We start from the raw sequence: 71,474 nt of genomic DNA on the forward strand, positions 1-71,474 counted from the left end.
AGTGGCTGGTGATTTGTTTGAAGGTTACACATGGATGGAGCAAGCACACTCCCCTGAGGTAGGCTGTTCTTCTGTTTTCTCCATCTGTTTCTCTGACCCTGGTACTCAACAAAAAAGCTCCTGTTTTGTAGCAGATTTCCTATGAAGACTCAATACATGAATGGCGATGGCTCAGTGCAATGGCATCATGAAAGTTGTAGTTTGACTTTCCCTCTCCTCTACCAAAGAGGGGTGGTACTTCACCAAACTACAAGTCGTGGGCATCCATAGCATTGAGCCATGACAGTTCAAGTGGTGCCAAACTGCATTAATTCTGCAGTGTGGATGCACCTGAAATTGATGAAAACATCTCTCCAACAAGGGAGGAGATAGAGGTCATTTTTGGAAGGAGACCTTCTCCCTAGTTCTAACTCAGGGTCGTTCTGGACCCAACCCATTGCTCTCCCCAGTTCACCCACCGCCAGCTCCTTCCAGGGCTGTTTTGATCTCCTTGCAGCTTCGGGGCAACGTCTGGAGGAGGTTGGGGGGCAGCCCTTGCTGGCTCTGGAGGCAGGTGGCATCTTCCCATTTGACCATCAGCTTCAGAATGTCCCGCTTCAAGGAGGTGACGCAGCCGTTGGTATCTGCAGAGAGAGAGCTCAATGTTAAGTCTATGGAGGTAGAGAATAAATAATAATAATAATAATAATCATCATCATCATCATCATCATCATCATCATCATCATCATCATCATCACAGGTGACAGCAGGATTATAGAATCATAGAATCAAAGAGTTGGGGGAGACCTGATGGGTCATCCAGTCCAACCCCCTGCCAAGAAGCAGGAATATTGCATTCAAATCACCCCTGACAGATGGCCATCCAGCCTCTGTTTAAAAGCTTCCAAAAGATTGAAGAGAAACAACTGAAAAAGATGACATGATATGAGGATTTAAAGATCGAACTGCAAAGACTCTGGCACAAGCCAGTCAAGGTGGTCCTGGTGGTGACCGGCACACTGGGTGCAGTGCCTAAAGACCTTGGCCTGCACTTAAAAACAAGTGTCATCTGCCGGCTGCAGAAGGCCACCTGCACACATTATTTGCCGATACATCACACAGTCCTAGACACTTGGAAAGTGTCCAATGTGTGATCCAATACAACAGCCAGCAGAGTGTCTTTTGTGGACTCATCTTGTTGTGTTTCTAATAATAATAATAATAATAATAATAATAATAATAATAATAATAATAATAATAATAGAGGATTTAAAGTTCGAACTGCAAAGACTCTGGCACAAGCCAGTAAAGGTAGTCCCAGTGGTGATGGGCACACTGGGTGCAGTGCCTAAAGACCTTGGCCTGCACTTAAACACAATTGGTGCTGACAAAATTACCATCTGTCAGCTGAATTACCAACCTAACTCAGCAGAAACACAAGGCATATCCTGCTGACCCAATGCAGCTCTAATTTGGTTCCCACCAAAAGATGGCCATCCAGCCTCTGCACAAAAACCTCCACAAAGAAGGAAACACAGGCTCCTTCAACACTGCCATATACAACATTATATGCATATATAATATATTATATTATTAGTAAAGCAAAGGAGACAAGACTCACCACATCGCAGCCTTCTAGGGAATGTTGCCATGCAAAGCAAGATGATCGCAAACAGCTTCATTTCTGCTTGGAATAAGATCAGAGATGTATAAGGTAAGACTCTGTCTTGCCCTCAAGCCTCTTTCTTCTTTAAGGGCAGAAGTCATGCATCTACACTCTGGAATCAATGCAGTTTGAAACCACTTTGTTTGGAATCCTGGATTTTTCAGTCTTCACTGACCAAAGAGTGCTGGTACCTTACCAAACTAAAACTCCTAGACATAGCAGTTCAGGTTGGGCCAAACTTGTATTCATGTTACTGTGTAGATCAGTGGTTCCCAACCTGTGGTCCATGGACCACCAGTGGTCCGTAAGAATGAAAATATGGTCCACAGCCTCACGATGACTACACCGTTGCCTCGAAACCACATGGCAACCCTCTTATAGTGCCGAAGCAACAGGGATGTCGGGAGAGGCTGACTACCCACGAAAGATTACTACTAGAGGATTAAATGTGGTTTTCTGTGGGATATCAGATGGCTACTACTGGGTGGCATATGTTCTGCATCAGAAACTAGAGCTGATGTGGTCTATCTAACACAATTTTCTGAATCAGCAACCCAAATATCCAAACTTAATCTAAAGTTGACCAAGAATTGATTTATAACCCTTTTGGTACTAACGTTGGAGAGTGTTCCCACTGGTCAAGTGGTCCCTGATCAAGTGGTCCCTGGTCAACTGGTCCTTAGTCAAGGTGGTTCCTGGTCAAAGTGCTCCTTGGTCAAAGTGGTCCCTGATCAAGTGGTTACTGGTCAAAGCGGTTCCTGGTCAAAGTGGTACCTATCCAGTGGTCCCTGACTAAGTGGTCTCTGGTCAAAGTGGTCCATGATCAAGTGGTCCTTGGTGAAATTGGTCCTCGATCAAGTGGTCCCTGGGGAAGTGGTCTCTGGTAAAGTGGTCCCCGGTCAAAGTAGTCCCCGGTCAAAGTGGTCCCTGATCAAGAGGTTACTGGACAAAATGGTTCCTGGTCAAAATGGTACCTATCCAGTGGTCCCTGACTAAGTGGTCTCTGGTCAGAGTGGTCCATGGTCAAACTGGTCCCTAATCAAGTTGTCCCTGGACAAGTGGTCTCTGGTAAAGTGGTCCCTGATCAAGTGGTCCCCGGTCAAAGTGGCTCCTGATCAAATTGGTCCCTGGTCTAGTGGTCTCTGGTAAAGTGGTCTGTGATCAAGTGGTCCTTGGTCAAACTGGTCCCTGATCAAGTGGTCCCTGGGGAAGTGGTCCCTGGGGAAGTGGTCTCTGGTAAAGTGGTCCCCGGTCAAAGTAGTCCCTGGTCAAATGGTTCCTGATCAAGTGGTCCCTGGTAAAATAGTCCCTGATCACATGGTCCCTGGTCAAAGTAGTCCCTGGTCAAAGTGGTCCCTGATCAAGTGGTCACTGGACAAGTGGTCTCTGGTAAAGTGGTCCCTGATCAAGTGGTCCCCGGTCAAAGTGGTTCCCGGTCAAATGGTCCCTGGTCAAATTGGTCCCTGATCTAGTGGTCCCTGGAAAAGTGGTCTCTGGTAAAGTGGTCCCTGGTCAAAGTGGTCCCTGGACAAAGTAGACCCTGGTCAGTGTGGTCCCTGATCAAGTAGTGTCTGGTGAAATGGTCCCTGGTCGAAAAAAGGTTGAGAACCACTGGTGTAGGTGCACCCATTGTTTACACCACTAAAGCCATCAGATCCCATTTAATCTTGGGAGCTAAGCATGGCCAGCCCTGGAGAGGATTTGGATAGGTGACCAACAACAAATCCCAGGTTTATTCGGCCCTATGTCCAAAGAAGTGAGTGGCAAAAGCACCTCTGAGTCTTCCTTGCCCAAGGAAACCCCATAAAATCCATGGGGTCACCATAAGTCAACAGGGAACGTGAAGGCACACACGGAAAGACCGTCCCATCTTTATTCTAATGTGCAACATGTCAAGAAGGAAGGAAGGAAGGAAGGAAGGAAGGAAGGAAGGAAGGAAGGAAGGAAGGAAGGAAGGATGGAAGGAAGGATGGAAGGAAGGAATTTGGCACCTGCTCACCTACTATTTGGAGGAGTCTCGGTTTCCAGAGTTAAATGCCCACAGCTGCCATGCCAATGGAAAGACAAACCCGATCTCTGGCCTGCGTGGGATCCCTCCTCTGTTTATTTAGCAACCAAAAGCAACCTTGGTGCCGGGACCAAAGGGCAGGTGATGAAATTTGGGAAAATATTCTGTTCCTGGCTTGAAAGTATTATTTCCTGTTTAATGGTGTGTTACTTACTTTGGACATAGTTGCTATACTCCAGAAACATTGTTTTTGTGGCTGCCACAAACTATGTTGCATTGGTTGAGACTCACTGAAAAACTGTAGCAAAAGGTGCTGCGGGATGTCCCCCAAAAAGCAAAGTTTGTGCCCTTTAAGAAACATTTTCCATATTGTTATGATAGAACCAATTAGGAAATGAAATGTATAACCCAGCAACGAAAATCATATGACATAGTGTTACAGAGGGGCCGGGCTTAGCACAGCGGGTTAATCGCCAGCTGCAGAAAATCCTGCCTGATCAAAAGGTTGGCAGTTCAAGCCCGATTGGGGTGAGTGCCCGCTGTCAGCCCCAGCTTCTGCTCACCTAGCAGATCGAAAACAGAGGTATTACAGAGGGGCCGGGCTTAGCACAATGGGTTAACTGCTAGCTGCAGAAAATCCTACCCGATCGAATGGTTGGCATTTCAAGCTTGGATCAGGGTGAGCGCCCACCGTCAGCCCCAGCTTCTGCTCACCTAGCAGATCGAAAACAGAGGGGCCAGGCTTAGCACAGTGGGTTAACTGTTAGCTGCAGAAAATCCTACCCGATCAAAGTGTTTCAAGCTTGGATCGGGGTGAGTGCCCACTGTCAGCCCCAGCTTCTGCTCACCTAGCAGATCAAAAACAGAGGTATTACAGAGGGGCCAGGCTTAGCACAGTGGGTTAACCACTAGCTGCAGAAAATCTTACCCAATCCAAGTGTTTCAAGCTTGGATCGGGGTGAGCGCCTGCTGTCAACCCCAGCTTCTGCTCACCTAGCAGATCGAAAACAGAGGGTAGATAAATAGATACTGCTTTGGGTGGGGAGGTAATAGAAGGTGCCCATAAAGACATGCCAGTGAATCGATCGGGAGGATGTCTACTAACAACAAAGCAACAGCACCCTCTTGTGGCCAGACTCAAGCACAGCCTCCAGATGCCGGAAATGACAAAAGACGGGAAAGCCTATATATCTTTGTTTATATATTGTCGGGACCCCTTCCCCTTTCTCTCCAGCCGTTGTACATATTTATATATATGTATGTATTTAGATTGAAAGAGGAGAGACCACAGTTATTTTTAGCTTCACCTGTTGCAAGCCGGCCCGCTTCAATGAGAAACAGATGACAGGAAACGAGGGCTTCGAAAATAGCTGCCGTTTCTCATGCCAAGTGTTTGTGGATTAACAAGGTCAACATCCATCCCCACCAATGAGGCATCTCGAGCAAACTTGCCCAACATAGTACTGGTGGAGTTTCTCAGGGTTAGCCTGGCATGATGGGAGTTGTAGTTCACCCACAACCTTATGCATTTTGTGCAATTAAAAAATGGACTTTTCCAAACGTTGGGAACCCAAGCTAGTAATAATAATAACAATAACTGTATCAAACTGGGACAAATGCAAGATACACTCCACTTAGGCATTAAAAATGAAATGCAAAGATACAGAATGGGGGACGATGCCTGCCTCGAGAGCAGTACGCATGAAAAAGAATTGGAGTCCTTCCAGACAACAAGTTAAACATGAGCCAACAATGTGATGCAGCGGTAAAAATCAACCAACGGGATTTTGGCCTCTATAGTGTCTAGAATCCCGGGAAGTCATGCTCCCCATGCTCTATTCCGCCTTTGTTAGACCACACCTGGAATACTGTCTCCAATTCCAGGTACCACAATTGAAGAGAGATATTGACTCTAAGCTGGAATGTGTCCAGAGGAGGGCGACTCAAATGAGCAAGGGTCTGAAGAACAAGCCCTATGAGGAGCGGCTTAAAGGGCTGGGCATGTTTAGCCTGAAGAAGAGAAGGCAGAGAGGAGACCATGATAGCCATGTATAAATACGTGAGAGTTGACAAGCTGGAATGTGTCCAGAGGAGGGCAACTCAAATGATCAAGGATCTGGAGAACAAGCCCTATGAGGAGCGGCTTAAAGAGCTGGGCATGTTTAGCCTGAAGAAGAGAAGGCTGAGAGGAGACATGATAGCCATGTATAAATACGTCAGAGTTGACAAGCTGGAATGGGTCCAGAGGAAAGCGAGTAAAATGATCAAGGGTCTGGAGAACAAGCCCTATGAGGAGCGGCTTAAAGAGCTGGGCACGTTTAGCCTGAAGACAAGAAGGCTGAGAGGAGATATGATAGCCATGTATAAATACGTGAGAGGAAGTCATAGTGAGGAGGGAGCAAGCTTGTTTTCTGCCGCCCTGGAGACTAGGACACAAAACAATGGCTTCAAACTACAAGAAAGGAGATTCCATCTGAACATGAGGAAGAACTTCCTGACTGTGAGAGCTGTTCAGCAGTGGAACTCTCTGCCCCGGAGTGTGGTGGAGGCACCTTCTTTGGAAGCTTTTAAGCAGAGGCTGGATGGCCATTTGTCAGGGGTGATTTGAATGCAATATTCCTGCTTCTTGGCAGAATGGGGTTGGACTGGATGGCCCAGGAGGTCTCTTCCAACTCTTTGATTCTATGAAACTGCATTCATTCTACGATGAGATTGTGGACGGATAAATCACCCTCTTACTTTTGCAATTTTCTCTTGTGATTATTGTTCTGACTTTCAACCTGTTTTCTATTTTGGATCAAAAATACTCAGTAGCTATGAAATGACATGACACCTCTTTCCGATCTTAAAACTCTTCAGCTTTAATATATTAAATCTTTCTCTTTTTCCATATACATTCTTGAATACTTTTCCCAGTCCTTGATGTGGATGTGCAGAATTCTTCCAATGACTTCCAGATTGGCAATGCCAAGGCCTTTCAGCCTCTCGTAAATTGCCCAACATTGGCACCCTTTAGAGCAGTGTTTCTCAACCTTCCTAATGCCGCGACCCCTTAATACAGTTCCTCATGTTGTGATGACCCCCAACCATAACATGATTTTTCATTGTTATTCCATAACTCTAATTTGGCTCCTGTTATGAATCGTCATGTAAATACCTGACATTCAGGATGTATTTTCATTCACTGGACCAAATTGGGCACAAATACCCGAAAGGCCCAAATTTGAATACTGGTGGGGTTGGGGGAAGATTGATTACGTCATTTGGAAGTTGTAGTTGCTGGGATGTATAGTTCACCTACAATCAAAGAACATTCAGAACCCCACCAATGATGGCATTGAACCAAACTTGGCACACAGAATTTCCCTGACCCAACAGAAAACACTGGAAGGGTTTGGTGAGCATTGACCTTGAGTTTGGAAGTTGTAGCTCACCTACACATAGATAACACTATGGACTCAAACAATCATGGATCTGGACCAAACTCTACACTAATACTCTATACACTCAAATGTGAACACTGGTGGAGTTTGGGGGCAATAGACCATGACATTTGGGAGTTGTAGTTGCTGGGATTTATAGTTCACCTACAATCAAAGAGCATTCTGAACTCCACCAACGATGGAATTGAACCAAACTTGGCACACAGAATTTCCCTGACCAACAGAAAATACTGGAAAGGTTTGATGGGCATTGACTTTGAGTTTGGGAGTTGTAGTTCACTTACATCCAGAGAGCACTGTGGACACAAACAATGATGAATCTGGACCAAACTCTACATGAATACTCAATATGCTCAAATGTGAACACTGGTGGAGTTTGGGGAAAATAGACCTTGACATTTAGGAGTTGTAGTTGCTGGGATTTATAGTTCACCTATAATCAAAGAACATTCTGATCTCCACCAATGATGGAATTGAACCAAACTTGGCACACAGAACTCCCATGACCAACAGAAAATACTGGAAGGATTTGGTGGGCAGGGTCCTTTGGTTTTGGAGTTGTAGTTCACCCACATCCAGAGATCACTGTGGACACAAACAATGATGGATCTGGACCAAACTCTACACAAATACTCAATATGCCCAAATGTGAACACTGGTGGAGTTTGGGGAAAATAGAATCTTGACATTTCGGAGTTGTAGTTGCTGGGATTTATAGTTCACCTACAATCACAGAGCATTCCGAACCCCACCAATGATAGAATTGGGCCAAACCTCCCACACAGAACCCCCATGTGTGCCACAGCAACACGTGGCAGGGGACGGCTAGTAGCCAATTAAATGGAACTCGGATAAGTCTTTTCATTCTTCATGACTTTTTGGATATTGAGCAGATAGAAGGTATATCCAAAGAAGGGCAACTAAAGTGTTCAAAGGTCAGGAAACTGTGAATCCCTATGAGAAGCAACTTTGGGAACTGGGTTCTACCATTTTCTGAGACCCAAAGGAGAAACGTTTCTATTATCGTCCACAGTTTCTCAGAATGGAAGAAAAGGAAGCTGTGCTGGGATTTCCAGACAGACAAACTATTTTCGCTTCCTTTCCTTTTCGGGGTGACTTTGAAGAGTCCATTGGTTCACTTTTCTCATGAGAAACGTGACCGAATGTATTTAACGGAAATTGTGGTCAAGTATGAGCTCTGTGAAGACACCCGCCAGAACTCTCAAGATGACTCTTTCCCAACAGAACGCTCAAGGAAGAGGCTCTGCTGTGGCTGAACCCAAAGCATCCAGGGCAGATTGCTCAGGACAAGCTAAGGTGAGAGTCCTCGTGCATTTTGGTGTACGTGTCTTCTAGTTACTGTCTCAGCCGGAAGCCAAAACCAAAGTCACAACAACATCTGTTACACAATTCCAATATGCTGATGATAACAGTCTGTGCACCTCTCCATAAAAGTCAACACTGACACCGAAATACAACACCGTCTGAGCTCTGAGAGTGCAGCGTTTTTCTGAATGAAGCAGAGAGTGTTTGAGGACCGGAACATCCATAGGAATACCAAGGTACTTGTTTATAAAGCCATTGTCCTCCCAACCCTGCTATATGCCTGCGAAACATGGACCGTCTACAGACGTCAACATTTACACTGAAATACGCCGCCTGAGCTCTGCGAGTGCAGCATTTTTCCGAATGAAGCAGAGAGTATTTGAGAACCAGAACATCCATAGGGGTACCAAGGTGCTTGTTTATATAGCCATTGTTCTCCCAACCCTGCCATACACCTGTGAAACATGGACTGTCTACAGACATCAACATTGACACTGAAATGCAATACTGCCTGAGTTCTGCAAGTGCAGCATTTTTCCGAATGAAGCAGAGAGTGTTTGAGGACCAGGACATCCATAGGGATACCAGGGTACTTGTTTATAGAGCCATTGTCCTCCCAACCCTGCTATACGCATGTGAAACGTGGACTGTCTACAGACATCATGCAGAAGCATACGAGAAGATTGACCTGTCATTGAACATCGAGAAAACCAAAGTGCTCTTCCAGCAGACACCAGCCAATCCCTCTCCAATGCCAGAGATACAGCTTAATAGTGGAACATTAGAAAATGTTAACCATTTCCGCTCCCTTGGCAGCCACCCCCTCCACAAAAGTCAACATCGACAACAAAATACAACACCGCCTGAGCTCTGTGAGTGCAGCATTCTTCCCAATGAAGCAGAGAGTGTTTGAGGACTGGGACATCCGTAGGGAAACCAAGGTGCTTGTTTATAAAGCCATCGTCCTCCCAACCCTGCCATACACCTTTGAAACGTGGACTGTCTACAGACGTCAACATTGACACTGAAATCCAACACCGACTGAGCTCTGCGAGTGCAGCATTTTTCCGAATGAAGCAGAGTGTGTTTGAGGACTGGAGACATCCGTAGGGAGACCAAGGGGCTTGTGTATAGAGCCATTGTTCTCCCAATCCTGCAATACACCTGTGAAACGTGGACTGCCTACAGACGTCAACATTGACACTGGAATACAACACTGCCTGAGCTCTGCGAGTGCAGCATTCTTTCAAATGTGTTAGAGAGTGTTTGAGGACTGGGACATCCGTAGGTAGACCAAGATACTTGTTTATAAAGCTATTGTCCTCCCAATCCTGCTATACGCCTGTGAAACGTGGACTGTCTACTAGGGCTGGGTGGTTTTGTTTTGTTAATTCATAATTCGTTAATAATTCGTTATTTTTTTTAATTACAAAACAATAACAAACCATTCTGGAGCAATTTTTTTAAAAAACGAATTTTTAAATACGTTTTGTAAATGCTTCGTATTTCGTTATTGTATTCGTTTCGTTATTGTTTTGAGGTCGTTTCGTTATTATTTCCGCATGTCTGGGGCAAGTTTTATGGTTGTTTTTTGTTTAATTAGTGAAAAAAAAATATAATATCACACCAACAGTCAACAACAGAGGGAGAGGGAAGCTTCAGAAGTTTTTGGAGGTTTTTTAGTGTATTTCGCGGTCGCGTCCGCCATTAACGAATCGATTCGTTATTGTTTCGGAAATCGATTCGTTAATGTTTTGTAATTTTTTTCACATTTACGAAATTTCATAAATATCGAACTTTTTTAAAGGAAAATTTTGTAATTATTTTAAATAACGAAACGCAAAAACCCCCAAAAAACGAATCGATTTTAGAAACAAATTTTTCCGTTGTTACCCAGGCCTAGTGTCTACAGATATCACATGCAATTCCTGGAACAATTCCATCAGCGCTGCCTTTGAAAAAATCCTGCAAATCCCTTGGGAAGACAGGCAAATGACAAATGTCAGCGTGCTAGAAGAAGCAAAGACCACCAGCATTGAAGCAATGCTCTTCTGCCATCAACTCTGATGGACTGAATGCCACGTTATCCGAATGCCCGATCATCGCCTCCCAAAGCAGTTATTCTACTCCCAACTCAAGAACGGAAAATGTAATGTTGGTGGGCAGGAAAAGAGATTTAAAGATGGGCTTAAAGCAGTCCTTAAAAACTGTGGCATAGATACCGAGAATTGGGAAGCCCTGGCCCTTGAGTTCTCTAACTGGGTGTCAGCTGTGACCAACAGTGCTGCAGAATTTGAAGAGGCGTGAATGGAGGGTGAAAGGGAGAAATGTGCGAAGAGGAAGGTGCATGACCGGGACCCCTTCCACTTGGAAACCAATGTCTTCACTGCGGGAGAAGATGCGGATCAAGAATAGGGCTCCACAGCCAACTACAGACCCACCGCTAAGACATTGCACTTGGAGGACCATCATTCTTGTGCTAAGAGGGATCACCTCAATAAGTAAGTAAGGCCTACCAAGACTCCTAAATCCCTTTCACATGATTCGCTGGTGCCTGCTGGAAGAGCACTATGGTTTTCTCGATGTTCAATGAAAGGCCGAGATTCTGCAAAAGTGTTTAGAATGGCTTGTAGGTCTTCTGAATGAGCACAGGCGACATTGTTATCAGTATATTGGAGTTCTATAACAGATGTTGTTGTGACCTTGGTTTAGGCTTTCAGTCTGCTGTTGTTAAATAGCTTGCCATCTGTCTGATAGATGATTTCTTATTCTGAATGTGCACAGACTATGTTATCATCGGCATATTGGAGTTCTATAACAGATGTTGTTGTGACCTTGGTTTTGACTTTCAGCCCCCATCCGCCTCTGCTTGATTTCTTACGTATTGAAGACAGAAGCACAGGTCTGCTTTCCTCTGTGGCTTCTTTGAAGAGTTAGCCCACGAAGAATAGTAAGCGAGATCTCCACCAGCCGTCCTCATGAAACCGGTTGCGGTTTTGCTTTGCTGCAAGGCGACCGGGAGGCCTACATTTCCTTCTAACCTTTTGTCTGCACTTCTCCGCTAAAGTTCATTGCATACTGCACACCTTTTGGGTTACAATGGTGAGCAGAACCTTTTGCATTGAGGTGGTGGCGTTTGGAGAAAATAGACCTTGACCTTTGGGAGTTGTAGTTGCTGGGATTCATAATTCACCTACAATCAAAGAGGATTCTGAACTCCACCAATGATGGAATTGAACCAAACTTGGCACATGGAACTCCCACGACCAACAGAAAACACTGGAAGGGTTTGACCTTGAGTTTGGGAGTTGTAGTTCACCGACATCCAGAGAGTGCTGTGGACTCAAACAATGATGGATCTGGACCAAACTTGGCATGAATACTCAGTATGCCCAAATGTGAACACTGGTGTAATTTAGGGGAAATAGACCTTGACATTTGGGAGTTGTAGTTGCTGGGAATTATAGTTCGCCTACAATCAAAGAGTATTCTGAACCCCATCAACGATGGAATTGAACTGAACTTTGCACACAGAACTCCCACGACCAACAGAAAATACTGGAAGGGTTTGGTGGGCATTGACCATGGGTTTGGGAGTTGTAGTTCACCTACATCCAAAGAGCGCTGTGGACTTTAACAATGATGGATCTAGACCAAACTTGGCACAAATCCTCAATATCCCCAAATGTGTGCACTGGTGGAGTTTGGGGAAAATAAACCTTGACATTTGGGAGTTGTAGTTGCTGGGATTTATAGTTCACCTACAATCAAAAAGGATCCTGAACCCCATCAACAATGGAATCGAACTGAACTTTGCACACAGAACTCCCACGGCCAACAGAAAATACTGGAAAGGTTTGGTGGGCATTGATCTGGACTTTTGGAGTTGTAGTTCACCTACATCCAAGGAGTACTGTGGACTCAAACAATGATGCATCTGGACCAAACTTGGCACAAATACTCAATATCCCCAAATGTGTACAGTGGTGGAGTTTGGGGAAAATACACCTTGACATTTGGGAGTTGTAGTTGCTGGGATTTATAGTTCACCTACAATCCGAGAATTCTGAGTCCCACCAATGATAGTATTGGGCCTAACGTCCCACACAGAACCCTCATGACTAAAAGAAAATATTGTGTTTCCTGATGTTCTTTGGCAACCCTTCCGACATCCCCTTGTGACCTCCCCTGGGGGTCCTGACCCCCACATTGGGAAACACTGGTCTAATGTGTTAGAGTTGGTGAATATCTTTGAAGGATGTACCCTTCTAGGCCTTTCAAATTCGAAACCACTGCTGTGACTCCGTGCTATGGAGTTCTAGGAGCGATAGTTTTGCAAAGTCCTTTGCTTTTCCTGCCAGAGAGAGCTGGGGCCTCAGCAAACTACATATCCATGGATTTCCATAGCATTGAGCCATGGCAGTTTGAGTTAGAGCCAGTGCTTGGCTGCCTTCTCGTCTGGACTTGTTTTGGAAAATACCCCTTGCTTTGGTATCTAGAAGAGAAGGTTGACACGAAAGCCATAGTTCAATATTTGACAGGATATCACAAGGAAGAGGAAGCACAGGGCGTGTTTGATGCTGCCCAGGAGACAAAGGACTCAATGGAGCCATAAATTATATGAGATAAGACTCCACCTGAACATTAGAATGAACTTCCTCATCGTAAGAGATGTTCAACTATGGAACTCTCTGCCTCTGGCTGCATGGTCATCTGTCAGGAAGGTTTCGATTGTGCTTTCCCTGCATGGTGGGGGGCTGGACTAGATGACCCATGTGGTCTCTTCCAACTCTGTGAAATGTGGTTTTTTCCTGATGGTCTTTGGCAACCCCTCTGAAACCCCCCTTGCGAACCCCCCAGGGGTCCCAACCCCCAGGTTGAGAAACACTGCATTAAGCAGTCACATTATGATTTCAGTTGTTGTATTCTTATGTTGTGCATTTGCATTGTTGGACTGCTGGGCTTTGCCTCATGTAAGCCAACCCAAGTCCCCTTGGGAGATGTTGGCGGGGTATAAAGTTATTATTATTATTATTATTATTATTATTATTATTATTTTCTCCAATGCCCAAAGGCCAAGCCATATAATATTATATTATATATTTATTATTATTATTATTATTTTCTCCAATGCCCAAAGGCCAAGCCATATAATATTATATTATATATTTATTATATTATATTATAATTATTATTATTATTATTTTCTCCAATGCCCAAAGGCCAAGCCATATAATATTATATTATATATTTATTATATTATATTATTATTATTATTATTATTATTATTATTTTCTCCAATGCCCAAAGGCCAAGCCATATAATATTATATTATATATTTATTATATTATTATTATTATTATTATTATTATTATTATTTTCTCCAATGCCCAAAGGCCAAGCCATATAATATTATATTATATATTTATTATATTATTATATTATATTATTATTATTATTATTATTATTATTATTATTTTCTCCAATGCCCAAAGGCCAAGCCATATAATATATATTTATTATATTATTATATTAATTTTATTATTATTATTTTCTCCAATGCCCAAAGGCCAAGCCATATATTATAATATTATATATTTATTATATTATTTTTATATTATTATTGTTATTATTATTATTTTCTCCAATGCCCAAAGACCAAACCATATATTATTATATTATATGTTTATTATTATTTTCTCCAATGCTCAAAGGACAGATGTTGGGGCTCAGGATTTCTTCCCCATCTCCAAATGGTTTGCACATGGAGATTTCCAACACTCATGCAACAAATGTGCCACTTCTGTACATGCTTTGTTATTATTGTTGTGTTTTGTTTGGTTTGAGAAACTGCAAGTCGCTTCTGGTGTGAGAGAATTGGCTCGTCTGTAATGGACCTTGCCCGAGGGACACCTAGATGTTTTACCATCCTGTGGGAGGCTTCTCTCATGTCCCTGAATGGGAAGCTGGAGCTGACAGATGGGAGCTCACCCACTCCCCAGATTTGAACCGCTGACCGTTTAACCCATTGCTCCACCGGGGGCTCCTGTAATGCTACGATCTTTCTAATTATTATTATTATTATTATTGACATAAAAGCATAGTATGTCACAGCAAACGAGATCTCTATGCTGGATTTCGTATCACAAAATCACAAGTCGAACACTTCCCAAGCGTCTAGGACTGTGTGATGTATTTCCGAATGATGCGCGCAGATGCAAGTAAGGTGGCCTTTTGCAGTTGACAAATCGTGATTTTGTCAATGTTTATTGTTTCCAAATGCCGGTTGAGATCTTTTGGCACGGCACCCAGTGCGCCAATGACCACTGGGACCACCTGGACTGGTTGCTGCCAGAGCCTTTGCCGTTCGATTTTGAGGTCTTGATAGCGGCTGAGTTTTTCCTCAATGTGACTGTCACCTGGAATGGCGACATCCATAATCCAGACTTTTTTCTTTTCCACAATCGTGATGTCTGGTGTATTGTGTTCCAAAACTTTGTCAGCCTGGATTCGAAAGTCCCACAGGATTTTTATAATTATTATAATTTTTATATTTTTATAATAATAACTAGCTGTACCCGCCACGCGTTGCTGTGGCCAACCTTCCCTTCCTCTTCCTCTTGTTCTTTCCCACCTTCCTTCGCTCCCCCTTTCCTTCCTTCCTTTCCTTTTTTCTTTCCTTCTCTATCTCTTTTCTTCCATTCCCCTTTTCCATTATCTTTTTCATTCTCTCCTGTCTTCCTTCTCAACCTCTTTCCTTTCTTCCTTTGCTTTTTGCTTCCATCCTTCCTTCTCTTTCCTTCCCTCCCTCTCTCCTCTTTCCCCTCTTTCCTTTGCTCCCTTTTTCCTTCCTTCCCTTCTTTCTTTCTCTCCTTCCTTCTCTACCTCTTTCCTTCCTTCCCTTTTTTTCCTTCCCCTTTCTCTCCTTCCTTCCTTTCTACTTTCTCTCTTTCCTTCCTTCCCCCTTTTTCTTTTCCTTCTTCTTCCTCTCCTTCCTTCCCCCTTTTTCTTTTCCTTCCCCTTTCTCTCCTTCCTTCCTTCTCTACCTCTTTCCTTCCTTCCCCTTTTTCTTTTCCTTCCCCTTTCTCTCCTTCCTTCCTTCTCTACCTCCTTCCTTCCCTCTTTTTCTTTTCCTTCCTCTTTCTCTCCTTCCTTCCTTCTCTACCTCTTTCCTTCCTTCCCCCTTTTTTCTTTTCCTTCCCCTTTCTCTCCTTCCTTCTCCACCTCTTTCCTTCCTTCCTTTTTTCTTTTCCTTCCCTTTTCTCTCCTCCTTTCCTTCCTTCCTTTTTTCTTTTCCTTCCCTTTTCTCTCCTCCTTTCCTTCCTTCCTTTTTTCTTTTCCTACCCCTTTCTCTCCTTCCTTGCTTCTCTACCTCTTTCCTTCCTACCCCCCTTTTCTTTTCCTTCTCCTTTCTCTCCTACCTTCCTTCTCTACCTCTTTCCTTCCTTCCTTTTTTCTTTTCCTTACCTTTTCTCTCCTCCTTTCCTTCCTTCCTTCTCTACCTCTTTCCTTCCTTCCTTTTTTCTTTTCCTTCCCCTTTCTCTCCTTCCTTCCTTCTCTACCTCTTTCCTTTCTTCCTTTTTTCTTTTCCTTCCCCTTTCTCTCCTTCTTTCCTTCCTTCCTTCCCTTTTCTCTTTTCCTTCCCTTTTCTCTCCTTCCTTCTCTACCTCTTTCCTTCATTCCCCCTTATTTTCCTTCCCCTTTCTCTCCTTCTTTCCTTCCTTCTCTAACTCTTTCCTTCCTTCCCCCTTTTTTCCTTTCCTTCCCCTTTTCTCCTTCCTTCTTTCTCTACCTCTTTCCTTCTTTCCCCCTTTTTTCCTTTTCCTTCCCCTTTCTCTCCTTCCTTCTCTATTTCCTTCCTTCTCTCTTTCCTTCTCTTTCCCTCTCTCTTTCCCTCTTTCTTCCTTCCTTCCCTTCTTTCTCCCCTTACTTTCCTCCCTCTTCCTTCCCTTTTTTCAGTATAATCATTTAGCTTTTCGTCATTTAGCTTTTAGGGGTTTTTAAGTCCTTTGCCCTCTTTTTTTGGAGGGGGGAGGGGGTTATGAGTGATGGTCACTCATTGGCCTTATAAGTGTCTTGTGTCCAAATTTGGTGTCAATTTGTCCAGTGGTTTTTGAGTTCTGTTAATCCCACAAACGAACATTACATTTTTATTTATATAGATAATAATAATAATAATAATAATAATAATAATAATAATAATAATAAGTAATATGAAAAAAACACTCTGCAAACTGGGAAGGTTCCCAGACGTCCTCCTACTCTTCACCGAGGCCTGACCTCAGAGGGAATTGCAAAATCCTCCTTTCTCGTCTCCTTTGGCAAATTGTCACGGTGGAAAATCAGCAGTTGATCTTGCAGCCAATGCTCTGAAAAGGGCAGCAACCAATTGCCGACTTGGGAATTGCGTCATGGGTTCAGAGCAAGGCAACTCCAAACACATTCCACGCTCAAAGCCAGGAAAAGGCCTCCACCTCCCTTATTCCCAGCCAAACATCTGCGCACAGCTGCCTTGACGGGAAAAAGAAACCGAGAACTAGTGCTTCTCAACCTTCCTAATGCCGCGACCCCTTAATACAGTTCCTCATGTTGTGGTGACCCCCAACCATAACACTATTTTCGTTGCGACTTCACAACTCTCATTTTGCTCCTGTTGTGAATCGTCATGTAAATATCAGATATCATGGATGTATTTTCATTCACTGCACCAAATTGGGCACAAACACCCCATACGCTCAAATTTAAATACTGGTGGGGTTCATTTCGTCATTTGGGAGTTGTAGTTGCTGGGATGTATAGTTCACCTACAATCAAAGAGCACTCTGAACTCCACCAATGATGGAATTGAGCTAAACTTGGCACACAGAACTCCCATGAGCAACAGAAAATGCTAGGTTTGGTGGGCATTGACCTTGAGTTTGGGAGTTGTAGTTCACCTACATCCAGAAAGCACTTTGGACTCAAACAATGATTGATCTGGACCAAACTTGGCAAAAATATACAATATGCCCAAACAGTTCACCTGCAATCAAAGAGCATTCTGAACTCCACCAATAATGAAATTGAATCATCTTGGCACACAGAATGCCCATGATCAACAGAAAATGCTAGATTTGGTGGGCATTGACCTTGAGTTTGGGAGTTGTAGTTCACCTACATCCAGAGAGAACTGTGGACTCAAATAATGATGGATCTGAACCAAACTTGGCACAAATATTCAATATTTGTGCCAAATGGGAATACTGGTGGAGTTTGGGGGAAATAGATCTTGACATATGGGAGTTGTAGTTGCTGGGATTTATAGTTCACCTACAATCAAAGAGCATTCTGAACTCCACCAAGGATGAAATTGAATCAAACTTGGCACACAGAACGCCCATGATCAACAGAAAATGCTAGATTTGGTGGGCATTGACCTTGAGTTTGGGAGTTGTAGTTCACCTACATCCAGAAAGCACTGTGGACTTAAACAATGATGGATCTGGACCAAAGTTGGCCCAAATATTCAATATGCCCAAATGGGAATACTAGTGGAGTTTGGGGGAAATAGATCTTGGCATTTGGGAGTTGTAGCTGCTGGGATTTATAGTTCACCTACAATCAAAGAGCATTCTGAACTCCACCAAGGATGAAATTGAATCAAACTTGGCACACAGAACGCCCATGATCCAACAGAAAATGCTAGACTTGGTGGGCATTGACCTTGAGTTTGGGAGTTGTAGTTCACCTACATCCAGAAAGCACTGTGGACTCAAACAATGATTGATCTGGACCATACTTGGCAAAAATATACAATATGCCCAAACAGTTCACCTGCAATCAAAGAGCATTCTGAACTCCACCAATAATGAAATTGAATCATCTTGGCACACAGAACGCCCATGATCAACAGAAAATGCTAGATTTGGTGGGCATTGACCTTGAGTTTGGGAGTTGTAGTTCACCCACATCCAGAGAGAACTGTGGACTCAAACAATGATGGATCTGGACCAAACTTGGCACAAATATTCAATATTTGTGCCAAATGGGAATACTCGTGGATCTTGACATATGGGAATTGTAGTTGCTGGGATTTATAGTTCACCTACAATCAAAGAGCATTCTGAACTCCACCAACGATGAAATTGAATCAAACTTGGCACACAAAACTCCCATGACAAACAGAAAATACTAGGTTTGGTAGGCATTGACCTTGAGTTTGGGAGTTGTAGTTCACCTACATCCAGAGAGCATGGTGGACTCTAACAATGATGGATCTGGACCAAACTTGGCATGAATACTCAATATGCTCAAATTTGAACACTGATGGAGTTTGGGGAAAATAGACCTTGATATTTGGGAGTTGTAGCTGCTGGGATTTATAGTTCACCTATAAAGAGCATTCTGAACCTAGCCTACAATGGATCTGCACCAAACTTGGCATGCTACCTACGTGACTAACATTGAATATTGGTGGGGTTGGGCGGTCTGAGGACCTCACAACCTCTGGGGATGCCTACCATAGATGCAGGCAAAACATCAGGAGAGAGTGCTTCTGGAACGTGGCCAGATAGCCTTGAAAAACTTTCAACAATCCAGTGATTCCAGCCATGAAAGCCTTCGACAATACAATTGGAGATCGTTTGGGATCTATTTTCCAGGATGCCTGCCATAGATGCAGGCGAAATGTCAGGAGAGAATGCTTCTGGAACATGGCAATTGATGATATTAAGCTGCTGTTTGTACCTGAGCTGAGTGGAAACAGTGATGAGGTTTTGAAGTTCTCGTTCACAGGGTGGTTTGCACCAAAGCTTTGCAGTTTGCAAGAGATGGCGAGGCGTAAACAGGTGGTGACCCTCAGAGGAAACCTCAAACTATAAAATTAGACTTCCCCTTGGACTTCCTTACCTGACGTTTTCAAACGAGCATGTGGTCGAGATGAGCATCTTCGGACACCGATCTGAAATTCAGCAACACCGGAATTGAGAAACGGCCCTGTCTTTATCTAAGGAAACCACTCTCGAAGGGTGCGTCTACACTTTCAACTTAATGTGGTTTCACACCACTTGAACTGCCATACCTCAATGCTATGGGATCCTGGGTGCTGCAGTTTGGCAAAGCGCCAACACTCTTTGGCAGGGAAGGCCAAAGACCTCGTAAGACTACAACTCCCAGGATTCCATAGCATTGAGCCCCGACAGTTCAAGTAGTATCGAACTGCATTAATTATACAGTGTAGATCAAGCATGGGCAAACTTTCTAACATGGGGGGCGCATGCTAGCACTCCCTGATAGAAGGAAGGGAAGGAAGAAGGAAAGAGAGAGGGAAGGAAGGACGAAAGGGAAGAAGGGAAGGATGGAAGGAGAAAGAGGGAGAGAGGGAAGGAGGGAGGAAAGAGGGGATGGAGGAAGGATGAAAGGGAGGAAAGGAAGGATGGAAGAAGTAAGTGGGAGAGAAGGAAGGAAGGAGGAAAGAGGGAAGGGAAGGAAGAATGAAATGGTAGAAGGGAAGGATGGAAGGAGAAAGAGGGAGAGAGGGAAGGAGGGAGGAAAGAGAAAAGGGAAGGGAGGATGAAAGGGTAGAAGGGAAGGAGGAAGGAAAAAAGGAAGGGAGGGAGGAAGAGAAGGATGAATGGAAGGAAGGGAAGGATAAAGGAAAGAGAGAAGGAAGGAAAGACAAAAGGGAGGGAAGGAAGGAGAAAGAGGGAGGAAAGAGAGAAGGAAGGAAAGACAAAAGGGTGGAAGGGAAGGATGGAAGGAGAAAGAGGGAGGGAAAGGAGGGAGGGGGGAGGAAGGAAAGAGAAAAGTCAGGGAAGGAGGAAGGAAGGAAGGAAGGAAGGAAGGAGGAAGAGGGAAGGAGGAAGGGAGGAAGGAAGGAAGGAAGGAAGGGAAGGAAGGATAGAAGGAAGGGAAAGGGGAAGGAAAAGAGAAGGAAGACAGGGTAGAAGGAAGAAAAGGAAAAATAACGGAAAGAGAAGGAAGGAAAGACAAAAGGGAGGGGAGGAGTGTGGGAAGAAAGAAGGAAGGATGGAAAGAGAAAAGGTAGGGAAGGAAGGAAGGAAGGAAGGAAGGAAGGAAGGAAGGAAAGGATGGAAGGAGAAAGTGAAGGAAGGACGGGTGGAAGGAAGAAGAGAAGGATGGATGGAAGGAAGGATAAAGGAGAGAAAGAAGGAGAAAGAGGGAGAGAGGGAGGAAAAGAGGGAAGGAAGGAAAGACAAAAGGTTGGAAGGAAGAAAGGGAAGAGAGAAGGAAGGATGAAAGGGAATGGAGGGGGGAGGAAAAAGAGAAAGAAGGAAGGATGAAAGAGTGGAAAGGAATGGAAGGAGTGAGGGAGGAAGAGGAAGGGGTGGGAGGAAGGAAAAAGAGAAGGAAAGACAAAAGTATTGGAAATTTCCATAATCTATTGGAAATTCCAGTGCACCATAACCTTTGCTGCAAAGGTCAAAATGATATCTATCACCTCCATTTGGCAAATGTGAATCTCCATGAACATAGAGGCCACCTGAAAACCACTAGTCAAAAGAAATGTATGACTTTGTTAGAAGTCAACCCTTAAGACAAGTGATATTCACAAAGTATGAATGTAATGGCACACAGGTGGCTCAGTTGTTAAACTGAAGAACCATGCCTTAAACGGCCAAGGATAAAGACAGGCCACTACAAAAGTGTGTTGGTTAGCAGGGGATGGTTGCTTTCTTTGAATTTGTAGTTTTAATCACCCAAAAAGATACACATGCCCTTAAAAACCTCTTAGTTAAAATATGCACTCAATGAGACAAAACAATACTGTAAATATTCAGTATACTGGCACACAGTCTTGAAATGTCTTGAAGCATATCTGTACTCACTCAAGGCCATGAGCAGACACCCCCACCTCCAAAGAGGAGGCAAACAGACTTCTAACATGGAAGCCCAAAACATGATCCCACCTCCACTGAAGTCTGATGCAAACTGAATACAAAATGGAGTCCTGAGTTTGCAACCCCTCCCACACCAAAGAGGTGAGTCAAACAGGCAAACCAAAATGTACCTACAATATAGGTTCACAATTATACACATTTATAAACAGTTAGTGGAGAGTTGGAAGAGTGCTTTTCCCAACAAAGGAAAGGAAAGGAAGGGGAGGGGAGGGAGGAAGGAAGGAAGGAAGGGAAAAAGAGGGAGAGAAGGAAGGAAAGAAAGAAGAAAGAGAAAGAGAAGGAAGGAAGGAGGGAAGGAAGGGAGAAAGAGGGAGAGAAGGAAGGACAAAAAGAAGGTAGAAAGAGGGAGAGAAGGAAGGAAGGAAGGAAGGAGAGAAGGAAGGGAGAAAGAGGGAGAGAAGGAAGGGAGGGAAGGGAGGGAGGAAGGAAGGAAGGACAAAAGGGAAGAAAGAAGGGAAGGAAGGGAGAAGGAAGGAAGGGAGGAAGAGGGAAGGGAGGAAGGACAAAAGGGAAAAAGGGGAGAGAGAGAAAGAGTGAGAGAAGGAAGGAAGGAAGGAAGGGAGAAAGGGGAAGAGAAGGAAGAGAGGAAGGAAAGAAGGGAGAAAGAGGGAGAGAAGGAAGGAAGGACAAAAGAGAAGAAAGGAGGGAGAAAGATGGAGAGAAGCAAGGAAAGAAGGTAGAAAGAGGGAGAGAAGGAAGGAAGGAGGGAAGGAAGGGAGAAAGAGGGAGAGAAGGAAGGACAGAAGGTAGAAAGAGGGAGAGAAGGAAGGAGGGAAGGGAGACAGAGGGAGAGAAGGAAGGAAAGAAAGAAGGTAGAAAGAGGGAGAGAAGGATGGAAGGAGGGAAGGAAGGAATGGAGAAAGAGCGAGAGAAGGAAAGTAGGAGGGAAGGAAGGAGGGAGAGAAGGAAATGAGAAAGAGGGAGAGAAGGAAGGTAGGAAGGACGAAAGGGAAGAAAGGAGGGAGGGGGAAAGAAGGAGAGAAAGAAGGATGAAAGGGAAGAAAGAAGGGAGGGAGGGAAGGAGGAAGGAAGGAAAGAGAGAAGGAAGGAAGGATGAAGAGAGAGAGGAGGGCCTGAGAAAAGGGAAGAAAGAAGGGAAGGAAGGAAGGGAGAAGGAAGGGAGAAGGAAGGAAGGAAAGAAGAGGTAAGGGAGGAAGGACAAAAGGGAAAAAGGAGGGAGGGAGAAAGAGTGAGAGAAGGAAGGAAGGAAGGAAGGAAGGGAGAAAGGGGAAGAGAAGGAAGAGAGGAAGGAAAGAAGGGAGAAAGAGGGAGAGAAGGAAGGAAGGACAAAAGAGAAGAAAGGAGGGAGAAAGATGGAGAGAAGCAAGGAAAGAAGGTAGAAAGAGGGAGAGAAGGAAGGAAGGAGGGAAGGAAGGGAGAAAGAGGGAGAGAAGGAAGGACAGAAGGTAGAAAGAGGGAGAGAAGGAAGGAGGGAAGGAAGGGAGACAGAGGGAGAGAAGGAAGGAAAGAAAGAAGGTAGAAAGAGGGAGAGAAGGACGGAAGGAGGGAAGGAAGGAATGGAGAAAGAGGGAGAGAAGGAAAGTAGGAGGGAAGGAAGGAGGGAGAGAAGGAAATGAGAAAGAGGGAGAGAAGGAAGGAAGGAAGGATGAAAGGGAAGAAAGGAGGGAGGGAGAAAGAAGGAGAGAAAGGGAAGAAAGGAGGGAGGGAGGGAAGGAGGAAGGAAAGAGAGAAGGAAGGAAGGATGGTGACAGAGAGGAGGTCCTGAGAAAAGAGCCCAAGGGGCCACATCCGGGCCCCAGGCCAGGGTTTGCCCATACCTGGTGTAGATGCACCCTAAGTTAAGAATATATTCCAAGCTTTTCATGGGTTTACAATTCTTTTCCTCCATTGCATGGAGATAATATTCAAACCGTTCAGTTATAAACAGTGTTAACCAAGAACTCGGAAGCATTATCTCTGGCAAGTGAGCAAAGCATGGCTTGAGTAGAAGGACCTTTTTAATTCTCTGTTAAGGTAGGAAACATATTCAAATGTGTCTACAGAAAACTGCTTGCTTTGCTAGACTTCTTCCTTGGTAGTCTTTTAAGCAGAGGCTGGATGGCCATCTGTGGGGAGGGTTTTGATGGTGTTCTGCCTGGCAGAAGGGGGTTGGGCTGGATGACCTTTGGGGTCTCTTCCAACTCCACGACGCTATGATTCTTTTCTTGTATTTCTATTTATTTGTATATAAAACTAATATATAAACCCAATAACAACACATGACACAAGAGAAACAAACAAACAAAAACCCCGCACAAACCTGTACAATGACACACAAACATTGAAGGTAGGCTGTAATTAACATAGTTCTCCACAAACCCATTGAAATCAGGGGAATTATAGTTTTCCCAGGGTGATATCTGTGGTAGATGTCATGAAGCTGCACTACAGAATTAATGCAGTTTGGCACCACTTGAACTGCCATGACTCGATGCGATGGAATCAGAGGAGTTGTAGTTTTACAAGGTCTTTTGCCTTCTTTACCAGTATACGTTGGTGCCTCGCCAAACTACAACTCCCAGGATTCCATTGAGTCATTACGGTTGAAGTGGTGCCAAACTGCATTAATTCTGCAATGTGGATGCACTCTCAAGCCTCCGTTCCCACAATGCCTCAAATCCTTTTGTGCAATTGTGCCTAGGTTTCAAACATACCAGAAAGGCAACAGGAAAAACATATTTTAGGCAGCATAAAGCAATTTTAAAAAACCCGTATTATACTATTAGAACTATTTCAAAATAATATCATGTGGCAATTTGGATACACAGTTATAGATATTTTGCCAAAACTGCTTGAGAATGGTAACATTTTAAACAACAGGGCAGATCGAAAATATTGTTGCTCTATAGGTAACAAAATCCGATATTCTGTGGCTAAACAAGGCCTCTTGCAAAAGCAAAGCAAAACCAAATAGTCCCAAAGTTCATCAACCTTGATGGAGGATTTTGGGCATTGCAGTCCAATTATTAGCAGCAAGTGCTGCTTTCTGTGCAGTACATTCTGCTCTCCTTGGCTGGATCTACACTGCCATATAGTGCAGTCTGGACATGCATGATATAGTCATCGTAGACTCATATAATGCAGTTAAGATGCACTATATATAGCAGTGTCAATAGGGTCTGCATTAGTTGGTTTACACCAGTGGTTCCCAACCTTTTTTTTTTTACCAGGGACCACTTTGACGAGGAACCACTTGACCAGGGACCACTGACTAAGGACTATTTTGACCAGGGGCCACTTTGACCATGGAGCACTTGGCCAGGGACCATTTAGACCAGGGACTACTTGACCAGGGATCACCTAGACTAGGAACCACTTCGATGAAGGACCACTTGACCAGGGCCCATTCTGAGTAGGGACCACTTTGAGCAAGGACCACTTTGAGCAGGGACTACTTGACTAGGAACCACTTGACCAGGGACCATTTTGACCAGGGATTACTTGACCAGGGACCACTTTGACTAGGGATTACTTCACCAGGGACTATTTTGACCAGGGATTACTTAACCAGGGACCACTTTGACCAGGCATTACTTGACCAGGGACTACTTGACTAGGTACCATTTTGATGAGGGATTACTTGACCAGGGACCACTTTGACCAGGGACAATTTGACCAGGGATGACTTGACCAGGGACTATTTGACCAGTGACCACTTTGACCAGTGACTACTTGTCCAGGGACCACTTTGACTAGGAACCACTTGACCAGGGACCACTTTGACCAAGGATCACTTTGACCAGGGGCCACTTGACCAGAGACTACTTGATCAGGGACCACTTGACCAGGGACCACTTTGACCAGGGATTACTTGACCAGGGACTATTTGACCAGTGACCACTTTGAGCAGTGACTACTTGTCCAGGGACCACTTTGACTAGGAACCACTTGACCAGGGGCCACTTGACCAGGGGCCACTTGACCAGAGACTACTTGACCAGGGACCACTTGACCAGGGACCATTTGACCAGGGATTACTTGACCAAGGACTACTTGACTAGGTACCATTTTGACCAGGGATTACTTGACCAGGGACCACTTTGACCAGGGACTACTTTCACCAGGGACCACTTTGACCAGGGACTACTTGACCATAGACTCCTTGACCAGGGACCACTTTCACCAGGGACTACTTGACCAGGGACTGCTTTGACCAGAGACTACTTGACCAGGGACCACTTTGACCAGGCATTACTTTACTAGGGACTACTTGACCAGGGACCACTTTGACCAGGAACCATTCTCCAAACTTAGTACCAAAAGGGTCACAAATCAGCTTTTGATCAACTTTATATTCAGTTTGGTTATTTGGGGTGCTGATTCAGAGAATTGCATTGGGTAGACCACATCAGCTCTAGAACATATCCCATCCACTAGTAGCCATCTGCTCACCCACAAGCCTCGGCACAATAAGAGAGTTTTCCAAGACAAGTTGTTCTCGTTGGAATGGTGTAGTAAGTGAGGCCACCACGGACCATATTTTATTTCTTGTGGACCACTGGTGCTCCATGGACCACAGGTTGGGAACCACTGGTCTACATTAACTATCTAATGCAGTTCCAAACTATAATTTGGCAATGTCGTAGCCAAAAATGCCCCCAACTCTGCTATTTATTCCCTTCCCAAAGTCCTCAACAGAGAAGCTTCTTGGGGCTTCATCACGCTGAAAGCAGAGAAGTGTTTGGATATTGGGAAAGAATTCCAAAACCTTTCAAGTTTCCAAAGTTTTGCATGCTCCAAGGCAAAGGTTGCTATCCCTTCTGATCCTTTGTTTCCAACCTCATCCGACTTAAGCGACCTGTTTGGAGAGATGAGAACGGGGCTGGACCATGGAGTACACCGTCAAAGCTCTCTCCCTCAGGCTTTTCTGGAAGGAACTGCCCGCTTCCTGGAAAAGAAAGGGTGAGAAACTCTATGCCGAGATACTTTTTTGTCATGGTGATGGATGACGTTCCGGTTGAATGTCATAAATTAAAATGAACACGTATGAAACCAACACCCTGAAAGCAAACAGTAACCCAATATCGACCTCCTTCTCTGACTGTGAATGCAAACTTATTTATTTACGAGGGTCGAATGAAAAGTAATGCCTCCACCTTCGTTACTTGGGTTTGGATGGGAATATATTAATAAATCAAACGCAGAAACAATCCTTAGAACGTGCTCTTTAACTTCCACTAGTCACTTTTCCACATAATCACCAGACAATTGGATACATTTCTGCCAATGATTAACAAGTTTTCTGAAGCCGTCACAGAAGAAGTCGACACTCTGTTTCCGCAACCAGCATCAGCATCCTGGGTACCCATCGTGCACAGATCTTCCGATAGCCAAGCAAAGCAATAATGTGACCCACTATTCACTTTTCCACATAATCACCAGACAATTGGATACATTTCTGCCAACGATGAACAGGTTTTCTGAAGCCGTCACAGAAGAAGTCGACACTCTGTTTCCACAACCAGCATCAGCATCCTGGGTACCCATCATGCACAGATCTTCTGATAGCCAAGCAAAGCAATAATGTGACCCAATATTAACTTTTCCATATAATCCCCAGACAATTGGATACATTTCTGCCAATGATTAACAAGTTTTCTGAAGCCGTCACAGAAGAAGTCAACGCTCTGTTTCCACAACCAGCATCAGCATCCTGGGTACCCATTGTGCACAGATCTTCTGATAGCCAAGCAAAGCAATAATGTGACCCACTATTCACTTTTCCATATAATCACCAGACAATTGGATACATTTCAACAATGACAAGTTTTCTGAAGCCGTCACAGAAGAAGTCGACACTCTGTTTCCACAACCAGCATCAGCATCCTGGGTACCCATCGTGCACAGATCTTGTGATAGCCAAGCAAAGCAATAATGTGACCGACACGTTCTTGCGAAATGCCGATTATGCTTGAAATTTCTCTCTGAGTGATACGACGATCGCCCTGAACCAATCTGTCAACCTTTTGCTTGTGAAACTCGGTGGTTGCTGTCACAGGACGTCCAAGTCTTTTTCATGTAAGTCAGATGTTCCACCTTTGTAACTCCTCAACAGATGGCAGTACTGGTATGTGGCAGGTACTGGCTTGTTCAGTAGACTCTCCTCTACAGTTCCATTTTGGCGGGAAGCCTTAACATTGAATGGCTGTGTTGTTAAAGTGAAAAGTAATGCCTCCACCTTCGTAACTCCTCAACAGATGGCAGTACTGGTATGCGGCAGGTACTGGCTTGTTCAGTAGACTCTCCTCTACAGTTCTATTTTGGTGGGAAGCCTTAGCATTGAATGGTTGTCTTGTTAAAATGCGAAGTGTGGAATCCTGCGCAGATGGTCAGTCAATGCTACTTAAGCAACGTGCAGTCATTGAATTCTTGACAGCAGAAGGTGTCACCCCAAAAGAGATTCATCCGAGAATGCAAGCTGTTTATGGTGATTGTGTTGTGTGTCGTTGGATGAGTAAATTTAAAGATGTTGAGGTGGGAACATCTGACTTGCGTGGCAAATAAAGAGTTGGACGTCCTGTGACAGCAACCACTGAGTTTCACAAGCAAAAGGTTGACAGATTTGATTCAGGACGATCATCGTATCACTCAGAGAGAAATTTCAAGCATAATCAGCATGTCACAAGAATGTGTTGGTCACATTATTGCTTTGCTTGGCTATCGGAAGATCTGTGCACAATGGGTACCCGGGATGCTGACGCCTGAAATGAAAGCATATAGACTTCTTCCTTGACGTCTTCAGAAAACTTGTTCATCATTGGCAGAAATGTATCCAATTGTCTGGTGATTACATGGAAAAGTGAATAGTGGGTCACATTATCGCTTTGCTTGGCTATCGGAAGATCTGTGCATGATGGGTACCAGGGATGCTGATGCCTGAAATGAAAGCATACAGACTTCTGTGACGTCTTCAGAAAACTTGTTCATTGTTGGCAGAAATGTATCTAATTGTCTGGTGATTGTGTGGAAAAGTGAATAGTGGGTCACTTTATCGCTTTGTTTGGCTATCGGAAGATCTGTGCATGATGGGTTGCGGAAACAGAGTGTCGACTTCTTCTGTGACGGCTTCAGAAAACTTGTTCATCATTGGCAGAAATGTATCCAATTGTCTGGTGGTTATATGGAAAAGTGAATAGTGGTAGCTAAAGAGCACATTCTAAGGATTATTTCTGCGTTTGATTTATTAAAATATTCTCATTCCCAAGTAACGAAGGTGGAGGCATTACTTTCCATTCGACCCTCGTACTGTAAATAAATAAAGGAATTACTTTCCGGTTGAATGTTTATAAACAAAAATGAATACTCATTAATTATTTGTTCCCAGAAACAAACAACAACCCAATATCTTTCTCCTTTTTGGACTGTGAACGCAGGTTTTAAAAAAATAAGATGGTCAATATCTGGTTTTGTATGTTGTGCATTTGGACAGAAATATTCAAATATTCAACTGCGGATGCAAACAAAAGCAACTGGAATAACCTTCCTGGAATCCTTGCAGAAAACATGGTTAGACTTGTTTTCAGCTAACCAAAATAGGGCAGGGAAAGTTCAACAAGACAAATTAGATCCTCTTTGAGAAAATTATGGGTCGTGACAGCTGGGATGCTGGTTAATTGAGGTGTGTTTGAATTATTCAAATAGTTTTGCGCCGCAAACATTTGCCAGGATATTAGTACTGGCTGTACCACCCATCTGTCTCCATTGTAAACAGCGGTGTACTTAGAAATAGGGAAATTCAAGGATTATTTGCAAAACCGTAATGCATTTGTGTGCTCTTTGGCTCTGTTCGATGTCCCGCTAGTCCAGTGTTTCTCAACCTGGGGGTCGGGATCCTTGGAGGGGTCATGAGGGGATATCAGAGGGGTCGCCAAAGAACATCAGAAAATATTGTATTTTCTGTTGGTCATGGGGGTTCTGTGTGGAAAAATTGGCCCAATTCTCTTATTGGTGGGGTTCAAATGTTATTTGATTGTAGGTGAACTATAAATCCCAGCAACTACAACTCCCAAATGTCAAGGTCTATTCCCCCCAAAACTTCACCAGTGTTCACATTTCGGCATATTGAGTATTTGTGCCAAGTTTGGTCCAGATCCATCATTGTTCGTGTTCGCAGTGCTCTCTGGATGTAGGTGAACTACAACTCCAAAACTCAAGGTCAATGCTCACCAGACCCTTCCAGTATTTTCTGTTGATCATAGGAGTTCTCTGTGCCAACTTTAGTTCAATTCCATCATTGGTGGAGTTCAGCATGCTCTTTGATTGTAGGTGAACTATAAATCCAAGAAACTACAACTCTCAAATGTCAAGGTCTATTTCTTCCAAAACTTCACTAGTGTTCACATTTGGGCATATTGAGTATTCGTGCCAAGTTTGGTCTAGATCCATCATTGTTTGTGTTCACAGTGCTCTCTGGATGTAGGTGAACTACAACTCCAAGACTCAAGGTCAATGCCCACCAGACCCTTCCAGTATTTTCTGTTGGTCATGGGAGTTCTGTGTGCCAAGATTGGTTCGATTCCATTATTGGTGGAGTTCAGCATGCTCTTTGATTGTAGGTGAACTATAAATCCCAGCAACTACAACTCTCAAATGTCAAGGTCTATTTCTTCCAAAACTTCACTAGTGTTCACATTTGGGCATATTGAGTATTCATGCCAAGTTTGGTCTGGATCCATCATTGTTTGTGTCCACAATGTGCTCTGGATGTAGGTGAACTACAACTCCCAAACTCAAGATCAATGCCCACCAAATCCTTCCAGTATTGGGTTGTTGTAGGTTATTTCAGGCTAGTATTTTCCAGTATTTTCTGGAAATTTTCTGGTCCAGATCCATCATTGTTAAAGTCCACAGCGCTCTTTGGATGTAGGTGAACTACAACTCCCAAACTCAAGGTCAATGCCCACCAAACCTTTCCAGTATTTTCTGTTGGTCATGGGAGTTCTGTGTGCCAAGATTGGTTCAATTCCATCGTTGGTGGAGTTCAGAATGCTCTTTGATTGTAGGTGAATTATAAATCTCAGCAACTACAACTCCCAAATGACAAAATCAATCCAACCCCTCCAGTATTCAAACGTAGATATTTTTGCCAACTTTGTTGCAGTGAATGAAAACACATACTGCATATCACATGTGCTTCCACATTGTGATTCATAACAATAGCAAAATTACAAAATTTACGAAGTAGCAACGAAAACAATGTTATGGTTGGGGATCACCACAACATGAGGAACTGTAATAAGGGGTCATGGCATTAGGAAGATTGAGAACCACTGCACTAGTCCCTTTTTCTTTAGGGTAGCCCTTGGAAGAACTAAAGCTCTTTTTAAAAGGGCAAGGAAAAGCTTAGAGTAGCCTCAAAGGATGATTTCCTGCCCTGTTTCCATCCACATAATTTCCCAAAAAGTCCATAATCTGAGAGTTATAATTTCCCAAGGTCCATACCCTTCTCTTGGTGCATTTACAGGATGGAATGAATGCTCTTGGACCCCACTTTAAATACCATAGCTCCATACTGTGCGGTCCTGGGAGTTATAGTTTCCCAAAGTCCATAGCCTTCTCTGGGTGCATTTACAGGATGGAATGAATGCCCTTGCACCCCACTTTAAATGCCATGGCTCCATGTGCTGGAGTCCTCCTGGGAGTTATAGTTTCCCAAGATCCATACCCTTCTCTTGGTGCATTTACAGGATGGAATGAATGCTCTCGGACCCCACTTTAAATACCATAGCTCCATACTATACGGTCCTGGGAGTTATAGTTTCCCAAAGTCCATACCTTTCTCTTGGTGCATTTACAGGATGGAATGAATGCCCTTGCACCCCACTTTAAGTGCTATGGCTCCATGCGATGGAGTCCCCCTGGGAGTTATAGTTTCCCAAGGTACATACCCTTCTCTTGGTGCATTTACAGTATGGAAGGAATGTCCTTACAACTCACTTTAAGTGCTATGGCTCCCTGCGATGGAGTCCTCTTGGGAGTTATAGTTTCCCAAGATCCATACCCTTCTCTGGGTGCATCTTCACTGTGGAATGAATGCCCTTAGACCTCACTTTAAGTGCTATGGCTCCATGCGATGGAGTCCTCCAGGGAGTTATAGTTTCCCAAGGCCCATACCCTTCTCTTGGTGCATTTACAGGATGGAATGAATGCCCTTAGACCTCACTTTAAGTGCTATGGCTCCCTGCGATGGAGTCCTCCTGGGAGTTATAGTTTCCCAAGATCCATACCCTTCTCTGGGTGCATCTTCACTGTGGAATGAATGCCCTTGCACCTCACTTTAAGTGCTATGGCTCCATGCGATGGAGTCCTCCTGGGAGTTATAGTTTCCCAAGGTCCAGAACCTTCTCTGGGTGCATTTACAGTATGGAATGAATGCCCTTGCACCCCACTTTAAATGCCATGGCTCCATGCGATGGAGTCCTCCTGGGAGTTATAGTTTCCCAAGGTCCATACGCTTCTCTGGGTGCATCTCCATTGTGGAATGAATGCAGCTGGACCTTGCTTTAAATGTTGTATCTTCACGAATTGGTCTTGGGAATTGCAGTTTCCCAGGGTCCATGAGCCGCCCTGAGCCCCCCCTCGGGGGTTGAGAAGGGCGGGGTAGAAATGCGAGCAATAATAATAATAATAATAATTATTATTATTATTATTATTATTCTCTGGGTGCATTCAGACTGTGAAATTAATACAGTTGGACCTTACTTTCAATACCATAGCTCTATACTATGCAGTCCTGGGAGTTGCAGTTTCCCAAGGTCCACACCCTTATCTGTGGGGCAGCCGAGAGAGAGAAGCTTCCTTGCTTCCGTAATTGAAGACATGTTTTTGCAATTTAGTACAATTTATGTTTTTATGAGGGAACCAAGTAGGAAATGATGTTTATAACCCAGGAACCAGTATCGTACCATGAAGTATAATCAATAATGCGTATGGTGCTTTGTTTAGTTATCACCCTGAATGATATCTTGGCTCCAGTGTGGCATTTCTAGTTGGACCTTATCATGCCAACTTTTTATTTGCCACCATAAACGTTATCTTTTCTGATAAAGCTCGGAGCTAAGGAAAATGGCTCGGTTAAATGTCTCACGTAGATGAAAGGCTTTTCAGTTACTACATGGAAAATACAATAAGAACTGGAATAGATGCCAAGTGCACAAGGTTGTGAGTGGGCATTTCGGAGCCAGCTTAGTGATATTATGGAAAGGGTTCGATGCCCAACCAATTCGTCTCAATAGGTGCACTGACAGGAAGTAGCAGCCAATAATGAAAGGTCCAAGGCAGTGATATCTCCGGCCCATTCTCTGTTCGGATATCAGCCAACATGCCTTAAATCAAGAAATAGTTTCCTCTAATTACTTAAATTTGAGTGAATGGTAAAGTATGCTATACTTATTTTGCACAAGGAGGGCGACTAAAATGATCAAGGCTCTGGAGAACAAGCCCTATGAGGAGCGGCTTAAGGAGCTGGGCATGTTTAGCCTGAAGAAGAGAAGGCTGAGAAGAGACATGATAGCCATGTATAAATATGTGAGAGGAAGCCACAGGGAGGAGGAGGGAGCAAGCATGTTTACTGCTTCCATGCAGATTAGGACAAGGAACGATGGCTTCAAACTACAAGAGAGGAGATTCCATCTGAACATTAGGAAGAACTTCCTGACTATGAGAGTTGTTCAGCAGTGGAACTCTCTGCCCCAGAGTGTGGTGGAGGCTCCTTCTTTGGCAGCTTTGAAGCAGAGGCTGGATGGCCATCTGTCAGGGGTGATTTGAATGCAATATTCCTGCTTCTTGGCAGAATGGGGTTGGACTGGATGACCCATGAGGCCTCTTTCAACTCTTTGATTCTATGATTCTAAGTTGCCATTTGCATACAGATCTGGACACGTTTCATTATTTTTGAATGGATATTTTCTGATTACTGTATATACCTCAGCAAGTGAGAGTCCAAAAGTGGCAGGCTCAGACCCATTGATACCAAATGAGAGAAATATGGAGAAATGACACTGTTTAGCCGGTATTGCACCACTTGACATCCGCCGGGAAGTAGCAGCCAATAGTGAAAGGACCAAGGCAGTGAATGTGTATAAACAAAAATGAATACTCATTAATTATTTGTTTCCAGAAACAAACAACAACCCAATATCTAGCTCCTTCTTGTACTGTGAATGCAGCTTTTTTTTTTTTTTAAAAAAAAAGGCGAATATCTGATTTTGTATGTCGTGCATTTGGAGAGAAATATTCAAATATTCTCCAGCTCATCCCCTGTTTGAGTATCAGCCAGCACGTCAACGACTTAAATCAAGACATCGTTTTCCAAGATCTACAGAGATACTCACTGGAACACCCCAGCAAGCGAGAGTCCAAAAGTGGCAGGCTCAAATCCAGCACCTCAATCAATGGCTGATACCAAATGAGAGACTCCCCCCTGGGCACACAGAAGACTGGGCAACTTGGAAGGCATTGAACAGACTGTGCTCTGGCACCACGAGATGCAGAGCCAACCTCAGGAAATGGGGCCACAAAGTGGAATCCACAACATGCGAGTGTGGAGAAGAGCAAACCACTGACCACCTGCTGCAATGCAACCCGAGCCCTGCCACATGCACAATGGAGGACCTTCTTGCGGCAACACCAGAGGCACTCCAAGTGGCCAGATACTGGTCAAAGGACATTTGATAGAACGCCAAGTTTGCAAACTTTGTGTTTGTGTGTGTGTGTTTTTTAAAAAATACAAATACAACTGTTTGGTTTGCTCCCGACACAATAAAATAAATAAATAATCACAGTGCAGTGTGGATACATGACTGTGTTTCTGGTTTAACTATTGAGAAAACCAAATGTGGTGTTGTTTTTTGGAGAGATCCTGCTGCACTCCATCCCTCCGAGGGATGATCTTTGCAATTTCCCATTTTCACGGCCTTCTGTGCTAGCAAAGCAGACTCAAAGCAAGCACTTATCGTTTTCATTTCACAACGGCCGATCTATTATTTCTGCCGTTCTGATAATAGCACACCTGGCGGGATCATAAAGTAACCGTTCCTTACACTCGCTTCTTTGTCTTCCTGAGCAGGTGGCTTATGATGGCCCCTTTTAATTGCTTTGGGAGAACCAAATTAGTGCTGCACTGGGTCAACAGGATATTGCTTTTGTTTCTGCTGAGTTAGTTTGGTAATTCAGCTGACAGATGGTAATTTTGTCAGCGCCAATTGTGTTTAAGTGCAGGCCAAGGTCTTGAGGCACTGCACCCAGTGTGCCCATCACCACTGGGACCACCTTGACTGGCTTGTGCCAGAGTCTTTGCAGTTCGATCTTTAAATTCTCATGTCGTGTCAGCTTTTCCAATTGTTTTTAAGTGCAGGCCAAGGTTTTTAGGCACTGCACCCAGTGTGCCCATCACCACTGGGACCACCTTGACTGGCTTGTGCCAGAGTCTTTGTAGTTCGATCTTTAAATCCTCATATCGTGTCAGCTTTTCTAGTTGTTTCTCTTCAATCCTTTTCTTCAAATAATAATAATAATTATTATTATTATAATTATAATTATTATCCTGATACAAAAACACAGGATGTCACTTATTATTATTATTATTCTGACACAAAAACACAGTATGTCACAGCATATTATTATTATTATTATTATTATTATTATTATCCTGACAAAAACACAGGATGTCACAGCATATTATTATTATTATTATTATTATTATTATTATTATTATTACTATCCTGACACAAAACACAGGATGTCACCACATGTTGTTGTTGTTGTTGTTGTTATTATTATTATTATTATTATTATTATTATTATCCTGACACAAAAACACAGGTTACAGCATATTATTATTATTATTATTATTATTATTATTATTATCCTGACACAAAAACACAGCATGTCACAGCAAATGATAGCGATATGCTGGATTTCGTATCACAAAATCACAAGTCGATCACAAGCATCTAGGACTGTGTGATTATTATTATTATTATTATTATTATTATTATTATTATTATTAGAAACACAACAAGATGAGGCTACAGCAGACACTCTGCTGGCTGCTGTATTAGATCACACGTCAGATACAAATAAAGTACCCTGGCTGCTTCCTGCCTGGGGGAATCCTTTGTTGGGAGGTGGGTGGTGGAAAGAACTCCTGTCTGTTGGAGGCAAGTGTGAATGTTGCCATTGGCCACCTTGATTAGCATTGAATGGCCTTGCAGATCAAACCGCATCAATTGGACACTGTAGATGCCTTGGATGGTTTGGGACCTGCCTACCTGCGTGACCGCATCTCCGTTTATGAACCCGCACGCTCCCTTTGTTCATCCGGAGAGACCCTGCTCAGGATCCCACCTGCGTCGCAAGCGCGGCTGGTGGGGACGAGGGACAGGGCCTTCTCGGTGGTAGCCCCCCAACTCTGGAATTCCCTTCCCAAGGACATCAGACAAGCCCCCACGTTGGCAGTCTTTAGGAAGAGCTTGAAGACCTGGCTATTCCGGTGTGCCTTTCCAGAATAGGAAACCCCAGCAATACGTCCCAGAAGCACTTTATTAGAGATTTAAGATTGTCCGCACATGGCACTTACCCAAAAATCCTTATATAATAATAATAATAATAATAATAATAATAATAATTGGAGAAATGGTTTGGACATGCTGAACGACCGGATCTCACCCAGTTCTGAGAAATCATCTCACCTCGTAATTGCCGATTTCAGGGGAATTCCTCTCATTTTGGTTCTCATAGGACAGATGTTCAGGAGTGGTCACTCTTGGCCTGGCAGGGTCAGCTGCAGAACGGAAAAGGAGGCACATCACCTTCCCTGAAATTCAAAAACCCAACCCCAATCCCACCAGCATAGGATAGTTGGATACCACCAGTTGTCCCAGTTGGTCAGGGACGTCCCCATTTAAGCTTCTCCTGTCCCACGTTTCCAGCTGAGTATAAAATATATTGTTGAAGGTTTTCATGGCCAGAGTCACTGGGTTGCTGTGAATTTTCCGGGCTGTCTGGTCATGTGCCAGAAGCATTCTCTCCTGACATTTCGCCCACATCTATGGCAGGCATCCTCAGAGGTTGTGATGTTTCCAGGTCTGAAAAATCACAGCAACCCATTATTATTATTATTATTATTATTATTATTATTATTATTATTGGGTTGCTGTGAGTTTTCGAGTATGTCTGGCCATGTTCCAGAAGCATTCTCTTCTGACCTTTCGCCCACATCTATGGCAGGCATCTTCAGAGGTTGTGAAGTTTCCAGGTCTGAAAATTCACCGCAACCCATTATTATTATTATTATTATTATTATTGACACAATAGCACAGTATGTTACAGCAAATGAGATCTATATGCTGAATTTTGTATCACAAAATCGCAAGTCAAACAGTTCCCAAGCATCTAGGACTGTGCGATTATTATTATTATTATTATTATTATTATTATTATTATTATTGGGTTGCTGTGAGTTTTCGGGTCTGTCTGGCCATGTTCAAGAAGCATTCTCTCCTGACGTTTCACCCACATCTATGTCAGGCATCCTCAAAGGTTGTGAGGTCTTTTGGAAACTAGGCTTGGGGGGTTTATATAGATGTGGAATAATGTCCAGGATGGAAGAAAGTACTCTTGTCTATGATCAAGCATGAATGTTGTCATTGGCCAGCTTAATTAGGATTGAATAGCCTTGCAGCTTCAAAGCTTGGCTGCTTCCTGCCTGGAGGGAAGGTGTTACCTGGCAGGCAACCTCTGAGAATGCCTGCCATAGATGCAGGCAAAATGTCAGGAGAAAATGCTTCTGGAACATGGCAATACAGCTCAGAAAAGGCACAACAACGCAGAGACTGAATGGCCATCTGTCGGGAGTGGTTGGATTGTGTCTCTGTGCATGGCAGAATGGGCTTGGAGTTGCTCTTGGGATCTCTTCTAACTCTACAATACTATGATTCAGAGGCAGAATGGCCATCTGTCGGGAGGGCTTGAGATTGGACCCAGTCACTTTTACCATTCATAGCATAGTAGTGTCAAAATAATGTCCAGGGTAGGAGAAAGAACGCTTGTCTGTGAGGGAAGTGTGAATGTGGCCATTGGCCACCTTGATTAGCATTGAATGGCCTTGCAGCTTCAAAGCCTGGCTGCTTCCTGCCTGGGGGAAATCTTTGTTGGGAGGTGGGTGGTGGACAGAACTCCTGTCTGTTTGAGGCAAGTGTGAATGTGGCCATTGGCCACCTTGATTAACATTGAATGGCCTTGCAGCTTCAAAACCTGGCTGCTTCCTGCCTGGGGGAATCCTTTGTTGGGAGGTGGGTGGTGGAAAGACCTCCTGTCTGTTTGAGGCAAGTGTGAATGTGGCCATTGGCCACCTTGATTAACATTGAATGGCCTTGCAGCTTCAAAGCCTGGCTGCTTCCTGCCTGGGGGAATCTTTTGTTGGGAGGTGGGTGGTGGAAAGAACTCCTCTCTCTTTGAGGCAAGTGTGAATGTGGCCATTGGCCACCTTGATTAGCATTGAATGGCCTTGCAGCTTCAAAACCTGGCTGCTTCCTGCCTGGGGGAATCCTTTGTTGGGAGGTGCTGGTGGAAAGAACTCCTGTCTGTTTGAGGCAAGTGTGAATGTGGCCATTGGCCACCTTGATTAGCATTGAATGGCCTTGCAGCTTCAAAGCCTGGGTGGTTGCTGCCTTGCGGACTACTAGTGGTCCACAGATGACAGGTTGGGAACCACTGGTGTAGATGGAACTGTGTGACCGAGAAGCTCATGCATGTACTGTATTTCCATGCTCTGGCCATGACACTGAGAAGGAAATCTGCACAGCTGACATGGAAATACAAACACAGGATGTTGCTTCCAAGTGGATGTTTTTGCTCGGACCAAGGCAGATTTCCTTCTGCTCTAAAGTTCCTTTCCTTACCTTGTCTGCTGGTGAAACATTTCCTCTCTTTCATACGAAAACCGATTGTGACAAACACTGCCAGGAATAAAAATACCGCGATGATCACGAGGGGCAACCATCGTGCCCGTAATGCTCCGTCACCTGCGAAAAGCAACAAAACATCCAATGTTGGCTATTGAAAAAACAATGCCTTTTAATGATAAACAAAACAAAACAATGTATTGTGCCCAGGGGACGCCCCCACCCCTGATTGGTGATGTTTTACCATCCTTGTGGAAGGCTTCTCTCATGTGCCCGCATGGGGAGCTGGAGCTGACAGAGGGAGCTCATCCATGCTCTCCCTGGATTCGAACCACCAACGTGTCGGTCTTCAAACCTGCCGGCACAAGGGTTTAACCTTTGTTGCCGGTACACAATGAGACAATGTGATTGCAAGCAACTGAAAAGTAAAGCATGGCACGACTCATGATCCCAGCAATGTGCCAAAACATGGTTTACTTTGTCTCTAGCATGGAGGGAAGCCTGGACTTGGAGAAAGGGCCGGGCAGCAAAGAACACTGCCCACCAAACCCAGTATTTTCTGTTGGTCATGGGAGTCATGTGTGCCAAGTTTGGTTCAGTTCCATCGTTGGTGGGATTCAGAATGCTCTTTGATTGTAGGTGAACTATAAATCCCAGTAACTACAACTCCCAAATGACAAAATCATTTTTTTTTTAGTGAAGGACATACATTGCGTTGTTAGGTGTCTTGTGTCCAAATTTGATCTCAATTTGTCCAGTGGTTTTTGAGTTAATCCCACAAATGAACATTACGTTTTTATTTATATAGATGAAGGATCTGGGATGTGGGATGTGAATGGCTCACCTTCGTGGGGGCAAACAGAGAGCAAGTCAAAGGAGGCCTTCTTCTGATCCGCCGGATTGGAGACCAGGCAGGTGAAGTTGGAGTCCTTTGCACTGGTCCGCATGGAAACATGGAGACGCCAGCCATCGGAGGAGAGCTGATACCAGCCTGAACTTCCTTCTAAGGTCCTGAGATCATTCCCGATCCTCCAGGAGACGTTGAGTCCGGCCTTTTCAGACAGCCAACACTCCAAGGTCACATTACAGCTTGTTGACGAGTTGGAGACTATTTGGTGGAGAACTTGCGGCACCGGAACAGGATCTGTTAAAAATAGAGAGAAGAGTACTCTTTCCAAAGTAGCCATGCCTTTGTTCCCTTGACAATGTACAAAAACTGGCTACTACCTTTGAGAAACACCAGAATCAAAACAGTAACCATCCAGACACAGGAACCGCCCCTGGCAGCAAGCAATCAAGGGCCAGGGAATGCCACCCAGACAAAGGATGTCTCCAGGCAATAGGGAACAAAGGCCTGGCTACTTATAGAATCATAGAATCATAGAATCAAAGAGTTGGAAGAGACCTCATGGGCCATCCAGTCCAACCCCCTGCCAAGAAGCAGGAATATTGCATTCAAATCACCCCTGACAGATGGCCATCCAGCCTCTGCTTAAAAGCTTCCAAAGAAGAAGCCACACCACACTCCGGGGCAGAGAGTTCCACTGCTGAACGGCTCTCACAGTCAGGAAGTTCTTCCTAATGTTCAGATGGAATCTCCTCTCTTGTAGTTTGAAGCCATTGTTCCGCGTCCTAGTCTCCAAGGAAGATGCCCTCACTATTGATGATGCAATCTTCTCAGTTAGGTAAAGGTTGTCTTCTGACATTAAGTCCAGTCGTGTCCGACTCTGGGGGTTGGTGCTCATCTCCGTTTCTAAGCCTAAGAGCCGGCGTTGTCCATAGACACTTCCAAGGCCATGCGGCCAGCATGGCTGCATGGAGTGCCATTACCTTCCCGCCCGAGCGGTACTTATTGATCTACTCACATTTGCATGTTTTCGAATTGTTAGGTTGGCCAAAGCTGGGGCTGACAACAGAAGCTCACGCCACTCCCCGAATCCCACTCAAAGTCTTTCTAATTGCACTATTCAGACTTGTTTAATAGACATTGGTTCTTTCTCCCACCCTGGATATTCCACAGGTATGTATTATACTCCAATTGCTTTACCACCGTCAGATCCTCTGAAGATACCAGCCACAGGTGAAACGTCAGGAGAAAATGCTGCTAAGCATGGCCATACATCCCAGAAATCGCACAAAAGCCATGAAAGCCTTTTACAACATATGATGATGATAGAGTTGGAATACATCACATGGGCCATCTAGTTCAACCCTCTGCAATCAGGAAAAGCACAATCAAAGCAACCCCCAACAGATGGCCATCCAGACTCTGTTTAAAAGCCTCCAAGGAAAGAGCTTCCACTACAATCCACGGCAGAGAGTTCCACTGTTGGACAGCCATTCCGGTCAAGAAAATAATAATAAATCACTAGATGTAGGAAATCTGCTGACTGGCTGTCAGTCCTAGCTTCTGCCTACCTAGCAGTTTGAAAGCATGTAATGCGAGTAGATCAATAGGTACTGTCTTGGTGGGAAAGTAAAAAGGCACCCCATATAGACATGCCGGCAATGACAGAAGAAAATCTATGGACAACAGGCTCTTTGGTGTGGATAAATGGAACAAGAGCATCTTCCCATGGCTGGAGATGAACATTACCTCCGGACGCCGGAGATGGAAAAAGAAAGGCATTTACCTCTGTCTGATATTGCATGTCGTTGTTCACTATTTAAAAGGCACTAAAAGTTTGCCTTATATATGTAAAAGTGTAATCCGCTCTGAGTCCTTCCGGGGAGATAAAGCAGAATATAAATAAAGTCTATTATTAGTAATTTATTTATTTATTTCACATTAAAAGCATTGCATAAATTAGCATAAAACTGATAAAAATAGAAGGAGCACAAGTGGCTAAATATCTTTTGATGAAAAACGAGCAACAGCAACTGCATTATCTGTAACCTCCAACAACTCTTCCTCTGTACATGAGGCAGGACATTGCTGACAAACAAACAGATGCAGAGTTGTCTGTTCTGCTCCACAGTCGCACAATTCTTTTAGGTCGTGCCATTTAGCCAGGTTGTCTCATTATTAGTAATGAATAAATTATTAGGTAAAGGTAAAGGTGACATTAAGTCCAGTCGTGTCCAACTCTGGGGGGTGGTGCTCATCTCCACTTCTAAGCCGAAGAGCCGGCGTTGTCCATAGACACCTCCAAGGTCATGTGGCCAGCATGACTGCATTACTTATTAATAATTTATTAATAATTTATTAATAAAGTATAATTATTAGTAATAATAATAATAATAATAATAATAATGCTTCATTAATAACCTTCCCTCTCTTCCTGAAGGGATTCAGATCTTCCTAACGTTCAGGTGGAATATTATTAGTAATAATAATAATACTTCATTAATAATCCACCCTCTCTCCCTGAAGGGATTCAGATCTTCTTAATGTTCAGGTGGAATATTATTAGTAATAGTAATACTTTATTAATAACCCACCCTCTCTTCCTGATGGGTTTTCAGATCTTCCTAATGTTCTCCTTTCCTGTCATTTGAACCCATGGCTCCATTGAGTCCTAGTCTCCAGAGCAGCAGAAAACAAGCCCTGCTTACTATTACCTTTGACAGCCTTTCCAATACTTAAATATGGCTCTCATGTCTCCTCTCACCCTTCTCTTCTGAAGGCTAAACAGACCCAGTTCTTTAAGCCGCTCCTCAGAGGGATTCATAGTCTCCAGACCTTTGGTCCTTATAGCTGCCCTCCTCTGGACACCTTCCAGCTTGGCAATATCTCCCATAATAGGTCACATCAAAATCCATAATTTTGGCCCAAGACTTATCCATGAGGCCGACTTATCTGGTACTTACCATAGACCTTGAGGTGGTACAAATGCTCTTGAATCTCATTCGAGCGAAAGTTCACCCGGGCCGTATACAACCCGCTGTCCTCTTTCTCCAGGTTTCGGATCCTCAGGCTGGTCTCATCCGCCAGTTCCAACCGGTCATTGTGATTCCCACGCACTAGTGCCCCATCTCGGAATTCGGCTATCTTCAACCGTGTGCCACTTTGCAGCTGGAAATCCCAATCGATGCTATGTAACGTCTCTGGTGTGGAAATGTTTCTGATGGACAACAAAACTGTTCCATTCAGCATCCCATTGACCTGGTAGCCGGGCATCTGTATCGGATCATTTACAGCACCTTAAACAAAGATTATTATTATTATTATTATTATTATTATTATTATTCTGCTTTCCGCTCTTAAACAAGACTCAGCCCCCTTCTACACTGCCATATAATCCAGATCAGCAAAGCAGAAAATCCACATGATCTTTTTTGAACTGGATTATATGAGTCTACACTGCCATATCATCCAGTTCAAAGCAAATAATCTGGATTTTATATGGCAATGTAGGAGGTAATAGGAATGGGGAGAAGAAAGATAAGCAAAAATGATCAAAGTGTCTGCTTCCTCCAAAAAGCCCCGCTGAAAGTCCCAAACGGAGTTCCCGTCCTTTTCTGTTTATCTTGGAGATCCAAACACATTTTGTTTATTCCAGAATATTTTCAGCCTGCAACTTTGGAAAAACAAAGACTTTTATACTAGGTTTGTTGACATTGGGAAGAACCGGGGGTGGGGGGGGGGGCTTGATCAGTATTTAATAGCCTTGCAGCTTCAAAGCTGGCTGCTTCCTGCCTCAGGGGATTCCTTTGCTGGGAGATGCTTCCCACTGGAGTGGAACTCATCTATCGGACAGATGGCAAGCCATTTAACCTCAGCAGACGGAAAGCCAAAACCAAGGTTACAACATGTGTTATAGAACTCCAGTATGCTGATAACAACACCATCTGTGCGCATTCAGAAGAAGACCTACAAGCCACTCTAAACACCTTTGCAGAAGCTTGCGAGACTTGGCCACGGTGGTACACACTCTGGTTACATCCCGTATAGACTACTGCAATGCTCTCTACGTGGGGTTGCCTCTGAAGACTGCCCAGAAACTACAACTAGTCCAACGAGTGGCAGCCAGACTACTAACAGGAGCGGGGTACAGGGAGCATACGACTCCTCTATTGTGTCAGCTCCACTGGCTGCCAATCAGCTTCCGAGCACAATTCAACGTGCTGGTGTTGACCTATAAATCCCTAAACGGTTCCAGCCCAATTTACCTGTCCGAATGGATTCTCCCCTATGAACCATCAAGGTTGTTAAGATCTTCTGGAGGAGCCCTGCTCTCGGTCCCACCTCCCTCGCAATTGCATTTGGCGGGAACGAGGGACAGGGCCTTCTCAGTGGTGGCCCCTCGGCTCTGGAATTCCCTCCCGATGGAGATTAGATCTGCCCGTTCCCTCCTGACTTTTAGAAAGCTGGTAAAATCATGGCTTTGGGATACTGCATTTGCAGAATGGTGATTGAGTCAATAACTGCTGACCTTACTGGCGGATGGTGATGAATTTGTGATTTCACTCTGACGAACTGACTTTTTTGTAATTTGTATGAACCGTATTTTAATGTATTTTATATTGATGATGTATATTTGTTTTTATCTTACTATATTGAAACCTCTGTTGTTAGCCGGCCTGAGTCCCTCTCCGGAGGTCGAGAAGACCGGGTTATAAATAAGTAAATAAATAATGGGAAGCTCGGCCTGTCACTGAACATCGAGAAAACCAAAGTGCTCTTCCAGCAGTCACCGGCCAACCCCTCTCCAATGCCAGAGATACAGCTTAATGGTGTAACATTAGAAAATGTTGACCATTTCTTCTCCCTTGGCAACCATCTCTCCACAAAAGTCAACATTGACACTGAAATACAACACCGCCTGAGCTCTGCAAGTGCAGCATTTTTCCAAATGAAGCAGAGAGTGTTTGAGGACCGTAGGGGACATCCGTAGGGAGACCAAGGTGCTTGTTTATAAAGCTATTGTCCTCCCAACCCTGCGAGACGTGGACAGTCTACAAACGCTACATGCAACTCATGGAACGATTCCATCAATGTTGTCTCCAAAACATCCTGCAAATCTCTTGGGTAGACAAGCGGACAAATGCCAGAGTAGTGGAAGAAGTAAAGACCACCAGCATTGAAGAGATGGTCCTCCACCATCAACTCCGCTGGACCGGCCAAGTTGTCCGGATGCCCAAAGCAGTTGCTCTGCTCTGAATTCAAGAATGGAAAACGGAATGTTGATGGGCAGGAAAAGAGATTGAAAGATGGCCTCAAAGCCAACCTTAAAAACTCTGTCATAGACACTGAGAACTGGGAAGCCCTGGCCCTTGAGCGCTCCAGCTGGAGGTCAGCTGTGACCAGCAGTGCTGCAGAATTTGAAGAGGTACGAATGGAGGGCGAAATAGAGAAAGGTGCCAAGAGGAAGGTGCATCAAACCAACCCTGACTGGGACCACCTTTTACCTTCTCACTGCGGGAGAAGATGCAGATCAAGAATAGGGCTCCACAGTCACCTACATCACCAGGACACTACACTTGGAGGACCATCATCCTCGGACTATGAGGGAGGGAGGGAGGGAGGGAGGGAGGGAGGAGAAGAAGGAAAGAGAGAAGGAAGGAAGGAAGGAAGGAAGGAAGGAAGGAAGGAAGGAAAGAAGTTGAGAAAGAAGAAAGGAGAGAAAGAGGAAGGAAAAGAAAAGAGGGAAGGAAGGAAAGAGGAAGAGAAAGAAGAAAGGAGAGAAAGAGGAAGGAAAAGAAAAGGGGGAAGGAAGGAAAGAGGAAGAGAAAGAAGAAAGGAGAGAAAGGGGACAGAAAAGACAAGGGGGGAAAGAAGGGAAGAGGTAGTGAAAGAGGGAGGGAAGGAAAGAAGGAAGGATGGAAGCAAAAAGTGAAAGAAGGATGGAAGGAGGGAGGGAAAGAAAAAAGGAAAGAGAGAAGGAAGCATGGACGCAAAGAGTGAAGGAGGGAAGGAAAGAGATAGAGAATGAAGAAAGGAGATAAAAGGGAAGGAAAAGAAAAGGGGGAAGGAAGGAAAGAGGTAGAGAAAGAGGGAGGGAAGGAAAGAAGGAAGAATGGAAGCAAAAAGTGAAAGAAGGAAGGAAGGAGGGAGGGAAAGAAAAAAGGAAAGAGAGAAGGAAGCATGGACGCAAAGAGTGAAGGAGGGAAGGAAAGAGATAGAGAAAGAAGAAAGGAGAGAAAGAGGATGGAAAAGAAAAGGGGGAAGGAAGGAAAGAGGTAGAGAAAGAGGGAGGGAAGGAAAGAAGGAAGGATGGAAGCAAAAAGTGAAAGAAGGATGGAAGGAGGGAGGGAAAGAAAAAAGGAAAGAGAGAAGGAAGCATGGACGCAAAGAGTGAAGGAGGGAAGGAAAGAGATAGAGAAAGAAGAAAGGAGAGAAAGAGGATGGAAAAGAAAAGGGGGAAGGAAGGAAAGAGGTAGAGAAAGAGGGAGGGAAGGAAAGAAGAAAGGATGGAAGCAAAAAGTGAAAGAAGGATAGAAGGAAGGAAGGAAGGAGGGAAGGAAGGAAAGAAAAAAGGAGAGAGAGAAGGAAGGAAGGAAAGAGGTCGAGAAAGAAGAAAGGAAAGAGGAAGGAAAAGAAAAGGGGGAAGGAAGGAAAGAAGGAAGGATGGAAACAAAAAGCAAAGGAAAGAAAGAAAGAAAGAGGGAGGGAGGGAAAGAAAAAAGGAAAGAGAGAAGGAAGCATGGAAGCAAAGAACGAAGGAAGGAAGGAAAGAGATAAAGAATGAAGAAAGGAGATAAAAGGGAAGGAAAAGAAAAGGGGGGAAGAAAGGAAAGAGGTAGAGAAAGAGGGAGGGAAGGAAAGAAGGAAGAATGGAAGCAAAAAGTGAAAGAAGGAAGGAAGGAGGGAGGGAAAGAAAAATGAAAAGAGAGAAGGAAGCATGGATGCAAAGAGTGAAGGAAGGAAGGAAAGAGACAGAGAATGAAGAAAGGAGATAAAAGGGAAGGAAAAGAAAAGGGGGAAGGAAGGAAAGAGGTAGAGAAAGAGGGAGGGAAGGAAAGAAGGAAGAATGGAAGCAAAAAGTGAAAGAAGGATAGAAGGAAGGAAGGAAGGAGGAAAGGAAAGAAAAAAGGAGAGAGAGAAGGATGGAAGGAAAGGTCGAGAAAGAAGAAAGGAAAGAGGAAGGAAAAGAAAAGGGGGAAGGAAGGAAAGAAGGAAGGATGGAAGCAAAAAGCAAAGGAAAGAAAGAAAGAGGGAGGGAGGGAAAGAAAAAAGGAAAGAGAGAAGGAAGCATGGAAGCAAAGAACGAAGGAAGGAAGGAAAGAGATAAAGAATGAAGAAAGGAGATAAAAGGGAAGGAAAAGAAAAGGGGGGAAGAAAGGAAAGAGGTAGAGAAAGAGGGAGGGAAGGAAAGAAGGAAGAATGGAAGCAAAAAGTGAAAGAAGGATAGAAGGAAGGAAGGAAGGAGGAAAGGAAAGAAAAAAGGAGAGAGAGAAGGATGGAAGGAAAGGTCGAGAAAGAAGAAAGGAAAGAGGAAGGAAAAGAAAAGGGGGAAGGAAGGAAAGAAGGAAGGATGGAAGCAAAAAGCAAAGGAAAGAAAGAAAGAAAGAGGGAGGGAGGGAAAGAAAAAAGGAAAGAGAGAAGGAAGCATGGAAGCAAAGAACGAAGGAAGGAAGGAAAGAGATAAAGAATGAAGAAAGGAGATAAAAGGGAAGGAAAAGAAAAGGGGGGAAGAAAGGAAAGAGGTAGAGAAAGAGGGAGGGAAGGAAAGAAGGAAGGGTTCTAATTGTTCCATCTTTGATATTCTGTGCTTCCTTTCTAGCTGCAAAATAATAATAATAATAATAATAGTAGTAGTAGTAGTAGTGATAATTAATTACTACTTAATTGTTGGGAGGTTGGAGGCCCATCTGGATCAGTTCCTTGCTCTTCATCCTTCCAAACTGGTGGCTTTGCTTGGACCTCCTTGGACTTACCAAGAAAGGAGCAGATGAAGGTGATGGAGAAGAGGGCAGTCCTTGGAGAGCTCCATGGTGGCATTGGCTTGCCAGTCCCTCCGGCCAAGGGAGAGGAAGACCCTTCTCCTTTCAAAGAGACCCACTTTGGGGGGTCTTCTCCCCCATCTTTGCAGTCGAGGAGGAGGACTTTGGAGCCATGCTCTGCCTTCTCTGGGCCTCTCTGAACAAAGAGGGGAAACACAGCTGCCAGGAAGTAGGCGGGCTGAATTAGGGAAGGACAAACTCAAGCCCTCATGTATTGTCGAAGGCTTTCATGGCCAGAATCACTGGGTTGCTGTAGGTTTTTTTGGGCTATATGGCCATGGTCTAGAGGCATTCTCTCCTGACCTTTCGCCTGCATCTATGACAAGTATCCTCAGAGGTAGTGACAGTAGATAACTGTCATTTTGCTACTGTTATGAATCATAATGTCAGTATCTGATATGCAGGGGGTATTTTCATTCACTGGCCCAAATTTGAATACTGGCGGGGTTTGGGAGGGATTGATTTTGTCATTTTGGCGCCGATTGTTTTTAAGTGCAGGAAAGTGCAAAGATTATAGTTAGATAAGTGACAACAAATAAATCTCTTATTTCTGTGGTTGCCAAGCAGCTCTTCCCACTTCCGCCCCCTGATGCTTAATGTGGCAGAAAGCATTGAGATCGTGGCAGATGGAAAACACCACGATCACTTCATATATTTGCGTGGTTTCGTCTCCTGGCAGCAGAACAACAATCGAACTCAGTGCAAATGTCAGACAGAGATGCAAATGATAAAAACCCACTGCAGTAGGAAACTGTAGGTCTTCCTGTTGTCGAACACGGACCTCTCCCTCCCCCCCACCTCAGGTCAAATTATTAAATTGACAAACGTGGTACTGCAGCGGAGAGTTCCACAGGTAGTAGGAGCCCCTTTGTCATTAAAATCCACTTTTGTGGATGATCCACGGTCTGGAGAAGCCCACCCGGGAGACTTTTTGATACTTTTTAGCAAAGATTTCCCCCTTTTACTACTTACATTAGAGCAGTGGTTCTCAACCTTCCGAGTGCCACGACCCCTTAATACAGGTCCTCATGTGGTGGTGGGGTGCTCTCTGGATGTAGGTGAACTACAACTCCCAAACTCAAGGTCAATTCCCACCAAACCCTTCCTGATTTTCTGTTGGTCATGGGAGTTCTGTGTGCCAAGTTTCGTTCAATTCCATCATTGGTGGAATTCAGAATGCTCTTTAATTGTAGGTGAACTATAAATCACAGCAACTCCAACTACTAAATGTCAAGATTCTATTTCCCCCAAACTCCAGCAGTGTTCACATTTGGGCATATTGAGTATCCATGCCAAGTTTGCTCCAAATCCAGCATTGTTTGAGTCCACAGTGCTCTCTGGATGTAGGTGAACTACAACCACTTCAGGCAGAGGATGCTTTAAGGCAGGGGTCCTCAAACTTTTCAAACAGAGGGCCGGGTCACAGTCCTTCAAACTGTTGGAGGGCCGGATTATAATTTGAAAAATCTATATACATAAAAATGTAATGTTCTTTTGTGGGATTAACATAACTCAAAAACCACTGGACGAATTGACACCAAATTTGGACACAAGACACCTCTCAGGCCAACGAGTGACCATCACTCATAAAACACTGAAAAACACAGCAGAAGGGACTTAAAAAGCAACCCCCCCCCAAAAAAATACATTACAATGCATGCGCAAAACCACACACACACACACACATCTATGTATATATACACACACACAACACATACACAGAAAGGGGGAAAGAAGGAAGGAAAGAGAGAAGGAGGGAGAGAAGGAGGCAAAGAAGGAGGGAAGGAGAGAAAGAAGGAAAGAAAGAAGGGTAGAGAAGGAAGGAGAGAAGGAGGGAGAGAAAGAGAAAGAAAGAGGGAAAGAAGGGGGAAGGAGAGAAAGAGGGAAAGAAGAAGGATGGAAGGAAAAAAGAAGGGTAGAGAATGAAGGAAGGAGAGAAGGAGGGAGAGAAAGAGAAAGAAAGAGGGAAAGAAGGGGGAAGGAGAGAAAGAGGGAAAGAAGAAGGAGGGAAGGAAAAAAGAAGGGTAGAGAATGAAGGAAGGAGAGAAGGAGGGAGAGAAAGAGAAAGAAAGAGGGAAAGAAGGGGGAAGGAGAGAAAGAGGGAAAGAAGAAGGGAAGAAGGAGGGAAGGAAAAAAGAAGGGTAGAGAATGAAGGAAGGAGAGAAGGAGGGAGAGAAAGAGGGAAAGAAAGAGGGAAAGAGGGAAAGAAAGAAGGGGGAAGGAGAGAAAGAAGGAAAGAAAGAAGGGTAGAGAAGGAAGGAAGGAGAGAATGAAAGAGGGAAAGAAGGAGGGAAGGAAAGAAAGAAGGGTAGAGAATGAAGGAAGGAGAGAAGGAGGGAGAGAAAGAGAGAAAGAAAGAGGGAAAGAAGAAGGGAAAGAAGGAGGGAAGGAGAGAAAGAAGGAAAGAAGGGTAGAGAAGGAAGGAAGGAAGGAGAGAACGAGGGAGAGAAAGAGAGAAAGAAAGAGGGAAAGAAGAAGGGGGCAAAGGAGGGAAGGAGATAAAGAAGGAAAGAAAGAAGGGTAGAGACGGAAGGAAGGAGAGAAGGAGGGAGAGAAAGAGGGAAAGAAAGAGGGGAGGAGAAAAGGAAAGAAAGAAAGGTAGAGAAGGAAGGAGAGAAGGAAATAAAAAAGTGAAAGAGGGAGAGAAGGAGAGAAGGAATGAAAAAGAGAAAGAGGGGGGGAAGGAAGGAAAGCGACAAGGAAGGATGGAACCAAAGAGAGAACATCAGGAGAGAATGCTTCTGGAACACAGCCATACAGCCCAAAATCTACAACCCAGATGATGTCTGTGTGTGTGAAGGGAGGGGGTTCTTGCCCAGCAGAGGAGGAGGAAGAGGAGGAGGAGGAGGAGGAGGGTCTTGGCGGGTGCTTCCCTGGTGGAATTATTTGGGGTTCTTTTACCCCGCCCTTCTCACCCCGAAGGGGACTCAGGGCGGCTTACAAAAGCAAGGCACAATTTGATGCCTGCATCATAAAAACAATCAAACACAAAATTACATCAATACACAGTTAACACCAAATATACATTATAACCATAAAATCAATAAAATCAATAAAACCAAATACACACCCAGTTTCTCCTCTTACATGGTCAGCGTTCGCTACTCATAGATCTAGTTTTACGTTCCACTTCATCAATCCTGCTGGTCTTACTCGCCTGGTTGTCTGATTTAATTGCCGGAGTGCCCAAAGGCCTGGTCCCATAGCCAAGTCTTCACCTTTCTCCTGAAGGCGAGGAGGGATGATGATGCCCTGATTTCCCCCGGGAGTGAGTTCCACAGGTGAGGGGCCACCACTGAGAAAGCCCTGCTCCTCGTCCCCACCAGCCTCACTTGTGACAGTGGTGGGGTCGATAGCAGGGCCTCCCCAGATGATCTCAGACTCCGAGGTGGGACGTAGAGGGAGATACGTTCGGACAGATACACTGGACCGGAACCGTACAGGGTTTTGTAGGTCAAAACCAGCACCTTGAATTGTGCTCGGAACTGAATCGGCAGCCAGTGGAGCTGGCATAGCAGGGGGGTGGTATGCTCCCTGTATGTCGCTCCGGTGAGCAATCTGGCTGCCGCTCGCTGGACTAGTTGAAGTTTCTGAACAGTCTTCAAGGGCAACCCCACGTAGAGCGCATTGCAGTAGTCTATTCGGGATGTAACAAGAGTGTGGACCACCGTGGCCAGATCAGACTTCCCGAGGTACGGGCGCAACTGGTGCACAAGTTTTAATTGCGCAAAAGCTCTCCCGGCCACCGCTGAGACCTGGGGTTCCAGGCTTAGCGATGAGTCCAGGATCACTCCCAAGCTGGAAGGAGACCCCTCCCTCCCTCGCTTGCTCCCTCCGTACTGACCCCCTCCCTCTGCACCCTCCGTACTGACCCCCTCCCTCTGCACCTTGCTTTGCAGAGAAGCCCATGGAGTCCCTGCCCTGACAGGCAGAGACTCGGGAGGCGCACCATGCCCGGGACGCAGCTGCTGCTCCGCCTCGCTCTGATCTGCGGAAGCACGCAGCTCGTGGCCCCTTCTCGAAGACAGAAGAGCCGGCTGGGCCTAGGGAGGCAGAGGACGAAGCAGCCCCGAAGGTGCTTCGCCCGCTGCCTCCCCCCCTTCTCCTGCCGTCGGGATGAGGCCAGGCCCCTTCCTGAAGGCAGGAGAAGAGCCGGCTGGGCCCAGGGAGGAGGAGGAGGAAGCAGCCCCGAAGTTGCCTCGCCCGCTGCCTCCCCCCCTTCTCCACACCCCGCGGGCCGGATAAATCCGCGGGCCAGATAAAGGTTTCGGCAGTGACCAGGGGAGCATTCACACAATTAAAACTTGTGCGCCAGCTGCGCCCGTACCTTGGGAAGTCTGACTTGGCCACGGTAGTCCACGCACTGGTTACATCCCGTATAGACTACTGCAACGCTCTCTACGTGGGGTTGCCTATGAAGACTGCTCGGAAGCTACAAATGGTCCAACGATCGGCAGCCAGGTTGTTAACAGGAGCGGCACTCAGGGAGCACACCACTCCTCTGTTGCGCCAGCTCCACTGGCTGCCAATTTGCTACCGGGCACAATTCAAAGTGCTGGCTTTAGCCTTTAAAGCCCTAAACGGTTCTGGCCCGACCTATCTGTCTGAACGCATCACCCTCTATGAACCAGTTAGGACATTAAGATCATCCGGGGAGGCCCTGCTCTCGATCCCGCCAGCCTCACAAGCACGGCTGGCGGGGACGAGAGACAGGGCCTTCTCAGTGGTGGCCCCTCGGCTGTGGAACGCCCTTCCTGCAGATATTAGATCGGCCCCCTCCCTGCTGGCATTCAGGAGAAGAGTGAAGACCTGGCTCTTTGAACAGGCATTTAATTAAGCAGTGCAATTAATTGATTGATCTTGGAACTTGGAATAATGGACGAGGAGATCGGATTATGACTTTACTGATGAGATGTGATGGATTAGTTATATGGATGTATTGATGTTATATTGATGTACTGATGTATTGTTATATTGATGTAGTTCCCTTAGTCACTGTTTTAATTGCTAATGTCGTGCACTTTGTATATTGGTTTTGTTGTAAACCGCACTGAGTCGCCTACGGGCTGAGAGAATGCGGTATACAAATAAAGTAAATAAATAAATAAATGCCCTCGGGGGGCTGGATCCAGCCCCCGGGCCTTAGTTTGGGGACCCCTGCTTTAAGGCAAGTAAAGGAGGAATAGGGATCTGTCCTTGTCAAACTGGGACCCTTAAAGGGCAGGAGTGTTTGCGTTAATTGAATCTGCTACTTCTCTAATGAGGACAATCCTGCAGAGACTTTTCTCAAAGTGCCAGTTAGCGGGCCTCCAATCACAACCAGAATAAACTGTGTCATGCATTACAGGTGGGTCGACCATGGCTGCATGCTGGGATTTGTAGTTTAGCAAGGCCCCACCATGCTTTGGCAGAGGGCGCTCAATTCCTGGTCATTTTAGGCAAGGCTCCTCTGTCACCTGTCCCTTGCCACCCTCGAAATCAGTGGTTCTCAATCTTCCTAATACCGCGACCCCTTAATACAGTTCCTCGTGTTGTGGTGACCCCCAACCATAACATTATTTTTGTTGCTACTTCATAACTGTAATTTTGCTACTATTATGAACCGTAATGTCAATATCTGATATGTAGGATGTTTTCACTGGGCCATACTTAGCACGAAAACCCAATACGTCCACATTTGAGTACTGGTGGGATTGGGACGTGATATTCACTTTGTCATTTGGGGGTTATAGTTGCTGGGATTTATAGTTCACCTACAATCAGAGAGCATTCTGAATGCCACCAAAAATGGAATTGAACCGTATTTATTTATTTATTTACCTTACTTCTATACCGCTGTTCTCAGCCCGAAGGCGACTCACAACGGTTCACAACAAATACGAACAGCAAAAATTCAGTGCTACAGTATAGAAACAGTTAACAACCTAACACATTACACAATTAATAAACAGTTACTACAATACCCATTCACTGTCGTCTCGTCATCAAAAACATGTTCGAGATTCGTCATCCATTGTTCCATTCCAGTGTTCATTAACCAATCATTGCATTATTCGAACGCCTGCTCAAACAGCCAGGTCTTCACCTTTTTGCGGAATACCATTAGAGATGGTGCTAGTCTAATGTCCGTAGGAAGGGCGTTCCACAGCCGAGGAGCCACCACCGAGAAGGCCCTATCTCTCATCCCCGCCAGCCGAGCTTGAGAAGCAGGCGGGATCGAGAGCAGGGCCTCCCCAGAAGATCTCAAAGTCCTGGTGGGTTCATAGGCAGAGATGTGGTCAGATAGGTAGCACACAGAACTCTCATGACTAACAGCAAACACTGGAAGGGTTTGGTGGGCATTGACATTTGGGAGTTGTAGTTGCTGGGATTTATAGTTCACCAATTAAAGATCATTCTGAATTCCACCAAATATGAAATTAAAGCAATGTTGGCACAAAGAACTCCCATGACCAGTAGAAAATACTGGAAAGGTTTGGTGGGCATTGACCTTGAGTTTTGGAGTTGTAGTTCACCTACATCCAGAAAGCAGGAGGAGGGCTTTTAGTGGGAGGATTCGCTGTCTGCTTCAAAAAAAGAAGAGAAGGACAGGCAGGGAGATCTTCTGCCAAAGGCGTTCCTAAGACCATCAGAAATATGTGTTTTCTGATGGTCTTTGGCAGGGGTCCCCAAACTAAGGCCCGGGGGCCAGGTCCGGCCCCCCGAGGGCATTTATCCAGCCCGCGGGGTGTGGAGAAGGGGGGGAGGCAGCGGGCGAAGCATTCTCTCCTGATGTTCTCTCTTTGGTTCCATCCTTCCTTGTCTCTTTCCTTCCTTCCCTCCCGCTTTCTCTTTTTCGTTCCTTCTCTCCTTTTCTCCCTCTTTCACTTTTTTATTTCCTTCTCTCCATCCTTCTCTACCTTTCTTTCTTTCCTTTTCTCCTCCCCTCTTTCTCTCCCTCCTTCTCTCCTTCCTTCCATCTCTACCCTTCTTTCTTTCCTTCTTTATCTCCTTTCCTCCTTTGCCCCTTCTTCTTTCCCTTTCTTTCTCTTTCTCTCCCTCCTTCTCTCCTCCCTTCCTTCCTTCCTTCCTTCCTTCCTTCCTTCCTTCCTTCCTTCCTTCCTTCTCTACCCTTCTTTCTTTCCTTCTTTCTCTCCTTCCTTCCTTCTTTCCCTTCTTCTTTCCCTCTTTCTTTCTCTCTTTCTCTCCCTCCTTCTCTCCTTCCTTCATTCTCTACCCTTCTTTCTTTCCTTCCCTCCTTCTTTCCCTCTTTCATTCTCTCCTTCCTTCCTTCTCTACCCTTCTTTCTTTCCTTCTTTCTCTCCTTCTCCTTCTTTCTTTCCCTCTTTCCCTCTTTCTTTCTCTCTTTCTCTCCCTCCTTCTCTCCTTCCTTCATTCTCTACCCTTCTTTTTTCCTTCCCTCCTTCTTCCCTCCTTCTTTCCCTCTTTCTCTCCTTCCTTCCTTCTCTACCCTTCTTTCTTTCCTTCTTTCTCTCCTTCTTTGCCTCCTTCTCTCCCTCCTTCTCTCTTTCCTTCCTTCTTTCCCCCTTTCTGTGTATGTATTGTGTGTGTGTATATACATAGATGTGTGTGTGTGTGTGTGTGTGTGTGTGGTTTTGCGCATGCATTGTAATGTATTTTTTTGGGGGGGGGGTTGCTTTTTAAGTCTCTTCCACTGTGTTTTTCAGTGTTTTTATGAGTGATGGTCACTCGTTGGCCTGATAGGTGTCTTGTGTCCAAATTTGGTGTCAATTCGTCCAGTGGTTTTTGAGTTATGTTAATCCCACAAACGAACATTACATTTTTATTTATATAGATTGTTCAAATTATAATCCGGCCCTCCAACAGTTTGAAGGACTGTGACCCGGCCCTCTGTTTAAAAAGTTTGAGGACCCCTGGTCTTTGGTAACCCCTTTAAAACCCCACTCGTGACCCCCAGGTTGAGAAACACTGGATTAGACCCTAATTGATGGCACTGTGCTTGTACTTTTTAAAAGTTTCCTTTTCACTGCATGGAGCTACAAGAGGTTTTGTCTGTTTGGAAATAATTTCTCATATTCTGAGGCTTTTATTTCAAAAGCTTGTTTGTGCAAAAAGCAAAAACCCTCCCAAACCCACCACTGTTCACATGAAAGCCATTTTGTTTCTTAGGCGTCGTCAGTGTCATGCAGAACCCTTAAAACGCCAGTGTTGATATAGGCTGTATCCATAGGAACGGAACGTCTGTATGGGGGATCGGTTCTGGATTGTTGGTGGCAGAAGGCCAGGAGAATGTCTCCTTTGTGACCCACTTCTAGTTCAATAGGAAATAGCACAGTCTTTGTTGGGAGAGATTCCATTTCACAAGTGAGAAATATGGAGCCGGGTGACTGCCCTTATTTTCCCCTGTGGGAAATCGTCTTCTGTTGCACTGTTATTTGGGGGAATCTGTTTATCCTCTTCGGCTATGCCACCTTCAGGATGTTAAAACGTTGGGCATCCCGAAAGTCTCCTGACAGCTTCACAACATCTTTGAAGAGCAAGTCAGTAGAGTCTTTTTGGTCAGAAGAGGATGAGGACGAGTTCCTGAGTTTTTGCTCTTCCCTGACATCTTCAGAGAGCGAAGAGTCTTCCTTGGAAGAAGATGAAGACGGCCCAGACCGTCTTCCTGTACAAAGGCTTTATTTCAGGTCCTCACTGGAAAGCAGCCACAGCCAATCTCCGGAAGCTCTTTGTGGTGCCTCAGAGGCTCCCTTTGTGTCTGACTCTGTGCGGCAAACTTTGGAAAGACACCAGCTCATGGAGAGACTGCAGGAAAAAATGGGGCTGCCTTCCATCTTCCGCAAATCACAGAGGGCCTTTTTTCCACCTGCTCTGAAGCCCACTTTCCGATTGTCCTCCGAAAGGGACCAAGGTGGGACCAAGGCATCATCCGATCCTTTTCCAGAATGCAAACTTCAGGAGGAACCTGGAAGAACGCCTGAAGAAGATGGTTGAACAGAGGCAATGGGGACTTCCCAGAAGATTCCGGGAGATGCTGGCCTCCAGGCGTTTGCCCACACTTGCCTTCAAGGGGGAGTGCCCTTGTGCTAGAGCAAAGGGTGCGGACGCAAGGATGACTCACCAGCACTGTCCCTGCCATGCTTCCACATCCAGTGAGGGGTCCCGTAGCTCTTCCCAAGCCAAAATTTTGATTCGTATTGGGAAGTACTCGCTCCAGATTAGACAAAAGGCCCTTTCTAAACGGGTGGAGATTTCCCTGAAAGTCGTTGCCCCAGAAGAGGAGGGGAAGCATCCTCTGTCCAAGCTGATCCTGGCTACTTCTATTGGCCGCCCACAGGAGCGCAGTGGACCAAGCCTCCTCCTACGGCAGAGGACCGACCGCATGTCCATGAACCTGAAGTGCAAGTCCCTCCAGGCCATATGGAACCACCAAACCCAGTGCCTCCAGTCTCTGCCCAAGGCAGCACCCACTCCTTCTCAGCCACGGCCAGATACTCCACCCCAGACACTCACCGTCATTGAATTCAGAGACATAGACACACAATTTCTGCTCCACCGTGTGCGTCATGTCATTGGGAAGAAACTCCAGCGGCAGTGGGGACAGCCGAAGCTGGTACGACAGTCCTTGGAGAGCTTCCTCCCAAAGGCACAGATGCTTGATTTCTGTCGGATGCCTCTGCCGGACATAGATGTGAAGGTGTACTTCAGCAGCTCCCTGACTTCCAGCTGCTCAGAGACCGCACAGCGCCTGGACAACCACATTAGGAAAACGATTGCAGAGAGGATGTTTGGCCTTCACGGGAGGGTCATGCACTCTCTTCATAACTTCATATCAGGCCCCCTTGCAATGCCAGAGGTAGCCAGGAATAGCAGGGAGGACTCAAGGTCTCTTCAAGGCGAGACACCTGAAAGGATGTTTCCTTCAGATGAGGCACTCTTGCAAAGACAATGTCAAGAATGCAACCAGTGCACAATGCTGCGAAGACATGTGGCCAAAAGGGCCGTGGAGATCTACCTGGAACTGGCAGGTGTGGCATTCGAGATGACCCCAGTAACTGCCAACCAGGTCGGGAAATGCCACAAACTTCCAAAAATGATCCCACATGGGATGAAAACCCATCAGCTGCGAATCCAAGAGCTCTCCTTCATGGAACGTGAAATCTTGGGCCGCCTTGTATTCAACCTCATCCACAAAGACTTGATTTTCGAGTGGGGCCTGTCCACGTTCTACCAAAGATCCCTCTCGTTCCTGTCTCCAGATGTCAGGTGTCAGGGAGTCTCTCCTTCCTCAACTTGCAGGAGCACAAGAGTCGGGTTCCCTTCCTCAGAGATCCTGCTGTTCATTGGCCGGGAAACACAGATGGAACTGGAATGGCCCATCAGAAGGAAGATGGTGCAGCACTTGTGGGGGCTGCCCCGTCTTGTCCAGAGGTCCCCGAGGAAGCTGTCCTCAGGAGCCCCACACATGCAGAGACCTGGGCAGATGGACGTGGCTGTGCTCCCTTCTCAGCTCCCCTTCCTCAGCGAGGCCACCCAACGACAGCTGGAGAGAAACGTGCAGAAAAGGGTCATCTTCCGGGAATGGCACCTGCCCAAGAGAGTCCTTAAGTCCCTCTTTCTGCTTTGCCCTGAGATGGTTATGATGCGGAGCATCTTTCCCCCCCCCCCCCCCAAGTATTTGTAGTTCGCCAAGGGCCGGACAATGGATTCTGTTGCTTCCTGACCCAGCACACATAACTGGGTTCCTGTTTCCTCTCTGTGAATTCTCTGGCTTGTGCACTGGAACCTGGACCCTGATCAGGGAAATGTAGTTTCCCAAAGGACACTGCTTCACAGATCGCAACCTGGAAGCCCCCCCTTTGAACTCACTTGCTTGCCCTCTCCTATTGACTTTCTGCTCCACATCCCGGACTGTTTTCAGCCACACCTTTGGACTCAAACCTCAGACCAGGCTAGCTTGGAGGGACAAGCAGCCTCAGCCTACATGCGCCTTCACCAAGGAGACTATGATTCCAACAAGAATGAAATACATTTATTATTGTTGTCTTTAATAAACTTTGCTGGGTTGGGGATGGGGATTCATTTATGGAATGTGTGAAGGATATGAAGCATGATGAAATGTATATAATGGAAATCTATCATATGAAATGTACCCTGACCCTCTCCCCCATCTTTTCTCCCTCTGAACTTTGCCCCAAAAAGAATGTGACCTGAGGTTACTGCCAAAGAGGAAATCCTATTTCCTCAAAAGTAAATCCATATTTGCATCTGCATGGCCGCAGTTGTTCTTATCTTGAGGTTCGTTTTCAGAGAGCAGACAATGGACTAAGAGATAAGTCAACAGAAACTCCGGTAAAAGGATGATTAACTCAACCTTTGGTATTTGTGCAGCTCCTTTGTCTTCAGGGCTCCCCTGTTTACAGAGTTTTGAGATCCAAATACCATCATCAGCCCCTTTTCATATTTCCTCCAGATCTCATCAACAGACCAGGAAACTCTTTTGTTTCTTCTGTCTGCCACCCCTTGACAAACACAAAGGCTCGGAAATCAGCTGGGGGACGCTTCCGGGGCGCCCCGCCTCCCCGTGGGCTGTCAAGCTGAGTCCCGCCTCCTGGCTGCTGATTGGACCATCTTCGGAGGCGCTAGGAAGGCTCCAATTTGCCCCCTGGAAGCAGCAACACTCGCCGATTGGAGGAGAGGCGGGACATGCGGCCAGGCCTCCTCCCAGCTGTTCCAGGGCCAGCCAATCAAGGCGAAGCCAGCTGAGGGAGGGCGGGCGGGAGTTTCAACTGATTTTCCTTTGTTCTGTGTGTATAAATATGCCTAAAAATCACTGTAAAGCTATGCTTATGGTGGAAATATCCCTGTAACGCATCTGATCTCAGCTGAATCACAATAAACGCTTCGGTCACTGGATACCTCTTCAGCCTGGTGAGATTAATTCTTAATATTGTCGCGCTTTTCGATTGGCTTTCGCTGGCTGCTCACCAAGGTCTCAAGACCCCATTCGCGGTCTTCCGGGATCTCCCTGCATGGGAGGGCCCCACAAAAGAGCTCGATATCAGTTAGAACCACAGATACGGAGCACAGATTGAGGAAACCGAGGGAATCAGCTCCACTGCAACCTTGGGTGTTCCCCATGTTGTGCTGTGAAGCTCTGGAGAAGATGGCGCTCCACTTTGAGAAGAAGTGTGTGGAGATGCACCTGGGAGTCTCTCAGGCCTTGACATCCCGGGAATGCCCCTCACCCCCTTTGAGGCAGCTTCTGCCCCAAAGGATCTTCCCTGGCCAGAGATGCCCCAAACCGCGGAGCCAATTCCTAACGTTTGGGCGCCAGGAGGACATGGACCACCTGGAATTGAACCTGCGGCGCAAGCATCTGATGTCCCTCTGGGGACGGGGCACTCGTTTCCTCGAGGATCTAGGTCCAAGGGCGCCTTGTGCCCCCTCCTGCTTGCAGCCCCTCAGACCCAAACAGGCAAAGGCATTTGCAGAAGAGGAGATCCCATTCCTCCAAAAGCAGGAGAGGGAAGTCTTGGAGCTCCATGTTAAAAGGAAGAGGCTCCAGCATGAATGGCGCTTGCCCGGATTGGTTGAGAGGTCACTTTCAGCATTCAGGCCAGGTCCCTGCTCACAGACTAACCACTCAAAAGCGTATATCTATGTCAATGTTCTGTGGCAGGATCCTCCTTTTATTCCACAAAGCAACTCCAAACACTTGAGAATGAAGCTGCAGTGGCAGTGGGGGCTGCCCAAGAGGATCCTGGAATCGCTGAAGGGTCTCTGCCCTGGGATTATAGTGGAACCCCCTGATGCCCAGCAGATGGAAGATGAGGTGGCACTCTCCCAGGGTCCTGGTCATCGTGTGGATCCTGGGCTCTCCATCCCTGGGAGAACAGAAAGGAATTTTCACCCCATGTTGGCACCCAAAATCATGAACAGGATGGAGGTCCACTTGGCCAGGAAGTACATGGAAGTGTACCTGGAATCCGTTCCAGATATGGTCAGGTGCTCATGGCTGCAGGTATCCTTCCTTTCCAGGGAACCCCTCCCCAGAAATATCCCTCCAGATTTAATGCAGAAGAAGCTCCACACTGTCTCCTTCCCATTTTTTCCATGCAGGGGATATGGACAAGATTGAAATGTCTGTGAAGTGCCACTATATGGCATTCCTTTGTGGCTTGGGGTCTCCCTATGCAGAGGCTTTCAGTGGGATGATGGAGCCCAAACCCACTCCTGAGCATCCAGGACCCAGAGGGAGCCATATTGATTTCTCAGAATCAGAAACACCCTTTCTCCTGAAGGAAGAGAGGCAAGCTTTAGAGACTTTTGTGTCAAAGAAGAAGATCCACCATGAATGGGCATTACCAGGTCTTGTCCAGAAGTCCATGGTGGCTTTTGTGCCAGAGCCTTCTCCAACACTGTCCAATCAGAAGACCATGATTGAGATCAACATCATTCAAGGGGAGCTCTCCTTCCTTTCTCAAAAAATCTCCAGTAGCTTGGAATTCCACTTTAACAAGAGGACCATCCAGCAACAATGGGGTTTGCCCAGGAAGGTGTTTCGGCCTCTCTATATGCTGACTCCAAGGGATGGAGGTCATCACCAAGAACTTTCTGATAAGCATGTTGATCAACTTGAAATAAAGCCTTGTTGGAAAACCTCATCGGAATCTCATCTCCTCCCTTGCCTTCTGGGCCTGTCACCATAAATTCCCAGTCTCTAACATTTTGGAGGTTCCACCGAGATCTGGGTGGTGAGTGCCCATTGGCTGGAGGACAAGAGGTGGCTTTTGGAGGCCCGGAGGGACGGCACCCATCTGGTGACAGCGGCTACTGGAGTGCGCTGAGAAATGGGGCCCCACCTGACTGACCAGTGGCTCTGCTTGTCGCAGCCCCCAGGTGTGTCCCGTCCGTCTCTGCCGAGAAAGAGGTCAACAACGCTTGAAAGAAGACTGCCGACAGGTCGGAGGAAGGAGGAACCAGGCATTCCAGAGGAGCACCGTCGTGTGTGGGTTGTAAGGCCTTGTTCCTGGGGGGGAAAAGCTAGCTGGAGGGAGGCAAGGGGGGGGGGGAAGGAACAGAAATCCCCCAGATAGCTGACTCGTGAGGGTGCCCCGAGACCGAGTTAGGCATTGCTCCCTTGGAAAAAAAAGAAAAGAAAAGAAAAGAAGAGAAACAGACAGAGAAGGGGGGAGGAACTGACCCCTTGGAAGTTTAAACAGTTTGCCGTGTCAGGGAACTGTAGAAATAAATTGTGTGTGTGTCTGTGTGTTGCAACACTGGATTGAGATTTGTGCATGTCTGAAGCGCTGTTTTGTGAAAAGGAAAGTGAGAAAGAGGAGTTGGATTCTTGTTATTTCAAATGGAAACCTGTTGTTCCAGTACTCAGGAAAGGATAGGAATGTGTTTGATGGAATTATGTGCTAAGGATTTCCCTACAACTTCTCTTGAGACAAAGAAGAGGCACAGGATTCATGTCTGAAATTGTTTTGAAACACAAAGTTTTTTGGTTGGAGACACAAGATAACAAGATGGGTTTTCTTCTTCTTCATATGACTGTGGGATGACTGCTGTGGTTTTATGTTAGGAGTACATAGAAACTCCCTCAAGATGTCAACAGATAAAATATGTTTTAAGTTAAACAAAACAAAACAAAACTGCCTTTTTAAAAGTCAAGTCGCGAGACACTGATTGATAAACAGAGTTCTTTACATTGTTTTTTGTTTGTTTGGTTTGGTATTTAATTCAAAAGGAAACCAGCAATTGACTTTTACAACAGAATTTACTTTTATGTGGATACAATAACTCTGGATATGAATCATAAAATCATAAAATCAAAGAGTTGGAGGAGACCTCATGGGCCATCCAGTCCAACCCCATTCTGCCAAGAAGCAGGAACATTACATTCAGGTCACCCCTGACAGATGACCATCCAGCCTCTGTTATAGTACTTAGCCCGAGGTGGCTATATTTCACAGCTTTCTTCAAACATAGGACAAAGTACCTCTACAGATTTTGTTATTTTGACCCAATCCCTCTACAAAGTTACTGAAAGAATTAATTCTGAAATGGGACATTAAACCAGAAAGACAGGGCAGTTTGCCCTGGAGTTGCCAGATTTAAAAGACAATGCCTTGCAAAGGGCCAAAAAGGTTTTTGCCCGATTTGAGAGACATTGCCAGCAAAAAGGTTAAACTGTTTATTTAGTTGAAAAAAGCAGGTTGAAGTTGGAAAAGCAAGTTGAAGATGAAATGAGCTACCAGTATAAAGGATTGCTTGCAGTAGATGGACAGAGGAATGTGAGATAAATCATGGAGAGGAAAACCGTGGAGAATTGTTTAAAAGGATGGAGAACGGTCGAGAGGACTTCGAAGTGAGAGATTGTAGAGGCCTGCCAATGAATGGAGTGAAAGCTATCGACGGAAACCGACGACAGATGGGTAATCAGTATCCCCCTCCCCCTTTTCTCTCACTATCTTTCTATTTATCGTTTTCAGCTCTTGAGCTCCTGGTATGAGACCCAGATCCTAAATTGGATATCCAAAAGGCACCACAGCCAGCTGGGAAGCCTAATGGGAGTCCAAAATACAGGAGCCTATCCAAAGCACCATTTGCTGGATAGGACAAGCTAAAGACGTGAGATATGGTGACTTTATTTTACAGACTTTATTTACACAGAGACTGACTTTAGAGACTAGAGACTGGTGGATATAGAGACTTGTTGGACATAGAGACTTTCTTCATTTTACCTGGAATTAAATAGACTAATTTCTTCAATCAAGAAGGGGAACACATCCCCAGTTTGACTCAGATTGCCTTTGTACAGGAGACTAAAAAGACATAAAGGTTGGATACATATGTGTGCAGCCATGTTTGGTCCTGATAATGAAAACCGGATTTGACATATGTGCATGGCCACATTTGGGCTAGACAGCAAAACCTGGACTTGATATCCTTTCTCAAGTTGAATGATTTCTGTTGCTGAATCGTTAAAGTGGTTATTGTTACCATTAAGTTCTGATTGCTAGCTTGGTCTTCCTTGTTCCCAGCTTGTGTCCGCCCCTCCTACCGTGCCTACCAAGACCTGGGGGGTGAACTGCCACACCCAGCAAAGAAGAGGAGCCAGGAGAGAACCCCCAAAAGAGGGGCCGGAGACAAGGAGCGACACTCTAAGACTGATAGGGATATCCCCCGGAATGACACAGCCAACGAGCCTCTGGACTATGGATCTGCAAAGGTGCAGGGGGAATCCATACTTGGCTCCAGGGTGAAAGGCCAGGTCCCAAGGAAGGGCTCATCACAGGAGAGCCCCCATTCCTCTGCCCCACTCAGCAAGGAAGAAGAGCGAGGAGAAAACCCAAAAAAGGGGCCGGAGACAAGGAGCGACACTCTAAGACTGATAGGGATATCCCCCGGAATGACACAGCCAACGAGCCTCTGGACTATGGCTCTGCAAAGGTGCAGAGGGAATCCATACTTGGCTCCAGGGTGAAAGGCCAGGTCCCAAGGAAAGGCTCATGACAGGAGAACCCCATTCCTCTGCCCCACTCAGCAAGGAAGAAGAGCCAGGAGAGAACCCCCAAAAGAGGGGCCGGAGACAAGGAGCGACACTCTAAGACTGATAGGGATATCCCCCGGAATGACACAGCCAACGAGCCTCTGGACTATGGCTCTGCAAAGGTGCAGGGGGAATCCATACTTGGCTCCAGGGTGAAAGGCCAGGTCCCAAGGAAGGGCTCATCACAGGAGAGCCCCCATTCCTCTGCCCCACCCAGCAAAGAAGAGGAGCCTGGACTGCCCCACTCAGCAGGGAAGAGGAGCCAGGAGAGAACCCCCCAAAGAGCGCCGGAGACAAGGAGCGACACCCTAAGGCTGATAGGGATATCCCCCGGAATGACACAGCCAACGAGCCTCTGGACTATGGCTCTGCAAAGGTGCAGGGGGAATCCATGCTTGGCTCCAGGGTGAAAGGCCAGGTCGCAAGGAAGGGCTCATCACAGGAGAGCCCCCATTCCTCTGCCCCACCCAGCATGGGAGAGGAGCCAGGACTGCCCCACTCAGCAGGGAAGAGGAGCCAGGAGAGAACCCCCCAAAGAGCGCCGGAGACAAGGAGCGACACCCTAAGGCTGATAGGGATATTCCCCGGAATGACACAGCCAACGAGCCTCTGGACTCTGGACTATGGACTGCCCCATCCAGCAAGGAAGAGGAGACAGGAGGAAACCCCCAAAAGAGGGGCCGGAGACAAGGAGCGACACCCTAAGCCTGATAGGGATATCCCCCGGAATGACATCGCTTTAGCTTTATAAATCAAATCTGCAATGGTATTCCTTTTAAAAATTGAGCCCAAACCTTTACAGTTCAAAGATATTATCCTCAAGTGTTCCCCCATTTCTTTACCATTCTACTTGACTGGTCCCTAATTCGTGCTCCCCCCTGTTTTACCCCCCTCTCCCTCCTTCCCCTCCCTTCCCTCCCTTCCCTTGTGTAGTGTTCTTCTCCCCCTATTCCTTTCACCCCACTATGTTCAAAGACTACTTGTCTCGAACCTGGTTTACTCCAAACCATTTTGTGGTGTGGGGGGAGGGACCCATCAGACTGTATATAGTTCGTAAGTAAATCGATGTATATAGAATATATGTAGAAGGTAGATAGAGTGTTTATGGGATAAATATAGAGTGTACATAGAGTAATAATCATAATAAAGCTTTTGTTTCTTCTGGACACTGCCTGCTTTGCTTGGTTTCTTTCATGCCATAGGAATTAACTGGCCACAGTTGGTCTGACCCCACCTTGAGACCCAAAGGCTGCCCCTCCTCTCTGTATGGAGATTTGGGCACCAGAAGCCCCTCACACCTGGACCCAAACTGGCTCAAGTGTAGGGCAAGGGATCTCTTGGCTTTTAGGTATTGAAATTTTCCCTGATTAAAAGTAAACCAAAATAATAATACAGAGAGGGTGGACAAATGGATTATTTGTGTGATGTTTCCAAACATGGACAACAATGGGTGAACGTCTGGAGAGAGCAACGTGTGATGGGACAACAGAACTTGAAACAGGACAATTGGGCATTTAACAATATGGAACAATATGGGGTTTGTAGTTTACTGAAGCTGTTAAAGGCTCCTCCCTAAACTACAAACCACAGAATTCTGCAGGAGGCAACAACTGGATTTAAAGTGGATTCATTCTCTAGTGTGATGACGTTAAATCTATCCGAGTTACTCAGTTGTACTCAGTAGTCTTCAGTTGATTTGCCATCGCACTGTAGAGATTTGGCCCCACCCACCTCCCCTCCCCACTGTTTTTTGGTGAACCCCTCCACCCCCTTTGAAATCTTATGGTGGATGTTGCATGCAATGCGGTAATAGCCCCAATCTCTTCTGCATTTGGTCAGACATTCTCACTTGGAATAAGAATTCTGTCTCCAGATCTGGGCAAAGCAATTTAGGAAGGAAATGGACAAGATGGAAGATGTCCAGAGAAAGGCCCTTGGGGTTAGGATGTTTTGATTCTATGACTATCTGCTGAGAGGAATCGGATGGGGTCCTCCTCCCAAGCAGAAGGGGACCAGACCTGATGACCTTTAGAGGTCTCTTCCTTGGAGTCTCCTTCCCTAAGCAGAAGCTGGATGGCCATCTACTGGGTGGGCTTGGATGGTGTTCAGCTGCCTGACAGAAAGGGGTCGGACTGTGACCCTCCTAAACTCACTGTGACCCTCATCCAATGATTGATCAAGAACAAAACTTGGCACATAGTTTTGCAGTTTGGAGGAGGATGAACCATGGATGATGGGACTTGCAGTACCATCACTCACTTCCTGAGAAAATTGCACTTTCTGGTGCAATTTGGAGGAGGATGGACCACAGATGATGGGACTCGCAGTACCTTCAATAACTTCCTGAGACCACTGTGAGCCATATAAATAACTGATAAAGACCAACCTTAATACACAATTCCTTTCTCAAATAACCCGGGCAGCGCCGGGTCTCCAAGCTAGTCTTTAATAAAAGAGAGGAGGAATCCAAGGTCAGCAGTCTTCAGATAAAATTTTAAAAAAATTGAAAGTTTTTAGTTTTAACTTCCTAACACAGTTTTAACTTCCTAACAATAGCTTCTGCACTCTGACAGACTTCTACACCCAAGCTCACTCAAGGCTCAACTCTAACTTCGAACAGGCTCGAGGCAAAGGATTAACTATGTGTGCTAGACTATATGTTTGTAAATAGACAAGCAATAGGAAGAATATATTATATATAGTTCACAAAAAAAGTACTCAACTGTTTACATACTTACTTTCTTACTTAAGAAAGTAAGTAAGACTGAAACTGAAACTGAAACAGACTGAAAACCAAAACCAAGGTTACAACTCCAGTATGCTGATGACAATGTCGTCTGTGTGCATTCAGAAGAAGATCTACAAGCCACTCTAAACACCTTCACAGAAGCATACACGAAGCTTGGCCTGTCACTGAACATCGAGAAAACCAAAGTGCTGTTCCAGCAGACACCAGCCAACCCCTCTCCAATGGTGTAACATTAGAAAATGTTGACCATTTCCGCTACCTTGGCAGCCACCTCTCTACCAAAGTCAACATCAACACCATGACAATAATCGCAATCAACATCGAAGGAATGTCAGCTGCCAAAGAACAACTGCTCTATGAACTGTGCCGAGATAAGAAATGTGACGTGCTGTGTGTCCAAGAAACACACAGGGATGAACGACAGAAACGACCCAAAGTTCCAGGAATGATCCTAGTAGCGGAAAGACCACATGCGCAGTATGGAAGTGCTGTCTTTGCCAAACCAGGCCTCCAAGTCAGCAGTGCCCACAACACTGAAGAAAACAATATCGAGGTTATAACAGTAGACATTACTGCTCAAGCAGGGAGCTTTGAGATGGTAGAACAGAAGCTCTCCGAAGCTCTAGGTGTTCTTACTGCCTATTACAGGGAAAACCATCTGATCCCTAATCCATCTAAAACACAGACATGCGCCTTTCACCTTAAGAACAGACAAGCATCCCGAGCTCTGAGGATGACCTGGGAAGGAATCCCACTGGAGCATTGCAGCGCACCCAAATACCTGGGAGTCACTTTGGACCGTGCTCTGACCTACAAGAAGCACTGCCTGAACATCAAACAAAAAGTGGGCGCTAGAAACAACATCATACGAAAGCTGACTGGCACAACCTGGGGATCACAACCAGACACAGTGAAGACATCTGCCCTTGCGCTATGCTACTCTGCTGCTGAGTATGCATGCCCAGTGTGGAACACATCTCATCACACTAAAACAGTGGATGTGGCTCTTAATGAGACATGCCGCATTATCACGGGGTGTCTGCGACCCACACCACTGGAGAAATTACACTGCTTAGCCGGTATTGCACCACCTGACATCCGCCGGGAAGTAGCAGCCAATAGTGAAAGGACCAAGGCAGTGACATCTCCAGCTCATCCCCTGTTTGGGTATCAGCCAGCACGTCAACGACTTAAATCAAGACATAGTTTTCTTAGAACTACAGAGACACTCGCTGGAACACCCCAGCAAGCGAGAGTCCAAAAGTGGCAGGCCCAAACCCAGCACCTCAATTCATGGGTGATACCAGATGAGAGACTCCCCCCTGGGCACTCAGAAGACTGGGCGACTTGGAAGGCGCTGAACAGATTGCGCTCTGGCACCACGAGATGCAGAGCCAACCTTAAGAAATGGGGCTACAGGGTGGAATCCTCGGCATGCGAGTGCGGAGAAGAACAAACCACTGACCACCTGCTGCAATGCACCCTGAGCCCTGCCACATGCACGATGGAGGACCTTCTTGCGGCAACCCCAGAGGCACTCCAAGTGGCCAGATACTGGTCAAAGGACATTTAACCAAATACCAAATTTACAAAATCTGTGTGGTTTTTTTTTCTTTCTTTTTTTTTCTTTTTCTTTTTAATCTCTGTGTTTGTTTTGCTCTGTTGGAATTGTAATACAATGGTTGCTGATGACACGATAAATAAATAAATAAACATCAACACCGAAATACAACACCGCCTGAGCTCTGCGAGTACAGCATATTCCCGAATGAAGCAGAGAGTGTTTGAGGACCAGGACATCCGTAGGGATACCAAGGTGCTTTTCTATAAAGCTATTGTCCTCCTAACCCTGTTCTATGCCTGCGAGACGTGGACTGTCTACAGACATCACATGCAACTCCTGGAACAATTCCATCAGCGCTGCCTCCGGAAAATCCTGCAAATATCTTGGGAAGACAAGCGGACAAACGTCAGTGTGTTGGAAGAAGCAAAGACCACCAGCATTGAAGCGATGGTCCTCTGCTATCAACTCCGCTGGACTGGCCACGTTGTCCGGATGCCTGACCACCGTCTCCCAAAGCAGTTGCTCTACTCTGAACTTAAGAACGGAAAACAGAATGTTGGTGGGCAGGAAAAGAGATTGAAAGATGGCCTCAAAGCCAACCTTAAAAACCGGAAATCTTCCTATTAGGGTTAGTAGAGGAAGATTTAGAAATGGAGAAGAATGAAGACATCATATTCACATATATCATCACAGCAGCGAGAATTGAATTTGCGAGAGTCTGGAAAGACGACCAAGCTCCCACTATTGAACAATGGTTAAACAAACTTCTAGACATTAAGGACATGGACAAGTTAACATTTTGTCTGAAAAGATGTTCCGGGTCCCCAATAAGACAAACCAACTGGGAAGCGACTGCATCTCCATCTACGAACCCACACGCTCACTCTGATCATCTGGGGAGGCCCTGCTCGTGATCCCACCCACGTCGCAAGCGCGTTTGGTGGGGACACGGGACAGGGCCTTCTCTGTGGCGGCCCCCCGACTTTGGAATGCCCTCCCAAAAGATCTCCGACAGGCCCCTACTTTAGCAGTTTTCAGAAGGAACCTAAAAACCTGGCTGTTCCGATGTGCCTTCCCAGATTAGGAATTTCCCCCTTCCCAAGTCCTAGAAGCACCTTAGCACAACTGATGTTACTGCACACCGCACCTTTTAATCCATGTTCCTCCTGCCATCTCAGCATTTTAACCTCTGTACCCCATTGCGAACCAGTTTTAATTGTGTCCTGAGGTAGTTATTGTTGTTATTTTGCTTGATTGTTTTGATTTGCTTTGTTTATTATTGTGTTATGTTTTATTGTATTGTGTTTTGAGGCTCTGGCCTGTGTAAGCCGCATCGAGTCCTGCGGGAGATGCTAGCGGGGTACAAATAAAGTTAATAATAATAATAATAATAATAATAATAATAAGCGGTAGAGGAATACGAAAAAGAGAGCTCGGAAGACAGAACCGCTCATGGAAAATAAGGGAAAGGACAAATGGTAAAATCCTTGAAACAGAAGGGTCAAAAAATCTTCGGAACCATAACCCCCCCCAGGTAAAGAATCGGGGGGAGGCTCTGAAAAGACACAAATAAGAAAGACAGAAAGGATACAAAAGAAGGGAAGTCTTTTTACATTCTGTGTAGGGAACTGTATTTTAGTATGGTGTGGTAAGTTGTGGTATATCTAAATGTGTGTAGGTATGTTTCTACCCTATCTGTCCCTCCCCCAATTCCCAACCTCCACACTTTGCCCTTCCCTTCCTCTCCCTCATACCCACTTCCTATCCTTTTTCCCTCCCACGTGCCCTCCCCCCTCTGCTGCTGCCTCTCCCTATCCTCTCCTCACCTATCTAGCCTCCCCTGCCCTCTATCCTCAGGTTGTTGAATGTAAGATGTCAGGATTTTTGGCGAGTGTACACATGATGTTGTATTTTAATATTTGGAAAATTAATAAAGATTATTTTAAAAAAAGCCAACCTTAAAAACTCTGGCATAGACAGTGAGAACTGGGAAGCCCTGGCCCTTGACCGCTCCAGCTGGAGGTCAGCTGTGACCAGCAGTGCTGCAGAATTCGAGGAGGCACAAGAGGAGGGTGAAAGAGAGAAACGTGCCAGGAGGAAGGCGCGTCAAGCCAACCCCGACCGGGACCGCCTTCCCCCTGGAAACCAATGCCTTCACTGTGGGAGAAGATGCGGGTCAAGAATAGGGCTCCACAGCCACCTACAAACCCACAAAAATAGTCATCAAGGAAGACCATCTTACTCGTCCAACGAGGGATCGCCTAAGTAAGTAAGTAAGTAAGTAAGTAAGTAAGTAAGTAAAAAAGGAATAAAAGGAATTCAGGAATTCAGGAACATCTGCCAGAGAAGCAGATGGCGGAAACAGAAGAACGGCCTGCCTCAGGGGAGCGTGCTTGCTCCATCCATGTTCAACATCTACACAAATGACCAGCCACTGCCAGAAGGGACAGAAAGTTTCATCTATGCTGACGATCGTGCCATTACTGCTCAAGCAGGGAGCTTTGAGATGGTAGAACAGAAGCTCTCCGAAGCTCTAGGTGTTCTTACTGCCTATTACAGGGAAAACCATCTGATCCCTAATCCATCTAAAACACAGACATGCGCCTTTCACCTTAAGAACAGACAAGCATCCCGAGCTCTGAGGATTACCTGGGAAGGAATCCCACTGGAGCATTGCAGCGCACCCAAATACCTGGGAGTCACTTTGGACCGTGCTCTGACCTACAAGAAGCACTGCCTGAACATCAAACAAAAAGTGGGCGCTAGAAACAACATCATACGAAAGCTGACTGGCACAACCTGGGGATCACAACCAGACACAGTGAAGACATCTGCCCTCGCGCTATGCTACTCTGCCGCTGAGTATGCATGCCCAGTGTGGAACACATCTCATCACACTAAAACAGTGGATGTGGCTCTTAATGAGACATGCCGCATTATCACGGGGTGCCTGCGACCCACACCACTGGAGAAATTACACTGCTTAGCCGGTATTGCACCACCCGACATCCGCCGGGAAGTAGCAGCCAATAGTGAAAGGACCAAGGCAGAGACATCTCCAGCTCATCCCCTGTTTGGGTATCAGCCAGCACGTCAACGACTTAAATCAAGACATAGTTTTCTTAGAACTACAGAGACACTCGCTGGAACACCCCAGCAAGCGAGAGTCCAAAAGTGGCAGGCCCAAACCCAGCACCTCAATTCATGGGTGATACCAGATGAGAGACTCCCCCCTGGGCACTCAGAAGACTGGGCGACTTGGAAGGCGCTGAACAGATTGCGCTCTGGCACCACGAGATGCAGAGCCAATCTTAAGAAATGGGGCTACAGGGTGGAATCCTCGGCATGCGAGTGCGGAGAAGAACAAACCACTGACCACCTGCTGCAATGCACCCTGAGCCCTGCCACATGCACCATGGAGGACCTTCTTGCGGCAACCCCAGAGGCACTCCAAGTGGCCAGATACTGGTCAAAGGACATTTAACCAAATACCAAATTTACAAAATCTGTGTGGTTTTTTTTTCTTTC

The 71,474-nt window shown here is 45.5% G+C and overlaps 2 protein-coding genes and 1 long non-coding RNA gene across 4 annotated transcripts in view; all 3 read right to left on the reverse strand.

Moving 5' to 3' along the window:
- LOC132764223 (intelectin-1-like) overlaps positions 1-3,759 on the reverse strand; it is a 14,609-nt gene extending 10,850 nt beyond the window's left edge. Inside the window, exons 1-3 of one of the 2 annotated variants that reach the window (XM_067472380.1) lie at positions 3,645-3,759; positions 1,601-1,663; positions 459-623 (exon numbers count right to left, since the gene is read on the reverse strand). In XM_067472380.1, the coding sequence (XP_067328481.1) occupies positions 459-623; positions 1,601-1,661 (226 nt within the window). In that variant the 5' untranslated portion in view covers positions 1,662-1,663; positions 3,645-3,759. The remainder of the gene's footprint in view (positions 1-458; positions 624-1,600; positions 1,664-3,644) is intronic. The other variant, XM_067472381.1, reaches the window with a different exon arrangement.
- Positions 3,760-19,309: 15,550 nt separating this feature from the next.
- Positions 19,310-21,574, reverse strand: LOC137097732 (uncharacterized). The gene is made up of 2 exons (XR_010910409.1): positions 21,250-21,574; positions 19,310-19,361 (listed from the first exon to the last, which is right to left on the reverse strand). It is a non-coding gene; the product is annotated as an uncharacterized lncRNA (long non-coding RNA).
- Positions 21,575-23,261: 1,687 nt separating this feature from the next.
- LOC132764140 (SLAM family member 9-like) lies at positions 23,262-47,269 on the reverse strand. Its single transcript, XM_067472382.1, has 6 exons — positions 47,046-47,269; positions 42,036-42,368; positions 39,070-39,369; positions 38,223-38,345; positions 36,012-36,103; positions 23,262-26,209 (listed from the first exon to the last, which is right to left on the reverse strand). Exons 1-6 carry the CDS (start codon positions 47,107-47,109, stop codon positions 26,111-26,113), a joined length of 1,011 nt encoding a protein of 336 aa, XP_067328483.1. The 5' UTR covers positions 47,110-47,269; the 3' UTR covers positions 23,262-26,110.
- Positions 47,270-71,474: the final 24,205 nt, after the last annotated feature.

This window comes from Anolis sagrei, chromosome 12 (genome assembly GCF_037176765.1).
Source record: "Anolis sagrei isolate rAnoSag1 chromosome 12, rAnoSag1.mat, whole genome shotgun sequence".
Taxonomy (NCBI): domain Eukaryota; kingdom Metazoa; phylum Chordata; class Lepidosauria; order Squamata; family Dactyloidae; genus Anolis; species Anolis sagrei.

What these genes read in the sequence shown, in the direction of transcription:
- LOC132764140 (XM_067472382.1), bottom strand. Translation starts at nt 47,109, where the DNA reads ATGCCACCATGGAGCTCTCCAAGGACTGCCCTCTTCTCCATCACCTTC. An exon ending in CTTCATCTGCTCCTTTCTTG is followed by an intron (nt 42,369 to 47,045) that starts GTAAGTCCAAGG and finishes TCTTTGTTTAAG; the next exon opens with GTGCTGTAAATGATCCGATA. An exon ending in CTCTGTTTGCCCCCACGAAG is followed by an intron (nt 38,346 to 39,069) that starts GTGAGCCATTCA and finishes TGCTTTTCGCAG; the next exon opens with GTGACGGAGCATTACGGGCA.